This window comes from Plectropomus leopardus, chromosome 11, assembly GCF_008729295.1.
Source record: "Plectropomus leopardus isolate mb chromosome 11, YSFRI_Pleo_2.0, whole genome shotgun sequence".
In the NCBI taxonomy this organism is placed as follows: domain Eukaryota; kingdom Metazoa; phylum Chordata; class Actinopteri; order Perciformes; family Serranidae; genus Plectropomus; species Plectropomus leopardus.
Genome location: NC_056473.1, coordinates 27,412,973 through 27,477,268, shown reverse-complemented (window position 1 = coordinate 27,477,268; position 64,296 = coordinate 27,412,973). Strand labels below are relative to the sequence as shown.

Below are 64,296 nucleotides of genomic sequence, written 5' to 3'. Positions count from 1 at the left end.
GGACTTTAACACCAATGACTCGTGACTTCACTTGGAACTCACTAAATTTTCTATAACTACCTTGTTTAAACCAATCCAACAGCATCTAATCAAGTTGCAAGAGAGAACAGTAAAGAAGTGTTGTTACATCGCTGGGTGCCAGATGGAAAAAATGACACTAGCATAAATTTATTCTCGTACAAAGACTATGCTGTGGTCAACATAACAAAACAAAACCCTAAACTGCAGTATGCAAAACATGCAGGTAGAAAATTACAAATGGACACACAACAACTTCCAACTTGGTTCAACATTTGAAACTGCCCAATGTATGACAAGTTGAGGCTAATATTAACATAGGTAATGCTAAGCTATCATTATTCCTCCGTTAGGATGGCATCACACTGAGTAAAGGGTGCATTAGGACTTAGTATGGGACTCCAAACTTTAAAGTTTGGGACTTGGGTTAGTCTTGGCTTTGGACTTGTCTAAGGATTTGCCTGTTTGAGTTCCTCATAAAACCTTCATTTAGAATAAACTGAAATTTAGAGCGATGGTGGTGCTGGATGAAAAGTCAAAGGATCATTAAAGATTCATCCTCTGGGGGTAATGAATGTCCCACCTTTATCACAGTCCAACTAGTATATTTTGAGATATTTTACCACAATAATGTAACAAATTAAATTGTTGGCTCAAAAGATGGTGTTGCACTGTAGTAGGATATACACGAGCCAAAGGGATTTTTGACAGCCTGGCACCTCAAATGTTGCTCTCGTTGGCTTATTACAGGTTTATAATGTATTAGAATTTATTTATTACCATAAATATGAGCTTGTCAATCATCTGTAAAGCACTTTGCTGGTCAGGTGCTACTACAAATTCCCACACAAATAAAGCTTGATTGATTAGTAAAGGCATAATTCAGTATGTCTTTTTACAAAAACAAAATGATTGCAGGACATGCCTGCCAAAATATGTGTGGAGTACCAGGACACTGTCCATCATCCTTATTTCTCTTCAGGGATGTCCACTTTGGAAACCTCATCATTGCCTCAAGGAAGACCATGCAGAGAGAGGTGCCACCATCCTGCAAGGCCTGCAGAGCGCTGCCAAAATTTGCATACTGGGACATGTTGGGCTCCTTGTCAGTGTCTGTGCTAACTGGAATGACACAGGAATTATGGGCGTTTGTCAGTTATGTTGGGCGTGTGTCAGTTATGTTGCATGTGACTCCCCTGTGGGCATGACACACTTACATGTTTTTGTGCTCATTGATGACTTTGGAAAGGTTGTGTGCAGCATGCAGGATTAGGCTGTGGCATCCAGTTTGGTTGCATACCACCTAGGTTGACTGGGAACTCCTACATGTCCCCTGCGGTGACATAGGTTATAAAAAAAAGCAGGCAGGCTGCGGCAACTATCTTTTAGACAGTTAGAATCAGTGTGGCTGAGTCTATGTTATCTCAGGACAGGATGTTCATTCATCAGGCTCCATCCACTGTACCAAGACAGTCCAGTAGGAGGCAGAGCCTGTGAAATAGAACAAAGGTTACAATGTTGTAACCCTGTTTCTATTAAAAGAGGCAGTCCTAAGCAAGCCTCGAGGAAGTACACCAGGTTCTGATGCAAATTTTAGATAGTGGCCAAAAGTGGTACTACACTGTCTGGATTGGTCACAGGCCCAGAAAGATATTTTCCCATAGACTTAAATTGGGAAGGAGATCATCTTTTGTGAGCGTCAAAACCCCACGAAACGAGCTGCAGGATTAAAATTTTTAGACTGTCATTCAAGCTAGAGAAGCACTAAACCCAAAGTCCGTCGCTCCACGCAGTTACCCACGCAGATATGCTTGGCTACGCTCAGCTGCTGTAAGTCTCCAGTGCACATGCCTTTTGGGTCTGATATTTTACACCCAGATAAAAAGCTATTTTTGGTTTATGTGCTAATGAGCAGCTTTCATAGGAATGAACAATGCCATGCCTCCATGGCTGTATCTAGCCTCTTAATACAACCATGACTCCACCCAAATGCGCAGACTTCTTTGATGGGATGTCTATAAGCCAGTCAAGGTGTTCCACCTCATCTAAAGTGGACTACAGTGGCGCCAAAGTACATATTTTGTGTTAAAACAGCTTTTAAATCAAACATCAGATGTTATATTACTTTAGGCCTACATGTCAAAAAATAATGTAAAAGATTTATAGCTTTAATTAAGGATGTTTTAAAAAATCGTCCATTGGAATGGATCTGAATGTCACTGGAAAATAAATCACTGGAAATACTATTCAAATAGGGAAACACTGTTCAGATTTGATTTTCTAGTGATACAGCAAGCTTTTAATGTCTCTTTTTGATTATGTTCACAGAATATTAATCTCTGGAGGTTTTCCACGTATTATTTTCAGGAGATTCTCTCTCCATTGCAATGGACAAAAAAATAAATAAATAAATAAAAGTTGGGGTTTTTTTTGCTAGTGATTTATGATTGCATTTAGAGAAGAAATCCGTTTTTGTGTTTGGAACATAATTGGGTCCTGAACAGGCTAGGGTTACAATAATGTGACCTTCAGTTGATTTTTGATTGGTTAAGTTTTTTCTACATTCCACAACAATATGCACACAAACTGACAATATAAGTCAGAAAAGATCAACAGAGAGGTGGGCGGTTGGGATGGGGTTAAAAAGGGTCAGCTCGTTGTGGTTGTATACACTTTGATGAGTGTTGTGTCACTGGCATCTTTGCTGTGTTGGCCCTCCACTACAAGTGGGTGGACTGGTAAAACTTTTGCAGCTGGTTCATCAAGACCCCACAGAACATGTTTGTGCATTTTCATGCTTCAAGTTACCTGTGTGCGTGTCTGGCGAATCACTCAGGTGGGCTCTGAAGACCCAGGCTGCACACACTGTCCCGCTTGCCTCACGCCATGTTCACCATCAACATGTTAATTACACATATGAGGTCTGACACAGCCACATGTGGGGTGAAATGTACCTGCTGCCCCAGAGCAGCTTTTTTCCTCCTCTGTTCTTTAATTTTACCGACCACCCTCCCTCCCATGTGCGTCTCCAGTTCTACATGAGTCATGTGGGGGTAAATTAGCAGTAAGCAGCAGACAAGACAAGCTGACTGTTAGCAGATGTGTAAGAAATGAGGAAACACAGGTTTAGGAACTATTTTAAGACCTGCTCTCCCCTTTCCCCTTGTCCTCAGGCTGTGTTTGGTTTCTTATCTTGGCTGTTAGTAGTTAGTAGTAGTTATTTCTTTGTAGTGATTGATGCTTGGAATTTTGCAGTGTTTCACCTGAAGCCAAATAGCAGGTTGTGGATAATCTCTTTGTTTGAAACTGAAATGTTTCAACACTTCCTTTTTCTAAATATCTTCTGTAGTTACACTGGTTCCTATGGAATACAATTCTCTTGTTTAGAGACAACAGAGTCAAATTTAAAGCTCTAATTAACAGGTCCCAAATGGACGTGCAGGTACTGCTATAAACCACTGTATACAGAAAGATGGTTTCAAAAATAAACATCTGTATCTGAAGCAGGACAATAGTACAAAATAGTTCTTTCTTTACAATATAGCATGTGTATGTAAATATGACCTATTTGTGTGTTTCCCAGTTTGTTTCAGTGTTGGGTACTTTGAGTGACTGACATCAACTGTCAAAGGGCACAATAGAGTGCGTGTGGGATGTTGATGTGTTTGTGCGACATGCTTCATGTATACCATGCTAAAGGATGTGTCATTTAAACAGTTATTGCTTGTGTGGATATACAAACTCAGCAGCCATTTTGTTGATGAATTGTTCAGAGGTTCTGCCTCAAATGTTCACATCACCACCCATAAACAAAGGAGGAGAGACAGACAAAAGGCTGAATGAGAACTGTGCACTGTGAGCTGGACATGTTCTGTTGAGTGGACATGGTTAGTGTGTCTTACAGCTACATTTGGTAACTTTTATGAAAATAACTTGGTGTCATATATTGGCTAAAACTGTTGCTATATTCTGAAAAAGTAGTACAGAGATGGATAGTCTGAGAAAAAAATCATGTACCTCCTCCCCTCCCTACTGCTCCTAATGGTATTCCCTTTAATTTCTGCAGCACACGGAAAACAACCCATCAGAGCCGAGGAGTCTCTAACACAGCAGTCAGTCATGTCAGTCACTGTCTGTGTGTGATAAAACTGCCAAACTAGGCACTGCTGATAAAATATGAATCAAGATTTTGTTACTGCATTGTCTATTTCTTGCATCATACACCTGAATAGCACCTTCTGACTCTCATGATACATGGGACCAACTCACACACACATTCACACACTGGTGTCCGTGGCTACAATACAAGGTGCTACCTGCTACTCAGCTTCAACATTCACATGCATTCACACACATATAGCGCAACCCCTGGGAGTGATTTATGTGTCTTGTCAAGGATACTTTGACATGGGGACTGGTGGAGCTGGTGTTTGAACCACTGATCTTCCAATTAGTGGATAACCTGTTCTTCCTTGCTGATTTACAGCTGCATAAATATGTTCCTAAAACCATCTGAGGTGAGAAACAGGAAATACATTTACAGAATTTTGATTCATATTTGATCAGCATTGCCTAATTTGACAGTTTGACTGCAGTAAAAAGCAGTGATTGACATGATTGACAGCAGTATTAGAGACTCCCCGTTTTAGCTCTGATTGTTTTTGCACATGTGCTGCAAGGCCAGTGAAAATGCTGCAAGACAACAGAGTAGGCAGGGGAGCAGGATATTTTTTCACAGATTATCTGTCTCATTTAGTGCTGTGCAATTATAACAAAAATGCCAGTAAATATGTAAAAAAGTTACCTATGACAGCTTAAAAATGTAAGATATCTCAACAGAAGTTTGTGAGTTTGAAAAGTTTCTGTCTCGTAAGAAATGGCAGCAGACAGCCTATGTCTAAGTTCTACTCACAAAGGGCTCCTTTGGAAAGTAAAATAAAATAAAAAATTCAGACAATTTCCAAGACATGTGCAGACATGACAACATTGTTAAATCTGAATGATTCAGCGTTTCATGAGTCATCCGTAAAACTTTGTGGTTCACTTTCTGTGATCGATAGTGTACATTGCAGTATGTCAGTGACAATGACAAAAGCAGTTGTTATCCGTTAGAGTGAAGAAAAATCAATGGCATATTGAGTGCTTTACTGTATATCTGTTATCGTCCTCTGATCCTCTTTATAGCTATTTTGGGGGATGTGTTGGTGACTCAGTCTGCTAATGTGCATGATAATGAACTGATGTGTTAAAACTCCAGTTTTGCACTTCTGTCTGCTGCCCACTCTCCAGCTTTTGCTCACCAACGCAATCTAAAAAATCAAACGGAAATGTGACTTGACAGCAGACCACAGAGCCGAATGAAAAAAAAGTCCTGTTTTACACACATTTCATCCAAGAAGGCTTTTTTTTTACTGTTTGTGTGGACAGATCGTGCGTGTGCGTAGTTTATTTGTGTTACTGTCAGCAGATCTCAATTACAAGCAGTGACTACAGTCGCATGCACTGACAACAGGATGTATGTGTTTGTTTAAAGGAGGATCTCTTAACAGGGTATCTGTGTTTACAGCATCTAGGCCCACCACTGTCATCACTAACCCTGACACACACACACACACACACACACACACACACACACACACACACACACACACACACACACACACACACACACACGCACACACACAAAACCCCTATATGTCTTTCGTTTCTCATTATGTTAAAATACCTGAGCCACAAATGCTCTGCATTTCCTCAATTTGAGTCCCTTTCCACTTTTCGTATCTCTCGCCGTCTCACTCAAACTGTCACACTGTCCGTCCCCCTGTCCCCGTCATCCCTTCTTTCAATTTTCCATCCCACTCCATCTCTTGTACATAAGGTCACATTGCTGAAATCTGGAATTGAGGCTGGGACAGTTAGAGGTCACACTGAGGTCCAACTAATTTGCTGCAGATGAAAACGCATATGGACACGCACATAGACACACATACACACACATACAGATAAATAACAGTATACAACATGTGACTCACACAATGCACACAAAAACTTCCAAACAAATCTGCAGGAAGTCTATTAATACTCGGCACACTCCACAAATATGCACTCAGACAGCTCAGCCCTCAGCACACTGGTCTGCATTGTACCTCCCTGCTACAGTCCATCCAATTTACTCCCATTGCTCTTCATCTATGCTCTCAGTATCAACCTCTTCACTCTCCATATCATCTCCATCTCCCACTGAACTTCCTCCCTCCATTACCAGCTGCATGAAGATATGAAGTTTCTGGCAATAACCAGCCACAGATGTGAGGAGTCTTGAATGGTGAGCAGTGGGCTACTGGGTCTCTCTAATTTCCATCTTCTAGCACAGACACAGTGAAAACACCCACTGGATTCTTGCTGAAAGAGTCAGTAATGAGATTGTGGTGATGAGGGCTCAAACTGGTCGAAGGTTTGAGCAGTCATCTGCTGCTCGTTATGTGCGAGCATGCGTGTTTGTGAATGTGACAGAAGAAAGTCGGTCTGGATGCATGTTTGCCTGCAAGACAGAGCATGTGTGGTTGCGTTGCATGCGTACATACATAAAGGAAGGTAGAGGAGGGGGAAAGAAAATGAGACTTGTGCTTCGCTCCAGTGAAAGTATCTGACTCATGGCTGATTGTTTATTATGGCGAATGGCTCTGTGGTCCTCTCAGGAAGCCGCAGGAGCATTACTCATTAAACCAGAGAGGAGATAGGGATGGAGTCTGTCTCCTCCTACATATTTACCCATCTATTCCTCCGTTTAAAGGAAAAACCGGGAAACCCCACAATGCATTAACTCTCAATCTGCCCCCTGATAGCTAATGTGAATTCTATTTACTGTGCACCCCATCGGACTGTCACCGGAGGACAGGAGCTCTGTGGCTGGCAGATCAGAGATGTTTAGAGAAAAATGCTAAGGCCAGCTAAGTGTCACGTCTCCTATCTCATGCTGTCATCGCTGGAAATAGAGATGACACTCCGGAGATGGATTGGGATGTCTTGTCCTCATCAACCCCCCACCAGTAACTTCACTTCTTATCTGACACAGGGGGGAAGACGGAAAGTAGCATAAACAAGGACACACACACACACACTCCCCCCCTCCTCTTTTTACATCCCCTCTGAGTTTCCCGGCGCTGACAAGTGCCTGCCAATATCTGTTTCAGTGTGCACACTGTGCTGCTTGGTGATCTTCAGGGAAAAAAACAAGATACAAGGAGATGATTGATGATACTATGTGACAAGGAGGGATGGACACAGAATCTGTTGAATAAATACAATTATTATCATATTCTTCTAGTTTCTCCACAGGGATTTATAGTAAGCCTCTGTCAGACTTCGAAGAATTCACCTTAATATATTTCTGTACAGGACCTATAGCCCAGTTTTCTCGTGCTGCCTTCAGACGCCTTTCACAAGCTATTTAACCCTATGAAACCAGAGTATATTGGTTTGATTTCTTAAAATGCAGTGACCAAACTGGTAAGAAATATCCCACCAACTGCAAGAACTTAGTTAAAGGTAATGGTTGTTTTTATATCTTTTCTTTTATTGTGTGTCTCTTTTTCTTTTTTTGAGTAAGTTTTGTTTATTTTTTTCTGGTTTTGGGGCCATGTGTTTTTATGTTTATGTATGTTATGTTTCTGTTGTTATGCTAACTGCCATCTTCCAGTGTTTTTTTTTGTTTTGTTTTGTTTTGTTTTGTTTTGTTTTGTTTTTGAAAGAAATCAAATCAATTGAGAGCGCAGGATGAAAGTACACAAAGAAACTTAAAGAGAAAGAGCCACGATCTGCGGGTAACGTAGGCCAACATTTTACTATAATAAGAAGTCTTGGTAAATGAGTTGTAATAATAAAAACACACTGACATTCAGCACCGTCCCTGTAGCTTTGGCTGTATTATATGTGACATTCTGGCCACTCAAATTAACATTTAATTGAAAGGAGAAAGAGAGAAAGAAAAGTCGAGAGAGGGAGAGAGAGATAAAGTCATACTGACGGAGCAGGAGGAGGAGGAGGAGGAGGGAGGGAGTGAAGCAAGGAAGTACTTAGAGAGGAGACGCATCATCTGTGCAGTGGTGGAAGCAACATCTCCTGGTTGCAGTCCGACAGCACAGCAAGAAGCGTTTCATTTCTTTCAACAGTGGGTTTCTGAAACTGTTGTGTGACGCGGCGATGTGGATTTATAAGCTCATTTTCGGACTCTTCATCATTTCTTGTTCTGGTAAGTTTGGCGAAAACCATTTTGCTCCTTAACGCCCGCCACTGCGCTGGAGCTGGTGTCAAAAACACGTTGGTTTGAGCGCCGTGCAAAAGAGTCATTTAAGAGATTTTTATTAATATAACTTAATCATCAATGTATCTAGGTTTGTGTTTTTTTAAGAGTGACATCTGTTATTTATCGCATGTAATTCTGACACGATAGTGTAGACGAGGTGATTCTTAGTTATGACAACATTTCTTAAGTTCCCGGAAGAAATATAAAAACAATACTTTTGCCAAGACTGCCGATCAAACATCGGCTTTTAAATCTCAACTCCTACTGTCGGACTATTGCGCCCGCTCCGTGCCAGAGCGCATAACACCGCATAGGGACGCATTACTGTAAAACATGCATTATCTGAATGTGTCACGAGATAAATACAAGCTATGATAAAGTGAACAGATACAACCCACCGTTCTGCAAAATGACCCGTATTAAAATCAAATTAGCGCTTGAGTCATCCTGTAGTCCTAACAGAGAGCGATTTTGCGGCTCATTGCTCCTAAAGGCGCTCGGGCAGAGAAACTGCCGAGACGGTAAACTCAAGTTGAGGATCGGACAAACATGATGCCTCTGTGATCCTCAGGTTGCTCACCAACTAACACCCAGATAGCCTACTGAATCTGTAACAGCAGCAGTTTTGATGTCTTTATGCGGTTTAGATAATAGAATAGGGAGCTTTTCAAGCACCTTTCCAGCAGAAACACCACGAGTAAGTTTTTTTCCTGTGTTGATAAAAGCTCTTGAATCGACTGAATTGCATACAGGTAGAGAGTTGAGATAGGTAGGTAGGTAGGAGGAGGAGAAATACGTGTCTGTCCACGTAAATGTCTAACTGGCTGACTGATTGTGTGTGTGTGTGTGTGTGTGTGTGTGCGTGCGTGTGTGCGTGTGTGTGTGTGTAAGCCTTTCATTGGGGGCAGTGATAAATGACTGCGCATCCTATTAGGTTTTAAGATTAATAACAAGTAATTCAGAATAATTTACAAATTGCATGTTGTTGCACAGTGTTCTCTGACTAGCTAATGGGCTCATTAGCAGATTATTCACACTGTCTATCAGACCACACAGAGGGGCTACTAGTTTGTTTGTATGTATGTATGTAATCAATAAATAATAATAATAATAATAATAATAATAATAATAATACAGCTTGTACAGCACCTTATATTCCTTATATGGCAGAAGAATTCAGGTAAATATATTAAGAAAAAAAAACATAAAACAGGCAGATATACCTGCTTGTATTGATGAGGCTACACTTAATGTACATTATAGTCATTAGGGGTGTAAATCACAAGTTTGATCACAATACAGTATTATCCTTTGATTCCTTGGACAAAAATACAACATTTGCTGATATCACTAAGTCTGGCACAATTTCAATTAAATTCAGGGGCCTGTGATCAATATGAGAACATCACTAAATTTTCATATTGTGTTTTTCTTTACTGCTTGTATCTAGTGCTAGACTGCTTGCACTGTTTGAATGTTTAGGAAGGAATTGTTCTTGAATGGAAAATGTGATACAGACATGCATTTGGATTTCAAAAGAAAGGCATGTCCTCAAGATGGTGATATGTATCTGTGTTTTTACTTTGCATCAGTGATATTGGATTGTTTATCATTGAATCGATATATTGATCCAGGTCGGTGTATCGTTACACACCTAATTGTTGTCAGAGCCATATGCCTTGTAATTAGAGACTAGCTGTAAACACCGATGAATGGTCATGGATATGTCATGTAATTGTGTATCAGAGGGCAGAAGAAATGCACTCCAGGACTACCAGAAGACTGAAGGGATACGGTTGGTGGTCATGTCTCCAGATGCCTCTCACCTGACTAAAAGCAAGAAGGTGAGCATGGCAAAGTGTGCCAGAGCCTGCAGCCGCAACAGAAGACTCCCCTTCAGCTGCAGGTATGTCTGCTCTTATACTGTAGCTTCACTCTTTTAGCTGCAGGGGTTTTGTTTTTTTTGTAACGAGTAAAATAACTCTCCCACAATGTAAATGAATGGCTGCAATGCACAGAGAGGGAAGTGGTGGTTCCTCAAGTTCCTAAATTATGCATTCCACATGTGTAATGCAGTGTTGTCCATCTGGTTCAACTGGCTTCTAACTGCTTCACATACTCATGTTAACAGCTGTGTTAACTGTCCTGACATGCTTCACTTTCCCCCTTTCTCTCATCCTCCTTTCCTTTCCTTCTTGTTCTCCAGAGCGTTTCTCTATGATCATAAAAACAGGAAATGCCAGTGGCTGTCGTTCGACAGGAACTCACCAGGAGCTCAGAGCCAACAGGACTTCAACTACCAACTCTATCAAAAGAAAGGTGCCCTCTACTGTTCCAACTTTACTCTCTACCAACTGATACGGTGTTGCCTCCTGTGACAATATCTGCAAATATGTCAGAAAAACTTGGTCTCACTCCCAGCAGCATTGCTTTAGTGCACTCCTCATTGTTTTAAAAATTATGCAGGATCATTTTGCAACTCTATAAATACCCATTTTCAGAGTGACTGTAGCTTTGTTATCACGCCATCCCTCAAGAGCATGACAAGGAAGGGCAAGGACTATTGTCGTGTTTATTGTGTCGCAGCACATTATGGTTCATTTTCTGTCATTAACTTTGTGTAAACGATGGAAACCCCCGTCCCACTTGACTCTGACTGACCACAACAGTGAACATGCAAGCTGCGAAGCCCATTTTACTGGATCCAAATGTTTTGCAGAAGATTAGGAAAACAGATTCGGCTCTTGGCATTGTCACGTCCTTGTTAAGCTCTGCATTATAGCTGAACATCTCCTTCTGTCTGTTTTCTTCATCATCCACACTGGCTGTGTGTACACAACACTGCAATGAGGTTGTTGGCTCATCCCACTCACTCGCTCTCTTTTGCTGTCATCTCGTCTCTGTCTCTCGTCCTCTGTCTTTCAGACTATGTGAGGGAGTGCATTGTGGGCACAGGTCAGAGCTACAGGGGGCGGAGGTCAGTAACAGTGAGCGGTATCCTGTGCCAGGCCTGGGCCTCGCCTATTCCTCATGAACACAAGTAAGAATCTGATTTTCACCATAATTGTTAAAACAGCTTCTTACTGTTAGTGATGCAATTAGCTAGTAGCTAGGGGCTAGTCTGTGTGTACATGAGTATGATATATTAGGGGTTGATTAGGCTCCTGGGAGCAGTCATTCATCAGAGCTGACCTCATTGTTATGCTTTACAGAGTCACAGATCATTTCCTGCTGCATCCCTACTGTTTATCTAGGTGTGTGTGCGCATGTGTGTGTGTGTGTGTGTGTGTTTTACTGGGATTAGGATCATATCTAATATGCAGCCTTTGGTTAAGCTTTAGGTATATCCCTCAGCTAAATTCCCAGATAAAGCTCTTTTTTCAACACACAGGCTTACTTTCCGATGCAGTGTAGATCCCCGTAGAAAAAAAGAGCCAATTAAGTGGAGTTAAAAGACAAAAGATGCAAGTGAAACAGCGTCTTCTATAGGATTATGTTAGTTAGCACTAATTACCCGGTAAGCTACAAGATAACAGCATTTATCCTTTACAAAATGTCTAGCAAAGTATTTTGTCTTATATTCAGTCTACTGTGGATGTAGTTTATCTTAAAGGTGCAGTGTGTAAGATTTAGGGGGATATATTGTTAGAAATAGAACATAATAAAAGTGTGTTTACACCAGTGTATAATCACCTGACAATAAAACTCTGTTGTGTTTTTCGCTACCTTATTTGAGCAGTTTATATGTACATTAAAAGTGGGTCCTTGTCCACGGCGTCTGCCATGTTGCACCAACGTGTCTTTGGACAAACCAAACATCGTCTCTAGATATGTAGATATCCATTTGTGTCTTTACTTGCTTGTGGCTTTACTGGCTTCGTAAGTTAGAGCCCCTTAAGGACAAGCCAAACAGAGTCTGAAAAATACTTTTTTTTTTTTGTGGGAAACTGCTTTATTCAGTGTTTTTACTGGTTTAAAATCACCAGGTCTGTTAGTTTAAAAGAGTAGGAGACCTCTGTGAATAATTAGGCTACTGGTAAAAACATCCTGCAGTCTGGAGTTATCGGAGAAAAGAGGTGAGCACACATTAGTAGGTGCTGGAGTAGCGACCCATCTGTGACGAGCCAACAAACACTGACTTGTAACACCAAACTACATTATTTAGTATTTTTCAAGGCCTATCTAAACTGCTAGTTTAGATCCCCCGGACCTCTGTGGTTATTTGGGCAGTTTGCGCTTGGCACATGAGGGCAGTTTCAGTTGGTTGCAATCTGCAATCATCACTGCTAGATGCCTCCAAGTCCTACACACTGCTCCTTTGAGTGATTTTTTTCCCCCAAAAGCTATCATGGTCTCCAAAACACAACAGTATGACACAAGTGACATGCAGTATCTTTTCCTACAATCTATGCTAAAATAAAGAAAAGACTGCAAAACTTCGCGTCAAGGGAGGACAATGTTGAAAAAACACTGAGGAGAACATACCAGTAAGTTTATGGCCTGCCAGATATTAATAACCATCAGAGAAACAACACGTCTTGGACTTTTATTATCTTTGAACCGCATGCTACCTCCTTCTGTCTCCACTCCCCTCTACTCAGAGGTATTAAATGACTTTGAAAGGCTTTGTAGTGAGATGTCGCTGCGGCAGACGAATCAAAGAGGGCAGCGTACGTTTGTACCTCCAGTGAACCTGCTTTATCCCGCTGCTATTAATGTCTCTGTAGATCAGGTAATTAAACCCAGGCGCTTTGTATGTTTTATCAGGCAGCTTACAGGCTTGGGAAACTCTGACACACATACACATACACGCACACACACAAAAGAACAAATTACATTCTTATCAGTAAAAGGTTTCTCCTCTTTTTGATTGCCCACCAAAGGCCTTCTTGTTTCTGTAACTGTCATTACCCACTCCAGTAAAACACTACTCCAAAACTTTATCTTTTCATCATCATGTGGAAAAACACAGCCCAGACTCAAAGACAATATGTCTATCATCACAAACGGTGACCGCAGCCATGTGCTTGCCTGATGTAGAAGATATGAGTCATTTGTCAGTGTGTTTACACTACATCCAGAACCAGCGTCTCAGAAAACTAACATTGCTTCTACATATTAATGTTTTTTCTCTCATTTATAACATCATGTCATCGACTGTTTGACCCCTTAGTGGTGCAATTAATTAACTTTAACACAAAATTAACACTTGTTAATTTTCACTGGTCATCTTTTACAGGCAGGTTTCAGCGATCAGAGTTAAACAGCAGCCCACTTATAAATAAGTAGGGGATTCGTCACTCTGCCAGAGATGAAAAAAAAGAAAACAGAAACTGTGACCTTGGATGTTTTTCAAAAAGAAGTTGCTCTGCATGCCAGCTGAAACACTTGGCAACTGTTCTTGGTACATGTGTCTGTTTGTTTAACTGCGGCTCTGCTCCTGACAGATTCATGTCTAAGAGGTTCAGGAAGAAGGATCTCAGAGAAAACTTCTGTCGCAACCCAGACAACTCCACTGCCGGCCCATGGTGCTTTACCACTGACCCACGGCCTCACCTCAGACACCAGGAGTGTGGCATACCACAGTGTTCACAGGGTAGGCTACACACACTCAGACACACACAAAATATGTCTGCACTGTATGTGTCTGAGTGGGCATTTATCTTAAAATAATGCCCATTCCACATTGCAAATTGCCTCACCAATTGAGTCTTGATGGTCTAAAATGAGCTGCGGTAAATTAGGCAATCACATAGTGCCTTGGAATAAGCAACGCTGGTTCTAACTGTGCTCTACATCTGTGTGTATATGTGTGTGCGTGGGGCACAGATTTTCTTTATTTGCCGCGGCCAGCTGCAGTCGTTTCCAGGTGTGTGGTTCAGTTTATGCTGTCCTCTCTCATTCCATCAGATTCAGGTTTTGTAAATGGTTTGAACCCACAGAGACTGGTGTTGGAATGTTAGAGGATATTAATCCCCTGTCGTCTCCTATGGATAAACTCTTAGCTATTTCATCCATCCCTGTGGCAAACGTGGAAGGTAACTGCTGAGTTATGAGTCCGTATGAGTAGAGCTCGTGATGACAGAAAAACACTTTCCCGCCGGTGTTTCAGCCTCTATTTTACATCACACAATATTACTGTCAGACACTGATGTCTCCCTGAAGAAAGGGATGATAATGACCTCTGTTATCTAATCTTGGGGGATTCATGCTGTCAGAGGGGTTGTTTCCTGTGCACGTATGACACTGGATCACCTTAATGAGGAACCAGGCTGTGGCTCGATAAGACAGGATGGGAACCCTTCTCGCTCTCCAACTTACATGTGCTGTCCCTCTGGGTTATCACAAGTTGTACAACAGATATAATGACTTTTTATTTTGATAAAGAACATGCACTCCTTGAGGAGAAAATGACTGGAAGGGTTTCTCTGTGAATTAGCTGCTCCTAATAGGAAACATACACATGGACACGCAAACATGGCGTGCGCAAACACACATGCAGCCAGTGGTATTAAATGTGCTCTGTCATGACAGCAGCGGACTCATAAACATCTGTTTTTAATCTCCGTGCTTTCTGTTGTTTACACTTGGCAGTGTGTGCTAGTCAACATGCAAAACGTGGTGCTTTATTTACATCAAAGATAATAATGCTATCATTAGTGGAAAGCCATACATTAATTGTATGTGTATAATGTCTGAACTTAAGAGAGATCTGTCATGAGTTTATGAAAGATTTCATTGCAAAATGTTGCATAACCATATGGGGGCAGAAAAACATGTCATTAAAGTTGATCCACTATGTCCACGTTCATTGCTGTGTCAGCCCACAGCTGTACAACTAAAAGAGTCATAATATATTTTCATTCTGTGGTCCTAATGTTTTTGGGAGGTATTTTATTTTTAAAGGGATACTTTGCCAATTTTCAGTCAGCTTTGTATCATAATAATAATGGGTTGTATGTGTAATTGAACTGCGATTTCTGCTGACTGTAAGGCTCTAGTGAACTCTTTGGCTGCAATATGAAAATTTGTGAATAAGAAGCGACTGTCATACTGTGTGTTGTATTGTAAAAACAAAGGCTGAAAAAAAATGATATAACTGTACAATTAGGCAGCGCTGATCAAATATGAACCAAGAGACTGTCACTGTGTTGCCTATTTCTCACCTAAAAAGTTTTTTAGAAATATATTTTGGCTTATCTTTTAACTGTAATTCAAGATCATTTGTTACCAGTCTAGCGTAAGCGGAAAATCGGCCAAACTGGCATTATGCCAACGACCAATGGTCGCGTTTATTTGTCCGGTAGGGCAGAGTGCATCCTGGTATTTGTAGGTCTTCTACCTCTAAAGCAAATACAAATGCCACAGCCCAGTTGGCACAGTTAGATTTCTGAGTCCAGTTGATGTTGTCACGGAGCCATTGTACTGACACTGAATTTTCGTCACCTAACGTCGAACCTAAATTCATCCAGAAATCAAAATCTTATGATGATGGTGGCCAGCTTGGAGTCCTTTTCTCTGTTTTTACTGGTCATGTAGCACCAGTCTCAAATGTAATTGTGTCTTTCTACTGCATATACAGCCTAGTTCCATAAAAATGCCATCTTTACAGCCGTGAAATATTTCTTTAAATTTGTTGATCCACTATGTCCACGCTTATTGCTTTGTCATATCAGTAACACTAAAAGTATCACAATTTATTGTCATTCTGTGCTCTCAATTTTACTGGCCTTTTTTCTGAGTTAATTTTGATGGTTTGATTCTTTGTTTCTCTAAACTGTTGCTCTGTATTTGTGAATGTGTGTGTCTGTGTATCTATGTGTGCATATGTGTGTCTTTGCTGCGTAGTTGAGTGTATGAACTGTAATGGGGAAGATTACAGAGGACCCATGGACCACACAGAAAGTGGAAAGGAATGCCAGCGCTGGGACCTGGATGATCCACACAAACACCTGTACCACCCCAAGAGGTAACACACACACACATGCATCAGCATCACTCAGCATCGCACTAAATTGTGCATTCTCAATCACACTGAAGCCCACACACATGGATGCATAAAATGTAATAGCAAAAAATCATGACAATACTTTATGTAATGTTAAGCTCAAACGATAGTGCTCTAACTCTGGAGTGATTTGGAGTCAGTCAGTGTGCCTTTCCCTAAAGGATCAGAAGCCAGTGTGTAGTTGTATGTTTTTATCAGGACTTTGCTGGGAAAATTCTTCATTCACTTAATTGGTCCAAATTCCTTGAAGTTCTCAGTAGATTATAAAGCAGCCATGAGATAAGCTTACACCTATTATAGGGAGGCCGTATATTTCAGGCTGTATTCCTCACTTGTTTGTGTATGTGTGTGTCAGCTGTGTGCGCGTGCGTCCGTGTGCGTCCGTGTCAAGCGAGTGTTCCAGCTAGTCGGACGGCAGGTGGTCTGGATTAGTGGGGACTCGTTAACACATCCTTAATCATCCCAGTGTTTGTGTAAACGAGGTCCCAGACTGCTCACAGCACTAATGTAATGAGAGGGTCCCACAGCCTGATACTGCACGCCTGGAGGCTGGAGGCCTGGAGGGATGTGGGACTTTGGGATGACTTACTGTAGAACACCTGTAGTGGTGCAGCCTATTATCTTCCTCACTCCCCTGAGCTCTGAGCAGATTCACAGATGGAGTCCTTGCACCATTCCAGTTATTTATGCTTCAATTGCGTGCAAGAGTGAATTGTCTCTCCACTTTTACTCTGTTCTCCTAAGGATTCAGAAGCAGCATGGAAAAATAACTCTCAATTCAGGTGCCTTTGGGCTTTAGGAAACGTGACAATTACTGTTTTGTGCTACTTTAACTTAACTTCAAGTCTGAGAGCTGTGCTATTAATCATGCAACAATGTTCAATTCTATTCGATTTTATTATTTGTCCCAGAAGGGGACTTGTGTGGAAATTTGTGTTGAAGCAAGTTTAAAAACTTAGGAAAACACATAAAAGCACAAACAATATGACACAGAAACATACATTTGTGTACAGGGTGACTTGCACCTGTCCTTATTAAAGCTCCACAAGAGCAGATTAATAAGTGTTTACCATAAATCTATAGAACCTATAATAGTTCAGTGAGAATTAAACATGACAAACGTCTCCTAAAAGCCTTACCATTACTAATGGAGTATACATCACCATCAACAGGTCGTGACAGTCACAATAGTGCAGCATCAGGACTGGCACGATGAGGGCCAATGCTGCAATATAGCACACAAGTACAATACTGTTACCTCTCATCAACATCGTTGTCATCATCAATACTACAAGTACAACATGTACTGCTACTATCATCATATCAACAGCATCATCATGTGTCCTGGCAACGTCCTTCTATCGTTTCTGTCTATACATTAAAATTGTTATGTTGCATGTTTTGTATTAGGTACCCTGACAAGGGCCTGGATGATAACTATTGTAGGAACCCAGACGGGCGCCACAGACCCTGGTGCTTTACCACGGACCCAAACACACCCTGGGAGTACTGCAACATCAAAGTTTGCGGTGAGCATACGTGCATGTTTGTTTGTGTGTGGTTGAATGTCTTGCATGTTAAGTGGAAAAGTAGAAGTCTATGCAAGTCTGTGTGTGGGTGTGTTTGTGTGCTGTAAAGGCCCATGAAGTGTGACTGACGGCACCAGTATTTACAACTTCCTGTACCTTTCGTTTTACCACTCCTTTGCCCCCTCATTGGCTTATATTATGGGATACACACACACACACACACACACACACACACGGACACACAGTTCCCCTTAGTTCCCTCTTTGGTTTGGCTCTCTGTTATGTCTTCTCTAATAGCAAGAATGTTTATTTTTCCCCTGCGCCACTGGACTGCTGTTTATTGTTCTATGCCAGCTCTCATGTGCGGTGGTCAAACAGCACTGGGCTCAGTTACTGCTCCACATTAACCTCCTGTTACACATACTGACACAATATCAGGGTCACACACACACCTCAAGCAGATTGTTTTCATTACACCTCATAGGTTTAGCGTAAGGAGTGGGATTGATGTGTGAGAGCCAGGTGTGTGTGTGTGAGTCACGTCTGGCTTTGTGTTTTGGGTGTCTATACTTAGTAGCACATAAGAAGACACTGCATGCTCTTAGTTGACCTATAATCAGTGCCGAGTCACTGAGACAGCCGCTGTGGTCCTCGAGAACATAAAACAGAGAGTGAGCTGGTGTTATTGTTGGGCTCAGCTTCTTTCTCCTGGGTCTGTGACTGGTCCGTTTGCCTGCTAGAATCATCAGCCGTCCTGGCACCATGTTTACTAGATGGCACTCCTCCATGTGGACCCTGTGATTCACTGTTCCCCCCTTCTTTTTCTCCCTCTAAAAATTGTCTCCCCCTCCTGCGCTCTCTCCATCTCTCTCTCTCTGATATGGGAGTTTGTTGGGAACAGACCAAGTTTACGACCCAGTTAGTCTTAATCAAAACAAGGCAGAGTGGAGAGAGCAAGAGACAGAGAAACAAAGTGTTCTTTTGTCAAGGCCTGCGCTTTTGTTTACTGTCACAACTGGTGCGTATCTATTTTTAGACACATTGTATGGGCAGAAAATGTCTGTTTTAGAGTCTTGAAGATATGCAGCTCTGCACATGGTCGGATACAATCACGCGCAATGTTCAGGCTAATGAACTTGTGCAGCTCGTGCGTAATGAGCAGCCCTTCTATAAAGAAAAGTGAAGCAGATAAGATTTCCTGCCTTGTTTTTCCAATTTTTGCCATATCAGCCTCATTATGCTGTGGCTCCTCTGAGCCTGTACAGTGAGCTGTTATGTAGAAAGCAGGTGGCCAAGACATTGAGGCTGTGTAGCCATTTGTCATGTCAAAAGCACTGTCACACTATTTCCTCAGCGCTAAATCATTTTACAATTCATAATTGTTTGAAATTGTTGGTACATGTCTGAAAACAACCTGATTACAACCAGTATTTGAGACTCTCATGCAAAGACTTGAGCAACACAAGAGCCGAGGGTGTGTACACAGTTTTTTTTCTGGCCAGTTGATTTGGGCATCACTCCTCACAGGAGCAAATTTTCCGTTACAATCTGGACCATTTGGTGTTAACAGTTGGGAGGTAAAATTCTGCACTGTGTGATTTTTACGACCGAAATTGAGATTTCAACATCACATGTGTGAGTGGGAGAAATAATAATAAAAGAGCAGGGAAATGGAAAAATGTGTAGTATGCCATGTGTGATATAGAGTTTTATCCATCCATCCATTTTCTGTAACTGCTTATTCCATTCAGAGCCATGGGAGTGTTATAGTGTTATTCTATAATCTATATAAATCTGGTTTATCAAGGTTTGAGTGTAGTGCAACAGTTCATCTGAAGTTCATCACACTCTACAAAGTTCGCTCACCTCCAACTCTCCCTGCAGTTCACAGTCTCCCACATCTCTCCATCCACCATTTCAAACTAATTTGACTTTTATCTGTCTCTGTTTTTTCTCTGCAAATCACAGCATAAAGTGGCAAGCCAAACTATTTTTGATAAAGGTCTTTTTTCTATTTTGGTACAGTCACACAGTAGCTCTAAAGAGGGGGGACAGTGGGTGGCTACGGCCCGCCTGATACACTTGCTGGCCTCTTAAAAATAATTGGTGGCTGACATTACTTTCTTTAATAGGATAAGATATGTATCAGTATATTGTGAAACTATGCAACCAAAGGCATCCATTAGTACCAACCATGTTGGCATAGCTGGTCAGAAAAAGGGCTAAGTTACCCTTCAAAGTTGACCTAAATTTTGATGAGGATTTACCACATTTTCAAAGATTTTATCTCCACCTGAGGATTGAAAATATGTCATATATGGGTACCCATTTGTCTTCCCTAAACCTTACTTTCAGTAAATGTTTCTATCCATGTTTTCCATCACTGTACTTCAAATTAAAGCTGTATATTCGCCCCTTTAAGGAAGAGAACAACCAGCCTATTTGAAATCCAATAAATCATTTAACAATGTTGTGGAACTCAAAATGTAAACTGGGCTGGTAGTAGTCTGTACACATTAGATAATTAGTAACATTAACCACAAAACAAGAAAATAAAAGAGAAAAAAAACAGAAAAAAAAATTTGGGGATAAGATTGAAATCACATTTGAAAAAAATTGCTTACATGGAATGACACAACTGTAATCAATAGCCACCCACTATTTTGTCTTGTTCTCTGCGTTCATATGTGTTTTAACTTAGTGATTATATTATAGTGAATTTAGTGAATATGTTAGAAAAGAGCTGCATGCAAATCAAAGCAAATGTGAAAATAAAAAGCTTGTCTTTTGGTGTTATGTTGAAGCATCTCTCATGTCTGCAATAATAGATTTTTAAGTTTAATTTAAGTTTCAAGTGTAATTCATTTATAGATCACTTGAAAAAGCAAAACAGGTTACGCACTACAGTGCTTCACAAAGACAGAAATAAATGTATTCACGTACAAGCATAGAGACGTGAGTGCACAAATTGCTAAAACAAGATTAAAATGAAACTAGTTTGAACAGAATTTATACCCAGGGAATTATATACAAATAAAACAACAGGTTAAACACAATTAAAAGTCAGAGAATAGTAGGTCTTCAGGTGCATCTTAAAAGCATCAAGAGACTCTGCCAGTCTAATGGCCTCTGGCAGGCTATTCTACAGCTGAGGAGCCTTAACAGAAAAAGCTCTGTCCCCAAATGGGACATAGTCAACATGACGTGGTGGGTGTCTCTAAGGGGTCTGGTAATACTATAAGGGGTAAAAAGTTCAGAGATGTACAGTACTGTGCAAAAGTCTTAAACTACCATAGATTTGCAGTTTTAATAAAGTTGTAATGAGGATATAGAAATATTTATATGAGAATATTCACATTTTTAATACTGTATAGATATTTCTTGTATGTTCTGGTTGTATTTAGTAAAGAGATCAATGAGAAATAAATATGTATGATCATTATAACCTTGCTAAAATAACAAAGTTCAAGGTGGCCTTAGACTTGCACAGTACTGTATGTAAGGGTGAGATTTACGGACATTTCAAGGGGTTATGAAGTTTATCTTATAATGAACGTGTCTGGATGCAAGAATAGGTTTGATGTGGTCTCATTTCTTGGACCTTGTTTTTATAACCATAAAAAACTTGCATAAGCTTGAGCTGTTTGAAACGACTGAACTACATTGATATCCTAATAAAACTATTTCCTTTATTAGGTGTGAATAAAAATGTGCTATGTGTTGCTTTGCCCCAAATTCACCCACCACTTATTATATATTTGCTCTTTTACAGAAACACCTCCTGAAAGTAATGTAGTGGAAACAACTGAGTGTTACCAGGGCAGAGGAGTGGATTATAGAGGGACAGTGGACGTGGTGCCCACCGGACTCATCTGCCAACGCTGGGACTCTCAGTATCCCCATAACCACACATTCATACCTCAAGCCTACCCTTGCAAGTGAGTCAGACACCATCCGCTCACTCACCCATCTGCATGCGCTCATATCTGAGCAAATTATTGGATGACTTTCTCTGTTGTTTCCAGAGACCTGAGAGAAAACTACTGTCGGAATCCAGATGGCCAAGAATTCCCATGGTGCTTCACTACAGACCCAAGAGTCCGCACAATGTTTTGCACCAACATCCCTCAGTGCGGCACCAAAAACAAGCCCGTCAGTGGTGAGAGACTCAACAGCTTTATTTGACACTAAAAACAGCGAAAACAAAGCTGATTTTCACTACATCACGAGCAGAGAAACAGTCCACATTTTCATACTTTCAAGTTCACATGAGACCCTGTAACCACACTCATTGGCTTGTAACCATGTTTTCGCCATCCCTGCGGAGTACTGTAGCCCTATAGGACTGTGGGAAGGGCTGACCACCTCGCCTCACATAAACAAACTCTGACAGCAGCTCAGGATCATCAGGTCTCCCTGGACAGTGAAAGATGGAGTGGAAGGATTAGTGCTGGATGGGAGTCTTTCTGGGGTAGCAAGAGATTTGGAAGTAAAAGATGCAGATCTATGGCTGAGTACACAAATGCAAATTTCCCAAGGGATTTTAGGGATGTCTTTGAGGGTATGTGGCCTTGCTTTGGGATTAAAAACTCCCTCTGAGGTTGTGTTGTGGTCTACCCTTGAAGGCTGAATACGTTCCCATATAGAAATGAGATGCAGAGTGACGGACAGCATCTTAAGCTTATTTATGACTCGTGCTTTTGTAAGGCATCATTGTAGACGACCTCTTTATGTTCCCAGCACTGTGGATTCTAGATCCAATGACAACCACGATAGATCAGAAACTAACGGTTGTTTTAGATCCTCTGCATTAAATTGAGTATTTTTATTTTAGTAGTTTGGAGTGCAACAATACTGTATGACAAAGAATGCACAAAAACTATTGTTGCAGTGATGAAGGTTTACAGATGCTTTGAAATTTCGAGAACTGCCTGTTGTGCATGTTTTTTTCTTCAAAGCTGTTTGTTCACACAGAAATAAAGTATGCCTGTCTCATTTTACGTCCTTTTTTTATCCAAATACAGACTGCTATGAAGGCTTTGGAGAGAATTACCAAGGAGAGCAGTCCAGGACTAGATCAAACCTTCCCTGTGCTCCCTGGAGAAACCACAGCAACAGGTCAGCCCGCTGCATCCCCGCTACTTTCTAACCTAATAACTTTCCCAAACCCCTCCATGATGTACAAACCAGACCCGCACCATCAATAAACTGCAGACAAGCGCTTCTGCTTAAAATAGAGATCAAGATGTCACACAGCTCTCAAACATGTAAGCCATCAGGGAAGGTCTAAATAGTGCATTTTTTTTCTTTTCAAAGGAAATCACTGATAATGACCAGGAGATATGCTAATTTCATGGGTATCAACATAAAAAAGAGTTCTTGGGAATTAGCTCTTTGTGAAACAAGCTTGTGCATGACAGCCCCAGCGTGCAGGGTTTGTGTCTGTGTTTTCGAGAACCATGTGTGCGAACCTGAGACGCGGTGGTTAGTGCGGAGAGGCGCCCTAATATTGACCTCTAGTTACGTCTTATTGTTGTTAGCGGATCAAGTCGGGCCTCCTGTTCCTCGGAGGAAAAAACGGCTCCTGCGGGTGCCATGACTAGCCTCTCCAGCATCTCCTAATGGCTGGAGAAGTGTTTCCCTGAAGATGACCTAACTCAGCAGGAATGACTCCGAGTGATAACTTGGCTGGGGGATATACACTTCACTCCTCACCTTTGACCCCAAAACCCTCCTTTGTAGGAACACTTCAAAGCCAATCAGCTCCACTACTTGGCTCCTGCCCAGGGGTCAGAAGTCAGGGTTAGAGAGTCACAGTGAGAGTGGGCTGTTATGCTAGCTGCTAGAAACGCAGCACACTCTGAATCACTGCCATTTGGTACCCCAGCATCTCTCTCTTATGTCTCCCTTTTCCTTACAATTCTCCACCTTATCGGTCAAGGAATTCTGTGTTGGAAGAGTTGTGTTTTAAAAGTCTTGCAAAAATACCCTCGTGTGGGATATGTCTGCATGTATGAGATATGTGAGTGTAGGTGGGTGCATACTGTCTCAGTGAGTAATTCCTTTACAAATCACCTCCTTATCTTGTCCAGAGGGACAGAGCCTACACAGCTGTGTAGTTTGACTGTCCAGATCCTATCTAGTGAAATTTGTTCAGCTTTACGAATGGTAAATCACCAGCAAATCCTTTTGACTTTCATCAGCAGCCGGATCATCTGCTTAAAGGGGGGGAAAAAAACTTCCTTTTGTTTTGAAAATTGTCTTTTGGGCTTACCGAATGTTGATGAAAGATAAGTTATTGGATCTTTTATGTTTGTGTGTTTGTCCAGTGGCGAGAGGGGCATGCTGATGGCTGGCCTGGAGGGAAACTACTGCAGAAACCCTGATAAAGACAAACATGGTCCCTGGTGTTACACCAACAACTCTGCCATTCCGTGGGACTACTGCAATGTAAAACCATGTGAGTACACGGGAGTGTGTACATGCAAGCTGCACGCAATCACACACACAGACACACAGTTGGGAAAAATAATCAGTGACACTGTGAAATTGGAAGTATTCATTCTTCTTGGTCAAAGAAAAGCTACTGTAGATTTGTTTGCACTCTGGATTTCTGTCTTGCTTACGCGCGCACACACACACACACACACACACACACACGCACGCACACATGCACACGCACTCCCACATGCACTGTTTGTAGACCTGTCTACACTTGCAGGTCAGTGTGTGTCAGAGGAGATTCACAACTCATCAGGAAGACAGGGGAGGGCTACTTTTAACTATTCCCACATGGACCAAGAGCCAGAGGCATCATGACTGTGTGTGTGTGTGTGTGTGTGTGTGTGTGTGTGTGTGTGTGTGTGTTTGCCTGTTTTTGATCATGGTTCTCTATTGGTGGCATAGTGCTTCTGTCAAAACTACACAGGTATCAGCGGTTCTTCTGGCCACTGCACATCTGTTTTTCTTACAAACCTCTTATTGGTTGTTAAAAGACTATTTTGCATGTTTTAAAGATATTTACTACATAGTGGTTACTTCACATCACCACTTATCACTTTTTAAACAATGCTGGAAGTACAGGAGCAATTTGGCAAAATCTAACACAGTTTAACAGCTACAACTTGTAAGCCTTGGTAAGGTGATTTAAAGCTTGTTACATTCAAAGCCCTCCACATTCAAAAGAAAAAGATCATGACAAACAATAGGGCCCTGGCGGCTACTGCAAAATTTGCACCCCTGTGTGAGGTCGCCTCTTATCTTGCATCGGTTAATACTCCCTGATCCCTTGTTTGTCTCCTCTACTTTCTGCAGGTGATGCTTCACAGAACACCATTCCACTGGGTGAGTGTCTCTGTCTGCTCATCTGTCTGTCTGTGTTTGCAAGTGGCTCAGCTGCTGATCTGTATTTGATAGCCTCCAAGGCAAGTAGTGGTGTTTTCAGAACCTCATGGAGTCCTTTTTATGTCCGGCTATTATGGCACATAATGCAGGACATCAGGTTGTCATGGTGGCATCTGTTTCTGTGTGTGTGTGTTCTTCTGCATGTAATAACTAAAGAACAGCAATGAAACCCTTAATCTTTTGATATATGGAGTTTAAATGACATCAATGTGTTGTATGAACATACTCAATAATTACCTAAATTAATGGCCTCATCAGAATGAGTGGTTATGTTTTATATATAATGATGATTATGGTGGATCATTAGGCAGCTGAAGTGCCTCTTGTGTAAACAATATGTCACTGTTAACTACAGTATGTCTGTGCCTGTGAGTGTTTATTTATGTCTTAAATTAAACGCATATTACATTACATGACGAATATAAATATATTACTGTGTGTGTGTGCTTGTGTGTTTCTGCTTTTCCAGGTGAGCTGTCCTCTGTGGGTTGTTTTGTCCATAAAAGAACCAGAATTGTGGGAGGAGGTCCGGTGGGCATATCAGACGGCAGCTGGATGGTCAGCATACAGAAAGGGTATGAAGGCGCATTTCATATTCTACGCATTTTCCTCCACCACTGAAGAAGAACAGTAGGCCATCTGGCCCAGACCACCCTTGAATTCATAAAAAAATGCAGTGGAATTGTTTTTATCCTCTCATTTTTGCTTTCAGTGGGGGTTTAAAATGCGGTTTGAGAGGCCTTTCTACTATGCTTTGAAGCAAATGCATGCAATATTTGAGCAAATGTGGTTGTGTTTTAGATGCATTAGCAGCCTTGATGCTGAACTTTTCTAATCAATCAGTAGCTCAATAGAGAATTGAGCTTGCCTAACAGTAAGAAGCCAACTACCTGTAAATTTCAATTTTGACTTCATTATGTCAATTTGAGTTAGTTTAGATAGAAATGTATAAGTCTTACTTCTTCTCCAAACAATGCCAGCAACTTAACAGCCCAAATCAGACTTGTAAAATAGACTGTCTACACTGCAAATGCTATACATCAGTGATAACTCAACTTTGTCCCCCCAAGCCAAATCTGGCCCTTGATAGGGTGGCCTGCTGACTAGTTTTCACTAATTCACAATGATAATAAATTGATTTACGCTGGGATTTTTTTTGGTTAGCACTTTGAATATAAATAGGGTGCCAGAGCACATAAAAAGGATAAAAAGCCCTTAATGTCCTCAAATCCTAGAAATGCCCCTGCATACACCTGCCCTGTCTGGGGCTGCCTGTCCAAGATTAGCATTTTGGCAAAGATGAGTGTTGACAGCAAACATTCAAAAATTGAAAATGGGCAATTTAATGAGAAATGGACATACGGACTTGTCTTTTTTTCACCTTAATTTTTAATATTTATTCATTTTATCTGATAAGTATCACTACTGTTTGTTTATTACTTGGCCTCCTGTCAATTTGCAAAAGTGGCCATCTGGCAAAGCAAGATGAATAAACCTGTAAGACGTGGTTCCATGAACCAACATTGTATGTTAGGTTTTCCTTTAAATTTTACATTCTTTAGTATTTAAGTTTTTTATAATTATGAAATAAGATCACTTTTTGTGCTGTATTTTAGAGCTTCCCTTGATTTGTGCTCTTTTCAGGTCACAGCACTGGTGTGGGGGTTCACTAATACGAGAAAAGTGGGTGCTCACTGACAGACAGTGCTTCTCCTCATGGTAACTTCAATGCTCGCTATCTGTGAATGTTGCTTCTTTTCATTTGCTTGAACTGTGACCTGCATTTTGCTTTTATACCCGTTGTGTCTTAAATGTAAGATTTATTTTTTCAGTTCATATGTGTTTCTCTTTATTCAAGAGTAAGTACTTATCTGACTCTACAGTTGCGACTGTCTATCCTTGTCGGTCTGAGCTTTAAGAGAACAATAAATAAATGATTACTTTTATTAACTCTCTCTTCAGCGTTCCAGACCTCAGTGAGTATCGGGTGTGGCTGGGAGTCTCAGATATTCAAGAGGGCGCTCCTGACTGGTCCAAGAGACAGGAAGTCAGTATAGCTCATGTGATATGTGGTCCTGAGGGCTCCAGTTTAGCCCTCATAAGGCTGTCTAAGTGAGTGCCTGGAAAAATAATCTCAAAGATATATTGATATGCATTTGTGTGTGATGTTGATCATGCTTTTTACTTTTCATTAAATACGTCCAGGCCTGCCCTTCCTGCAGACAATGTCCATACTCTTCAGCTCCCCGTGGCTGGGTGCTCCATCCCAGAAGGAACATTATGTAAAATGTATGGATGGGGAGAGACCAAAGGTACTGATATTCTATATTCTGCATGGCTGTTGTATATCTCCTCCAGGTCTGCAATATATTGCATTTATATTGCATTTCTCCTGGATTTTTTTGTATAGTCTGGAGGCACAAAAGTATATTGTAACCCCTCTCTCAAATAATTGGTATTTTATAGCTCAGGCCATATGTTTCTCAACTCTGCTTCTTGTTGGGTGGCTCAATATACAGACTGCATCACAGAAGATTGATATTTTTAATTAAAGTTTTTTAAAAAATGTGCCATAATGTCTGTATAAACCATTCAAGACTTCCCTCCCTGCTCTTAAAACATAAACATGTGCTTAATATGATAAAGCACTATATTATATTGTGCTGTTACAAAACCATGCCGAAAACCTTGAAGCTCTACAATACAACGATGTCATTTGTACTGTGTTCGCTACAACAGAACAGAGGTAATGAAGTACAACTAGGGATGTCAACGACTGACCATTAATTGGTTAACTGCCAAGAATATTTTTGACCCGTTGCACATGTGAGTCTATATGTTAATTTTGTTATTCTCCAGTTTACTGCACAGTGCACCACCCGGGTCTGGTAGGAGGTAGCTAGCTTGCGGAGCCCCTCATTCAGCAATTACCAATAGTAATGCCATTCTGACCCAAAGACTATATAAAGAGCGAATGCTAGCATGGGTGCTTGGGCGGAAACAACCCCACCGTGGATATCGCTACACAAAATCAGTCTCTCAATGACATCACCACCACAAGATGGCAACGTCCGCTATCACTTAAGCATAGCGGGGATAAGTGGGGGCGTAACGTTCATCTTTCTCTTCAGTCTATGAAAAAAACAGTAAAAGTAATGACATTTACATTACGAAACATTAAAATTTCACCGCCTTTAAATTGATGCAACACTAAAGCTCACTAAATCAACGGACCACCAAACTAAAAGGAAACGCCTCTTTTGTATTTCACATCTTTTTTTCCTTCAAATATTGGGTTTCAGCCTATAGAGGGCAAAACTAAACTCAAAACCTGCACCCTTTTACTCCTGCAGGGACTGGCCATGATGATATACTGAAGGCGGTTGATCTGCCCATTGTGAGCAATGCGAGGTGTAGAGAGATGCACAGAGGGAACCTCCACATCACCAACACCAAGATCTGCGCAGGAGGCAAGAGGAATGAGGGAGTGTGTGAGGTAAACTGTTACTCATTCATATTGTTTTCCCACTGAGGTGTTTTAAGATATAAACATGAGGCCAAATAACAGTTTTAGTGATCAGAAGGAAAAATCTTCACTAGAATTCAAATGGTGCCTTCAGTCCTTGTTGGTATACAAGAACAGGCCTTTAGACCTTTTGGATAACGTAATTGTTCCCAGTGTGATTTTTTAGTATATTAGTGTCTTGGTTCAAAACAGAGCTTTCAAAGCTGAGTTTGATCCACATCTCAAACAAATGTTCTTTGAATCCGTAGGCTTAGTATTCAGTCCGTTGTAAATAGAACAGCTGGAGACTGTTGCACTAAATTTCATCAGTGATCAAAGCCTTGGTTTTGTGGTTTCTAGCTTTGGAGGAGAGCAGTCCATGTTCACAAATACTGATGGTGCTGTCTGTCACTGAGAGCTTAAAGATGCATTTTGCTTCCATTTAACCCTGTCATGAGTTTAAGTAGTGAAGATAGCCATTTCTCCACCAGCAACGTCAAAAAATGTACTATGTATTTCTTCTTTTGCAGAGGGATTACGGCGGCCCTCTAGTGTGTCAAGATGGTGAGATCAAGGTTATTGTGGGAGTAAGCGTCCACGGCAGAGGATGCGCTCGGGCCAACCAGCCTGGCATCTTCATCAATGTGCCCTTCTACACACAGTGGATCTACAAGGTCTTCAAATATTACCCCAACCCTGAGACTCAATAAAGCACGAGACAGAATTAGGGGGACTAAATCAAACCTAGAGCCTCTGTAAATCCAGCTGTGCACTCAGGACACCTGGTTTCTATGTTGTTCATACCTACATAGCTTACAGATCAATAAGAACCTGATCAGAGCAGTCTTAATAGATGAATGCATGGGGAAACACTGTGATTTAAACACATCCTAAACTGATTCTTTAATTAATTTGGGAGCAGACCAGGCAAATATTTGGTGTCATCCATTTTTTCCATGGTTTTCTTTTGGTAGCAAATCCACCAGAGTGGTATGTGTGTATGTGAATATTCTTTATTCCTGGCATTACTTGAATGTTTTAACACCAAAGTGCAGTGGTTCAGCAGCTCCCTTTGTAGAGTACATCAATGGGCCACTTAGAAAACTATCCAGTGGTAGGGCAATGTTAAGGGCACTCACGTCAAGCCTCACGCATCTCCAGGGGGATTAGATAGAGTGGTCCTTACTGTATATAGTTATTTTAATGAGTGTATTTCTGACACTCTAAAGGTGATTTGGGTCTTATAGATCTATGACAAGAGAAATTAATGTCGTGGTAGGCAGATAAATGATGTACAGAGTGTTATCTACATTTCAGCTTTCAGCCAAGTTTCTGTCTCATAATGATGTCCGCTGTATGGGAACACCAAAATGAAGTCCATTTTCAGTATTTTAATGTTATTGCAAAGCCACTCACTGTATATATGAATGTGCTCTTTACATCCTGTGTAGATGTAAGGAATATATGGCCGGTCAGCGTTAAAGCATTTAAGAAAAGAAAAAAAAAAACAGCAGAAAATGTAATGTTGATGCTCTTTCTATACAAAATTGACATTAGACCTTTGTGTTCATCTTGTGTGAGTCTGTGTGTATGTGTGTGTGCATCTGTTTTTGTAAGTTTTTTCTGCAGCAACGTCAGTATGCAAAAAAGAAAACTGCAGAAGGAGAGAGTGTGTGCGTGTATGTTTGAGCCTGAGCTGAATGAATTATCATCTCCCCACACTCAGACCTTGGCAGACCTCCAATTTCAATCCACTCTGGATATTAGCGTCACAAAGTCTGTCACTTCAAACTTTGTCATGGAAAAGAAGGGACAGTCTCTGTAACTGCATTGTCTGTAATGGATGCTTCACTGAGATCACTGAACAGCCCTTGAAACAAATTAACACATCCTTTTTTAAGCAGTGTAAATGATTGAGGTGGCTTTACATCACAACTGCATACTGTTTGTATAAGAGTGACAATAGTTGTGTGCGTGTGTGTGCACTGAAAGAAATTGCAAGCTGCTATATTCTACAGGTTGTACAGTACTGTTTCATGTTCTCTGTAAAATGTACATTCATTATAAATCTCATGTCATCTTATCCACTATGCTAAATGTTAAACCCAATTTCAGCAATTATTTTAAATGTTTTACAATGTCTGTCACTATATTAAATGTGTTTTTTTTTAATCTATGAGTTTTGTTTTCTTTTCATATTTTAAATGTCGCATTCGGCCTATTTGAGTGTTCTGAATGCAAATGTGCATCATCTCAGCCAATTCTCCTGCTTGCTGTATAATTAAGCTGTTGTGCTTCCCTACCAGAAGATGGCACCACAGCAGCATTGAGACTATAAAGATGTCTTGGTAATCTTACTAATCTCTCTCTCTCCTACACACACACACACACACACACACACACACACACACACACACACACATTCCCAATCTTTCGTCACACTCTTATCCACTTCCATGCAAAGAGATGCACATACCTACACACACACCACCCATTTCAGCCTTATGGCTGTCCTTGATCAAATACTACAACAGAATGACAGTATTCTACTGTCACCCTATTCAAAGGTAAATAGACGGGGAGCGAAAGATAGATATGAGGGGCATAACAGTGTGTGTGTGTGTGTAAGGGGGTGAGAAGCAGACTGAGTGAAGGTGAAAGAGCGCAGGAAAGCGGGGACTGAAAGCTGGAGATTAATTGTGAATCCATTGATGCTGTATTAAGGAACTTCTGGAGCAAGCAGAAAATACACAAGGATCGACATTTTCTGTTGCTATGCACACTGTGTGCGCTGTGCCCCGATGCTGACACAACACACACGCATGCAGTACACACATACACGCACAAGCACACGCACAAACAGAGCACTCTGTGATAACAGATACTGTAGAAGCATCAAAGGGAGATGAAGTGTAAGAAGTTTGCTTTCATCTGCAGGTCAGCTGGATGGACAGATAGACCGAAAATGTAGACATAAACAACAAGACAGACAGGGGGACAACTGCACACACACACACACACACACACACTCACACATACTCGCACATACTGAGTGGCTGACTCGACCCTAGCTCAGTGCACCGTGAGATCTACGGCATACATGAGACTAATGATCCAGAGAACATGGCTTGTGTCAGGGCTGTTCAGGTTGGCGTGAAGGCATTGTGTGTGTGTGTGTGTGTGTGTGTGTGTGTGTGTGTGTGTGTGTGTGTGTGTAAGAGGTGTTAAAAGAGAACAGGCTGAGAAATGCACATTCATTCATGGACCAAAAGGCCATGTCTCACCTTTTAAGTGTATTGTATACAAATATGTTGAGAGTTTTATACATGTTAAAGACTCATATAATAAGTAAAGTTATAACCAGAATGACTCATGGTAAATGAATCATTGTTTATTGGTGGGGCTCCCATAATGAAGAAATTAAAGGTACTACGTATGTAGGACTGAGGGCTGCTATTTGTAAACAGTATCACCAGCAAAAGCGAAAGCCAACCGCAGGTTTCTCCACTTGGCCTTTTGCCTCACTATCGACCTTATTCCTACTGGCCACAATACCTCGCATGAATTATGGGCGCAACTTCCAGCCAGTGTTTTCAAAAGGTATCAGTACGCTAATCCTCTTTCCTAGAGGAATTGGGAAAATAAAACATGAAATGCACAACCTGTTGAACCTCGAATGGGACAGAGTAATTATATACTGCTGCCACTGGGACCAACTATGGACAGTCTGACTAACTAGCTTACTGTCTGACTAACTAGCTTACCACCTTTGGATCAGGGAGGCTACTGAGATGTGGAAACGTGCCAGCAGGACTGTGAACAGGGACGACGGTGCATACATGCTGCCTCACACCTGCGACACCATCCTAAAGAGGCAGTCGCACAGCAGAGGGCGTGGTGGACCCGTCAGGACCAGACAGGTTGACCACGCCTGCTCCTAAACAGCTGATAACACACGTCACAGCAACATCACGTGACTCTTCTGTGGAAGACTGCAGGATGATAGCAGTCGAAACAACAAGAAACAAAGTAAAGACTAGATTCAGTGAAGACATAATGAATTTGCTTGGACTACATCACGCTGACCTTGACCTTTTTCCTATGACGACCAAAATCTAATAAGTTTAGCCTTGAGTCCAAGAGGACATTCTTGCCAAATTTAAAGAAAAATATGTTGAAGGAGAAGAGAAGGTGTTTACAAGAATGGTCCAGATGTACATACATACAATCCAAAGCAAAAGGTCTCACAGAGGCATAAAAAACTAATTGCGGCGCTGCGATTTGACTGATTCAAGAGTAAACGCAGTCAGGTACAGAGTTGTTTCATCACAGCTGTGACTATTTAGGATGTGGAATGGTTGTTTTTTTTCTTTTTTTGTCCCCAGTAATTGAGTTTGTTACACATATGGGGCAAGTGCAGTTTGTACCCAAGAACTCAGAAGTTCAGCTTTCCATGTAAACGTCCATTAACATATCAAGACTGAGTTGGTGTTATATATAAAACTGGCATTTCCTGATACATTTTAAACTAAACTAAAACTCTAGCTGGTTGGCGATTGAAATTCAAACAAAGTAGCTGGGTACTCTCACTTGCTGCCACAGTTGGCTGATGATTGCATGCAGAGATCTAAGTGCCACTGGTGGCCTCTCAATCCCTCTGTATGTGTGTGTTACATGCGTGTGAGGGAGTGAGAGAGAAAGTGGGAAAGTGAAAGAGAGAGACTGATTATTCCAGGGAAAGGCTTTTATAAGCCACAGGACTCCCATTACAGATCATTGAGTTTCAGACTTAGTTAAGAATATCTTTCATAATCTAATTGGGTTGTCTTTGTAATGTCATTTAACCTCTTTTCAGGCACTTTCTTTCCTCTCTGTGGACTCTTCAGTTTTAGGACTCTGTTATGTGTGTGTGCATATTTCCAAGTGTCATGTGTTGGATTACTACAGCTGAGGCAGAAGGGAGTGTGTGTGGGATAATAGCAAAGCTTTTAAAATGATCCTTCCCGTATCAGAATTTCATCCTGTAACTTGACCCACCACTTTATCCTCACACTTCAGTTTACCATCAAGATGATTCTCACTTTTCACATTATGTTCAGAGAGAGTAGAAATGTAATGGCTTTTCACGCACAGCAGGAAAAGATATCCTGAAAAATAACATCTACCACATTAAATGGTAGCCTTTCTCTGGAGACTTACAAATGTGTATGGGTTTTTCTCACATCTTAAAACGCATTTGCAGACTACTGCAATAGTTTTCAAAATTCATACCAATTTAAAAAATGAGAATATTATTGCGCTTGCCAGAAATTTAAAGTCAGAGAGGTACAGCAATCTTTATGCAGTACACACAATAGAGCACAATGCTCATGAAATTAATTAAAAATGGAGTGCCTTACTTTGTCTCCCCCATCTGGCATAGTAATTAGGTAAACATTGTTGATGCTGCTTATGACGTATGCCTGCATTACCTCGCTGTGCGTCAGTGCAGAAAAGTTGCCACAGACCACCACAACTCCCAAACACTGCAAAACACAGAGCTTTCCCTCGTGGTGTTAGGCTTAAAGGAGCGGTGTGTAGGATTTAGTTTTCCAACGCTGTTCAGCTTGCTGCCATGGGGCTGCTAACTACGGTGGCCAACACGAAAACATGAACACCTGAAAATGCAGCTGGCCATATCTAGAGCAGATATGGCTCTAGATATGGCCATGGGTGTGATTTTGGACACCTAGAGCAGGTGTGGTTTGTCTGTTCTGGGCTACTGTAGAAACATGGCGGTGCAACGTGGCGGACTCCATGAGCGAGGCCCTAATTCTTACGTAGACATCAATGGCTTATTCTATTGAAATGAAAACAAAGAATTCTCATATTGCCTTTCTGCCAATTTATCCCCCTAAATCCTACACAGTGGGTCTTTAATTAGCATTGTATGAACTTATTTGGAAACAGACAATCATTTACATGTAGAAGTCTTACACTCCAGCTTTAACAAATCAAAAAAAGTGTTCAGAAGACTTTCAGACTGCTAGAGACTGACTAACTGTCTGACTGACGTCTTATTGTAGAAATGCTCAAGTGTGACACGAGGCATAAAGCAAAGTGTCATTAATCAGTTGTGTTGAAATGAGCTCCTGTCTCTTTGTTTCAATTAAACTGTCTTCAAAGTACTGCATGGTCTTGTTATACTTTTTCTACATGTATTAGATGTATTCAGTCCTGAGGTGAATTATGGGTTATCAGAGTGTTTGGAAGTGTATCACCCTGTAATCAATATTTCTTTAAATCAGCAAAGGATGAAATGTGTAATGTGAAAAAGGTCACTCATAGGGAAGACCCTAAAGAACGGTCACCTGACTGCAGTTTGTCTTAGATCTACAGTGTTTTAAAAATTTCAGCTAAGTATTTTAGTTTTCAGACCACGACTTCACTGTTGTGATTCCCTCTGACCACTTTTATCAACCTTTTTTCCACATGCAGCAGTAGGCTTTTTCAGGAAAAAACAACCACTCTGCTTTACTTTTCCAGCACCAGTAACAAACAAAATGAGCATCTACTGGTTAAATTAGTGGAGCATTTTGCAGCTAAAGGGTAAGATACAATAGACAGAGTGAAAATTAAAGCTAGATTCACCAGGTGGCCACTAACACAACTTCCAGCGCATGCATCTATTATGCATCTATTTTTTTATCTAATGGATTGCTGTTAATTTGAATATCATTATTGATTTTTTTCTTGTATTTATTTATATAATCATTTAATTATATCTGAAGCTTTGGCAATATTGTTTTACAAACATTCATGCCAATAAAGCAAATTGAATTGAAATTGAAAAAAAGAATGCCAGTGTTACTCAGTGTCTGCTGCTGAATGTGTAATGGGTGACTGCTTTATAGTCATAATGTCGTAAAATTGAATTCCTATGTTTACAGCTCGGTATGCTGCACCCAACGAAAACAATCATCTAAAAATATTTAGACAGAATTAACATATTGCATCTCAGTCTAAGTTGGCTACATTTTCTAACCATTTTGTTTTCTGAGCACAGCGTCTTTATGAGGCCATGGGTGTGATTTTAGACATTTTAGCCCGTTCTCCTTCCGAAGTTGTCAAATAAAAGCCACCTTTTGTGTCCGTATGATATGCCTCTGGTCGGCAGCAAGTGAGAATGCAGCCTGACAAAATTAGCCCTGTTTTTAATAAACGCTGCTGGATGGCACCTGCTGTGACAGCCTGATACACGGTCAGGCAGCGGCGCCAGATGGAACTTGTCGCATCTGCATGATACGCCACAGAAAGGTCTCAGGTTGAAATGCTTCCAGTACAACTTAATATAAGGAGGGCAAGGGCACGTATTGGGTAGGTGGGAGGGGCTGTTGATGGGTTTAACAAACCCTGGACTTTCATACAGGACTCTGGTGTTTCCTTCCCATCTGAATGTGATGTGCTTTTTCCTGCATCTTGCCATGTGCCTCTTTTCCTGAATCCTAACTATCCATGGCAGCATGTGCATTTGTTGATGTCCCAGCATTGGTTGCCATGTGCTTTTGTTGCCTACATAACCACGTGCAGCTTCATCCCACTATGTGCTTGTGTTGACATTACTGTAGTGGCATCTCGGAAGATCGAAAGCAGACAAAGAAGGATAACTGGAGCATAATACGTAGATGCATAAGTCCATTGCAAAGTGGCAGTATGTGACGTCTAACTGAGAAGCCAAGCAGACAGCCTATCGCTAAACCCTTAAATATGCATAAATTTAAGTCTTAAGCCATTTAGACGGGTGACACTTTTTTGCACCAGGCTGTAAACATGTTTATTTCTGCTGTAAAGTTGGTCATTTTAACGTGATGGTCTGTGGGGATTTACTTGCTAATGGAACGAGCCGCAAGTGGCCATTCAAGAAACTGCAGTTTTTTGCATTTCTGTGTTGGTTTCATTTTTCAGCCCCTGAGGTTCCCACTTGGCATGCAAACATGTTGGAGATAACCACTGTTGAATATATATATATTTTTTCTTCAAACATCAGAGCAAAAAGTATTTGATCAGGTTAGACAACCAGAGAGAAGGAGGGGTAAGGACATGAAAGAGTTTATCTGTAGAGATGAAAGGAAAATAATTTGCTTACACAAATCTAATGTGTAGTCACAACAGCAAAAGTTTAGTATACTACAGCATCTTGCTTTCTAATCATACAGCTAGACTGAAACAGGTTTGTAAAGTCCTGTTTTATAGTTATTAGGAAATCAATAAACCACAATCAACTCTCAGTCCCAGTTTCGATACATGTTTTCAGCACAGTGTAGCATTATCCTGATGTTTAGAAAAGCTAAGTTGTATCCAGAAAGTCTATTTCATATTTCTGGGTTTAGAAAATCTGGCAGAGAGGAATACGAGTAAAGTGCTCTATCTTTGCTCAGCAACTGCTTTGCAAACACCCTGGAGAACAGCAGTTAATCCCCAACTGTTCAAATGAAGCTGCTCATCGGCCAAAGAATTGACATTATATTCACACTGGGCAGCAACCAGGTGTGACTACATAGAAAATCCCAGACTTATACTTTATTTTTTATATACACCTGGTTAAATAAATGATTTGATTCAATGCTTGGAACTGGGAATGAAAAGTTCTGTCTGGGCAGTATTTTTTTTTTTACCAATGCACACAGAATTTCGGTTGTCAGGCTCCGATAATTTAGTCGCACAAAACCTTGCCTGCGGTTCAATCTGCGTCTTTTTTTCACGACAGCTCAAGGTCTGGATCAATGTGTGTGGTAAATCAGTGGCTGTGGCAGTGGCTGTGTTGATATTAATCATTAGTTATTCAATCAGGGCCCCCAGGAGGCAGCACGACAGACTGAGAGACAGACAGACAAGCAGGCAGACACACAGCAGGGTGAATCATCAGAGTTAGGGTGGGGGAGCTGGGGGACATTAAACAGCATAGTCTGAGAGATCACTAAATCTCAAAGTGACAACCAACTTCCAAGTTCATGCCCAGAAGTCTTTTTCACATCAAAAATGACTTTCCATATGGAAAACTTGATGAGTTTTTGATTGGATGATGATGTGATTCCCCCTGACTGCTGCTGCAAAACTGGTCCAAAATTCAATGTGGTGGGAAAAAACAAATAAACACACATAGCAAACTGACTATATATACATATACAATTATGCATTTCGATTTTTTCTTGTTTGCCATACACACTGTTGACACACTGTTGTTGAAACTGCTTCAAGACATCATATGATACACTTTAATCTTCTGTGCCACTGAGACAGAATATCATTTCTGCCGGGACGTCAAGCTACCTATGTCTGCATTAACTTTTGACACAAGGACTTGTCAAAAGATATATTCTGAATAATCCTATTCATTATGCTCTAACATGCATTTTTAAAAGCAAGTGATCAGCTATTCAGCCCATCTTTTGTCTGTCAATCTGTCTGACAGTCTTTCTGCCACTTTCCCTTTCACCTTGCCACTATCTGTCTGAGTCCTTCTATCGGAGACTCAGGGATGTTTTATCTGGGTAAAGTACACCACAGTGCAGTAATATCTCTTGAGACAGCCAGGGAGCTGATAGGTATCACTCTACAAACAGGCTGTTCCTCCCAGGACTCTTACACCGAGATAATGTGCGGCTTTTTCTTCCTCCTATTTTCCCTTCTGTCTGTCTCTGTCTTTGACTCTGTATCAGACCGTCTTTTCTTTTTTTTCCTTGTCTGTCTGTGTCTCTTTCCGCCCTGTGTCTCTCTCTCTCTCTCTCTCTCTCTCTCTCTCTCTCTGCCTCCCCCTCCCCTTCTATCTATCTCTCTCCGTCAGGGTGATCTCATGGGGATAGAGGTGTGTTACCTCTCCCAGTTGGAGATCCTGCAGATATTAGCCTTCTGTGTTCTCTCTAACCCAGGATGGAATTAGAAACACCACCCCCTGTCTGAGCGAGACGTTATAGTGATGCATTCAGGTACACTGGTGCGCATGTAGGTGCATTTGCTTGCATTTGAGAGGGGTGCCAGCTGTCCTGCAGTGTGTGTGTGTGTCTAGTGCGTCACCCTGCTTTCTCCGGCCCAGGTTCCCAGCCGTGTTCGGCATATGGTAACCATGGGATACAGGCTACAGATAAGGCTATGTATGCCACCATCAACCCTTTGACGTCATCGACCTCCTCTCCTCCCCTCTACTCTTCTCTCCTCCTTTTCTTGCACACAAACTATTGCTTTTTCATTAACCCTCTAACTATGTTGTAAAAAAAAAAAAAGACGCTGATTGTGTTGTGGGTCATATTTGGCCACACTGTACAATACGCTCACAAATAATCAATTCAGTATAGTAATATCTTATAATGACCTCTCTTAGATTTCCTGAAGATGAATCTAGATTATCCTTTTCATATTTCTTCATTTCTTACGGCAGGTTCAGTGGACATGGAAAGGCCACGAAACACACCAATTTTCCATGAAGCCCCTGAGACTTGCTTCTGGCACCCATGTTGAGAAGTCACATTGTTCCCACTGAACGTGCAGAGGCCCCAAGCTCCACAGGAGGCTCACACTCTGCAGCAATAGTTTTGGTGTCTGACCTATATTTTCTGCAAGTGAATCTGGCCAGGAAACACACTAGATAATCTATTATTAGCAATATATAGGCTATACTGTATATGATATACATGATTTGATTGTGATAAATGATTAAATACACATGTAGCACTTCCACAATGTTTGTGAATTGTGTCTAAACAGAGAGAGAGACGAGCAGCAGACACACAGCCAGAGACAAACAAGCAAGCAGGAACAGGGGACAGAACTCTTCATGTGATTTGAAAGAAACAGAGAAGGAGAATTGCTGCTGACCAGTGCAGAAAAATGAGCTCCTGGTGTGAACGCTGAAGTGCGGCTGCAGGACAATTAACATATCAGGTTGCTTCTGCATCCAGTGCGAACAGGGCGTTATATTTTATTCTGGTAAATATCAACAGTGCATTGTGTGGTGGTGAGTGTCAAGGAACCTGACTGGCTGATCCAACTCCTTTAAGGAGATGGGTTTGAAATACTGATGGAAACAGAAGTTACTAGCAGCTTAGTGAGGCTGTACTTGGCCAAAGGAGTGCTTTTAACCAGACGCTAGCATCAGCATGCTAACACGATTGCAGTGACATGAGCAGGTATAATGTTTGGCATGTCCTCTCTCATAGTTTAGCATGCCAGCTAGTGCTGTAGCCACCCAATATCATGGCAGTCCAAATGGGTTTGGCTATTGAAAAACAAAACTTGATTACTGATTGTTTTTTTCCATGAGTTTAAACTGGTTTAGTGACAAGCAACAGTCGTCTTTCATAGTAAACAAGCCAAGTTAGCCATGGATAACAACTGGGGCTGTCAGCATTAACACTTTAAGCATGATGTCATTAAGGTCCAAACATAATGTGTTTTTTTTTAAAATCGTGTTAATCGCCAGCTGACATTCCTGTCTTGAAGAGGTTGTACCCAGCTGAGTATGGTTAGAAAGATGATAGTGTCATATGAAACTAGGACACCTGAGGAATCCAGGTACCAACCATGTCATGCTAGCTTCAAAGGAAAGGGGCCGAATAATGGTCCAAAGTTAGGCTAAAATTTGGCAATGAAAAAACAGCATGACCTTTAACAGGCCTCTGACCTCAAGATATTTGCAAACAGGTTCTGTGGATACCCATGAGTCTCCCATTTGCAGACAGCCCCAGTTTATGCTAGTCTCATGCAGTTTTTTGATGCCATTTGATTCCTAATCAAGACAATCTGGTAAAAACTTCTTTACCTTGTCAACATGGACTTCATAACTTTTGAAATGCAAAATAACTGAATTGAAAACGTGATTAAAATAATGTGGTGAAACTTGTGAAAATCTGCAATTAATCATGACTGAAAAAATGTAATTGTTTGACAGCCTTTATAACAACATAAAATGGCTTTCATTTGTTGTTAAAAAAAACAACAAAAAAAAACATTAAATTGCTCAAAATCATATATCTGTGTATAAATATGTGTGTGAGCTTGCAAATTTGTGTGTATGTGTTCTCACTGGACATATTTTGAACCCTGCTCACTAATCGTTCCTTTTAGTTAAGGTCAAAGAGTGCTGGCCCAGCACTGCCCTTTGAATTGGCTCACGGCTACACACTTAAAGTAATTTGTGTTCTGCTCATTTATCGAACGGTGGCACAGAAACCACTTCCTCTTGTTCCCATCTCTGCTCTCTCTCTCTCTCTCTCTCTCTCTCTTTCTGTCTATGGCTCTGACTTAACACTTAGCCCCTTTGAATAATGTTGGTTGGTGGCCTTTGAACTTGAGTAAAGAGAACTGCTTTGTGACGACTGTGTCTCCTCCCTTATGCCACTATAAAGAGTATAAGCCACACTCCTCCAGCAGAGACTGACTGCGCTTACATGAGACTTTAGACTAAACTGCTGGACTGAAAAAAAGACGAGAAAAACAGTCCTGGGTCACACAGCTACATCTCCAGCTAAAGCAAAGGGGACAAGCTATGGATCCAACTGCTCAAATCCATTATGCACCTTGTCTATCCCTACAGCCTCAGCAAAAATGAGCTGAATGATTTTAGCTGTTAATATGATAATCAATTATACATGTGTCAGAACTAATGGCCCCAGCCAACACAAAAGGACATCAATGTTGAACTGAAAGACCAAAGGAATTATTAGAGGAAGCATTATTTCCCTAGGATACTAGAGAGGATTAAACTCCAGGGCTTGTGGGAGACTGGAATTGTTTTTCCTCTCCCTGGGGTTATCTCAGGTAACAACTATTCAAGTATTATTAAAGAGCTAAAAATGGCCCATACAGTTATAGCAACCTGAATTCAGGTGCCAAGGGGTATTTGCCTGTGTGTGTGGGTGGTGTGTGTGTAAGTGCATATGCCATGACTGTGCATGTGCCTTTGCATGCATGTGTGAGAATGCCCTTGGAGACTTTGTGTTTGTGTGTGTGTGTGTAGATGTGTGTGCTGACAGAGGCAGTTGGTAGCCGGGATATGTGTCTAAGAAGAAATCAGGGTGAGAAGACCTCCTTAAATGTGCACAGCGCTGCAGAAAACAACTTTGGCATTTGTGCTGGAGCACAGCAAATAAGCACCCGATAAGTAGGTCTATTTTGTCCCTGCAAACACTGCATATATTCCACTGTGTTGAGCAGTATTTTTTCAATGATATTTTGTTTGTCGTGCATTCGGAATGCGCAATCTGCTCCAAATGTGGTTTGTGTCTGTCACAGCACGTGTTATCAAATCAAGTCTTTTATCTCCCTCTGCAGTTTTTCCACAAGTCGCACTGATTTCATTCTTTATGTTTCAAATGTAGGTGTTAACAGACAGATACATAAACACACACAGAACACATGCACAAAGTGACAGTACTCCACTGCAGGGCATGTACATCCAGAATGCCTCCCTTCAAGTGGATTGACCTCTTTCTTTTCCTCTCTGCTCCACTCTCTCTTTTATCAGCCCCCACTTTCATCCAGCCACTCAGTCTTTCAATGCTGCATTGGCTGTGCTCTCTTTAAATGTAAACAAGATTTAATGTCTTTTTATGTATGTCCATGTGTGGGGGTAACGAGTGCTTTGGACATGGGGAAAATAAGGTCAATCACCAATACTGCTCATTATCCGGCACTATGATGGCAGACTTCCACATGACATTTATTGCCGCTCCGACGGTAGTTAGAGAGCACAGCAGCTGTGTCTTTGTGTCTGATGAAGCTTGTATGATCTATGAAGTGCCTCTTCACATAGATGGCTGTGTCCTTGTGGACATACAGTAAATACAACTGTACAGTGCATGTGTGTGCATGTCCCTCGATCTCTCTCTGACTGGTTTGAGTGATTACAGCATGGTTTTTACACTATGTACATGTGTGTATGTCTTCCCTTCAGGCAAGCTTCTCTGTAATCTCGTCCTCACTGATCTGATGCGGGTTGAGTGCCTGTGACCTTGTGGAGTCTCTCTGGTGCCTAATGCCAAACAAGCTGCTGGCTCGACTCAGATCTCGGCCACATTCACTCTGCTGGCTGCTAACATCCCAGGTCTGCTTCATGTCTTCCAAGCGAGGCATCAGCATAGGGGAGACACTCCAGCATTATGTCGCGTGCCAGTGATACTCCCACTGCTGGATGCAAAAGCCTCCCCGTCTTGTTAAAGCAAATGTGTTTGTCACTTTGAAATGAAATAACCAACTAACTCTGTTAACTAATACATAACTTATTGTGTGCTTTACTCTGTTGGAAGCTTTGCTCAGAGGCGGGAGGAAGACATGTGTCCCACTGAGTGCTGACTGTGTGTAATGTAAGTTGATGGGAGCATTACTAGCTCCACGGCTACCTGTGTTCTTGTCCCTCCTTCCCCGTTCCCTGGCGAGCGCCACGGAGTTCACCTGAAGTTCGCTGCACTCAGTGAAATCTTGTCTGTTGGTGTTTGTGTTGCGATTAGCCTGCCAGGCTGCAGAAAGCCGCGGGCCCTTGAGTACTTGACTGCATTCCAAATTAGCCTCCTCTGTGTTACTTTCTACCCCCTCATCCCCTCTCTACTCCACTTCATCTTATAATGTTAGTTCTGGTTCCACTTTTTCATGGTGTGTTTGTTTGCACGAGGGTCTTTTTGCCCCCAGTGAGACTGTCTGTTTAGTTCACACCACTGATGGATTGGAGAACTGCCCAGTTATTTATCTCTCTTAGGGAATGGGTGGGGAAAGTGGAGGAGAGATAAGCAAACATTGCTCAGACCTGATCATTTTCATGCAGATCAGATATGAAGAGATGTTATCTCTGAAAAGGAAATAGATGACTGTATCTTTATTTATACAGCATCATTCAGGATGGTACTTTTTGAGTGTCAGTGCTGTTTAATATGCATGAGGTGCTGAGTGACTGGAACATTGTGGAATCACATAGTATCAATTATAATTGCATAATTTCAAACACACCATCCACTCACAGCTGTGTTTCCACACTAATCTTAACAGAAATTGTGAGACATGAGCTTTACCTATACGGGAGCGTAATGCATTTGCAATGCACTCATTTTTTTGCATTTGTTTTTTTCATTAACAAGATTATTATCTCAGTATTATGAAAACCGTTTTGATGGGAGAACTAGGATTTCCGTCTTGTATTTGTATGCCTCTGCGAACAAGTCAAGATGCAATTACAGTATACATCCATGTCTGTACAGACTCATCTGTAGCCATGACTGTAGATAAAGCTTCAAATAGGGATTTTACTGCAAAGCAGCCACATATTCAAAACATGGAAGCTTCAGACACATCTTCAACCCGGCAGCACAGAAGATCTTTACAATCAGCACATATTCAAGGTTGAAAATGAAGATAAGCATCACCAATTCCGTATCTGACTATATGTCTCCCCTTTCTTTCCTGAGTTATGATGTTGAGTAATGGCCAGAAAAGTGTTTTTGCAGAACATTATGATGTTACAATGATTTTGACCTTTCAACTTTATATAGATATAAATGTCATCATGTTATCATTTCATACTATTGGACATTTGTGTGAAATCTTGTCATATTTAACATTTGAATTCTTGAGTTATGGCCAAAAACATGTTTTTGAGGTCACAGTGATTTTTGACCACCAAAATCTAATCAGTACATCCTTGAGTCCAAGTGGCCATTTGTGCCCATTTGAGGAAACTCCCTCAAGGCCTTTCTCAAGATATACTGCATTCACAAGAGTGGGACAGGAAATGGACAAAAGGTCAAAGTGACCTTGATCTTTGACAACCAACATCTAATAAGTTCTTCTCAGAGTTCAAGTGAACATTTGTGTCAAATTTAAAGGAAATTCTGTCACAGTGACCTTGATCTTTGACATTCGACCACCAAAATCGGTTCATTATTGAATCCACGTGGACATTTGTGATAATTTGAAGAAATTGCCTTAATGTGTTCTTGATATATTGAGCTCACAACAATAGAAGGGACGGACCAACAACCCGAAAACTCCAGCCATGGCTGTCATCTGAGCAGGCGCATGAAATTCAGCTCTGAATTAAAAAGAGCATTCTCAAAATTCTGAGAAAAGGTTTCACAGAAAATAAATCCTGCTCTTACATTTCTGAATTAATGAGATTCTTATTTTAGAATTCTGAGAAAAGTTTTCCTAAAAATAAATGCCCGTAATACCCAAACAGGGACCAAAAAGGCACTACTTTTCTCCTTTCAACAGTTGGGAAAGCTACAGGCAGACCCGAGGTGCTTATGTAATAGGCCACTGTGTAAACATATAGCACCCATAGGAAAGCTAGAAACACCACCATCTGGCAGATGAGCAATCCCAGGATAGCGAGCCAACACCGCCGGTGATGCTGACAAGCAGAGAGGTGGAGACCTTTTTACTCTGCTGTACACCTCAGTAGAATTATGCAGTTTTTTCACCAAAACAGACATCTGTGAGGGTGTAAAAACATGAGATAACTTAAGTCTCATCACCTCGACGTGGGAGAGCCTCTGTCTAGTTTTAAAAAGTAAATAGCAGTGACGTCCTGGAGAAGGATCCAAAGACATCCTGTAAGTGCACACACCAGCTAATAGACATGTGAAATACCCTCGCAGAGTCGCTGAGTGACTCTCTGTTTGGACAGAGGCCGGCCAGGCTGTCTGTCACTGAAACAAATGAACAGCTCCTCTGAGCATCTTAAAGAGGCTGAGTGCTCCACATAGCATGTTCTGCACTGCTAATCTGTCATTTGAAGATAAAAGTGTGGATATACAGAGATGTGATCTCATGAAATCCGTTTTTGGAAAAGAGATTTTAGAAAAAGAGCTCAAACATCACAAGAACCTTATCATAGCCTCTTAAAGCACTCAGCATCTAAAAGAAAATGCCCAGTACTTTCCTGCCAAACTGCTTTTGCTCCTTGAAAATAGAATCAGAAACTAAAATGCGAGAATGAAAGTTCTGACTAGCTTCATGTGCACGTCACATGTTCTGATGCATACATGTGATGTCCCTCATAGTCTCTATATGGTTGTAAAGGTAGCTGTGCCATCTACTACTCTTTACCCATGTGTTTGTGTGTGTGTGTGCTTGCGTGTCTCCTCGTGAATGTTTATGTTTGTGTATGTATGTCACTGCCTATGTGGTCTAGTGATTGGAACTGGACAGTTCTCTCAGTTTATGTGTATCATAGTGTTGTTGGCGGACACACATTGGCCCACTTCTGTCCAGCCTGCACCCTGTTGACCATTTGCCTCAGATCTTTCATGTTGTTTATGTCTCTGCCTCTGCCTCTCAAAAGCAAGCAAGCAAGCACACTCTCCGGACAAGTAATAATGAAATGTGTTACACAATATCTGCTAAAGAAAAAAAAATACCACTCAAATGCATCTGACCTTCAAAAGCAGCAGAGCACCGAGGGAGACGGTTATGTAGGAGATAAAGAGATGGAGAAAGAAGAGAGATCTATTTGGCCACTCTTTAGAGCTGTGTTGAAATAAAGATATATAGAGCTGTGTACACTTTCTCTTTAGGAGAGATGCACACAGCTGCTTAGGCTTTACATTAGCCACATGAAGAAAAACCCAGCCTCCTCCTTGTTTCAGTAAAGTCAGTTTGTCAACCCCATGGGGTGCCTGGCGAAAAAGGTTCAGCCTGGCTCAACAGAGTTCCAGAGCAGTAAATCTTGTCTCAGTGTACTTTAAAATCTGTGCAGTGTTTTAATCCCTCAAACTCAAACAAGACTTTCTGGATCTTTTTTTTTTATCTCTACCCCTTGTTTTTCGACTGCCACCTTGCCCACCAGTTACAAGGGGTTGTGGTTAAAAATCTTCCCTTCTAAAATGGTACAACCCTTCAAATCCTGATTCATCTTTGGCAGTTCATGCTGGCGTTAACATAAAAAGACATGACCTGTTTTGCCAGACATTATGAATATACCTTCTACTGCTGTGGTGATTTCTCTTCCGAGGGCTATTGGCATCCATTTGCAGCTCTGAGAATGCTAACAATTTAAGTCACACTTTCCATGGATCGAACAAGTCATTAAACAAAAAAGACCACTGTGTCATTACCAGGAGACTAGCATTGCTCTGTAGGCTAACGTTAACAACCCAGATTCTTATCCTGCCAGTCTGAATTGTTAATAGAATCGTGGTAACAAGTGCAGCGATTCTGCTGCTGGAAAACTGCGGGCAGAGCCATGCGATATGGAAACATGTCAAAATGTGGGACTGTGATGCACAAATTAGCAATAACATGTAATGTTAGCCAGTGGCGTAAGTTAGTAACAATGGGACAAAGTTCAGGCTATTATAATTGGCCCTTGGGCTTGTTAGTAACAAAGCACACACATTTACACACACTTAGATATGCACACACAATTAGGCGTTTATAGAAAGTACAAACCATGTGCTGGGTTTTACAGTGGGAATCTGTTACCTAGGCTAGTGTATTTGCAGAGTTCAGAGGTCAAAGTGATCAGAAGCATGGATAGAGCTGCGACAGTCAAAGCTCTTAAAACAGGCGAGATGTCCATTTAACTGTCTGTTGAAATGACCGCAGACTTTTAACAGCATTTTTAGTGCAAAAACCTCACGATTCACAAAAATTCCCTTTTGACATAAAGGCAGGAGATTACTGTAAATAACAAACAAGAGAAATGCAATACTTAAACAAACAACGACATGTGCCAAAAGTTGGCCAGCTACAGCACACAATTTACCTACAAAAGTACACACACACACACACAATGGAAAATCTGCTCGGCGGCAACCTGACTGAAAAAAAAACAGCAACCAAACAGGGGCACGGCAGCCCAAGAGATACCCGAAAATCCCCTTGAAAAATTACTTGTATTCACCTATTTAAATGCTTCTGACTCTGTCTCTGACTGGTTAGGCCTGTAACCCAAAATATGTAAATATAACGGTCATCTAATGCTACAAACAGACAGCATCTATCAGGCTATTCGTTAGTTTGCTATAATAATTCATAGACATCTAACACAAAAGCCTAATGTTACAATTATTTAGATCAACATTATCTAGCTTGCTCCTAAGGTTAGCCTACCTGGTACATGTTTGCTGACTCACCTCTGAGGGCAGCGGTGTAGATGCTGAGGCATGCTGAAGTGATGTACTGCTGGATGGGGGCTCGTCCGTGAGCTGGTGCCTGTTTGTAAAATCCAAAAGAATCTTTAGGGAGCTTTGCAGCATTCTCCCTCTCTTCTTTTCTCTCCTGTCTTTTCTTGCAACCGCTTTGGTTTTTGAATGACTGCCCACTTGGCTTACTAATGTGAGCTCAGGTTGTCAGTCTTGACAAATTTTGCACTTCACCAGCCGGAGTCTCGTCATCTTGTCACATGATCACATGACTTTGACAAATTAGCCAGCAATCATCACTGCATCTGTAAATGACATAAATACCAAGGGAAATATTAATTTGGTTGAATGGTTTTCAGTAATTTATTTTTTTTTTTTATACTATATGTAGAATAAGTCAATAATTTTGTTAAAGTTCAATTGCTACTCAACAGCAGCATGACAGAGATGTGTTTGCACATTTGAGGGTATATATGCCAAATGCAATCTTTCTCTAATTAGTGTGGATAGTTTTTAAAGATGATACCTTTTTAAAACATTAACATCACATTTCCGCCAGAGACCCATTCCTTATTGGGGCTTGTGGCACTGGACCCAGTACAGCCACACTGTCTGATCAGTCCATTCGTAGGCCCCTAATGTTAGCCAAAGCTATTTAGCTACCAAACCATCGACATACAGGACATTTATTTTGTAGTGCTTTTCATAAAGAAAATGAAATATACATTGAAACAACATTCAGTTAAGATAATAGGATGTTATTGTAATTTTTAAATCTTTGTTAACAAAGAAAATATACTTGTAGGTTTCTTTTGTTGCTCGTATAGCCATCTTTCTGATTATTTATCAGAAACAGTCGGTTTGAAATGTGCCTCATTATCTCCTATGAAGGACCCTTACCCTTCCCTCCACCCCTCTGTCCCAACAAGAATCTAGACACTCTAACCCTAATGCACTTGTACACGCAAAACAGAGGGGTAAGGGCAAAGTGGTAGGGGCAGGAGATGTATTGGGATAGGGCCCATGTTTCCAACTCAGCCACTTGTGTTTTAACACAGGCAGTTTTTTGGTCTGAATGTGCACCTGGGGGCAAATATCTGATAGTCAGACATTACACAGATATTTCATCAAAACATCACATCTTAGTTATTGAGTCCAGATTCACAGCAGAGCTGCTCTAAGGCTAACAAAGAGTGAAAATGGAAATATGAGGCCAAAATATTTGATGTCCCTAATAGAACTTAATTCTTCAGATTAAACAATTTGAGGAATACACACACACATCTACTCGCACCAATACTGTCATCTGTGTCAGCCCTTTGGGCAGTGTGATTGGGCTGGCTACTGCAGTTGCCTAGTAACAGTGGGGTTAATCCTGGGCGTGTGTGTTTGTGCTGGTGGGGTGTGGTCGGGGCATGTAGGGGGTCAGGCCATCAAGATAATGAGTGTTCTCAATAGTTTTTACTCTATCAGTCCTTTCTTGTCAATTACCTCTTATCTGTGCTTCAGCACTATGTAATGGAACATTTTATTGAATCACAGTGATATGATTGAAAGTTCTGGAAAATGAAATTGAATTTTCTTTGTTTTTTCTCACGTCAACGACAACAAGAAGAAAATCTTTGTTACAGGACATCAAAAACATTTCCTTCTGCACATTTAAAGCATGCTTGCTGTGAATCATATCTATTTGTCATTTGATAAAGTATATTGAATTCCCTCCACGGCACTGTGGTGACATTGACTCAAAAATATGAGAGAATGTCATTTTCAATCAACTTACAGAAAAGTCAATACATCACCCTATATTTCTATATATTGTTTTCAAATGGCCTTAGGATAAACAATTATCCTTAGTCAATAAAAGACCCCTTCAAGCAAAACAATTCTAATCCGTTTTGTAACATTAAATATTTAAGCACAAGACACAAAATATAGACCAAATAATTAACTAAGAGCTTGAAATCTAATGAAACAATTAGCCATGGTAACTAAGATTTATTCATCCAAAACGATAATTTTCTAATGGGAAACAACAGATTTACTGAGAATACTAGAGCAACTACAGGTAATCAATCAAGCAATCACTTCTACCAATGACTTTATTTTCTTGCCTTGCTGAGAAGAAAAGGTCAGTGTCATTCAAATGTCTTGACTGAAAAAGAGAAAGAAAAAAACGTGACTTGCATTGAAACAATATGTCATGTTAGGTCAAAGTCTAAATAACTACTGTTACTCTGTCTCTCCTTCAGTCGAGTATTTGCTTATTTGTTTGTCCCACTTGTACTCGGCTGTGAACTAATGTTAAAGCTGAGAGGTGTTCTTCATAGCAGGATTATAAAGCCAGATAACTGCAAAAACAATTAAACTCCTGATAAAAATGTAGATCCTGGTGCTCCTGATTTACATCTGTAACACAAAAAGTGAATATTAGCTTTAGGAGTATGATTCAGTCATGCATATTGATGGATGATAATAATAATCTTGCTAATTCTGCTTTGTGAAACACCCCCTTGGGGATGCTTTTTGTTTTTGATAAGTGTGGGGTTTTTTTCTAGATAGGCTTAATGTTTGGTGTTTATATGCTGTTTTTAGCTTTGATGGCTTCATGCTTTTATGAGACTCCTCTCAATTGCAATGCAAACATAAATGCACTCTTACTGTTTTTGTCAGAACAAAAGCATTTTTGTTCAACATTACACACGCTTCACCCTCTATCAGGCTCTAACATAGGCTTGACCTTACCCATACATGTACTGTACATGCCCAGCACTAAGGATAAGCCTTTCAACCCTGAGAGAGCTGTCCCTATAAAAGAGCAGTTGTGACCTCATTCACAATTCACTCTTCTTGAGTAACTCCAACATAATAGACAACTGGCCCTAAAATGTCAGGATTGGAGGGATTTGGTGGTCGCCCTGCTCTCCCTGGATGAATTGTTTGGTGCCTTTATCTTGGACTCTATTCACTGGTGCCAGAGGCTGGAGCTGGATTCAGCACAGCTGTGGCATCATCTTCCCCTCACAGTAAGCCCCCTCCGTCTCCTCCCCGGATACGAGTACAATAAAATCACATGGCATCAATGAGGAGCACAGAGAGGCACAGGATCCTGTATTTGGCTGTGCCTCCCTCTATGGCTTCCAATCCACATCTGGCTGAAAGAAGTCAGCTCCTGCGGCTCACCCTGATGATGAAGGTGGCAAGGATGATGACCATGACAACTGGGAGGACCGGCCAAGCACAACACATGATTGGTTGTGAGATGGCCTGCCTCGGTTGCTACTTTCTAGAGGCCACTTCAACAAGTCAGCAACGAACCCCCCCCATCCAAAAAAATAACCCAGTACAATCCTGTTCTCTTACCTGCCCCTTGACATGGTCGTCTGACTGGCAGAGCTAAGCCATCACGATTTGACATTTGACACTATTTGAATAATCAAATTTCAGAGGGAAGCACTCCACACGAACTAGTTAGCTAGGTGCTGTGAAAACGTGACTGGTTTTGATGTCGATATCACAGTTGCCTGTTGTTGAGACCACTGCACTGAAAAATAATGTTTCAGTATTAAAGCACTCAAAATGTTACTTAAGGTAAAAGAACTCAATACAGAAAAATACCTGTGACCATTATGCTTTTATATGATGAATCATTAGATTATTATTGCTATTATTACTCATGCATCATGTAAAAGCAGGATTTTACTGTGGTTGGTTGAGGTACATCTCATTTTAGCTAGTTTATTTAAGGCTGCAACCAAGCATTGCCTCCAAGGCTGAAAAACAAAGCCAATGCAGAAGTGCCAAAAACGGCAGTTCCTCAAATGGCAACTTGAAGCTGGCTCCAAAAGCAAGTCAATCTCCATAAACTATAACTAATAATATAAAGAAATAACTAACTAATTAATTGGCAACGACTGAAATGCAGAACTCAACTGATTAACTGATTGGTTTGTAAAAAATTCAAAATAGTGAGGAATACTTTCACAAACACTCATAGTGACAGTAAAAACATAAAAATAAATTTAAATGATTAAAAGGAAAAGCAGTAAATTTCCACAGTTATGAAGCTGAAGCCACTAATTTTTATTTCAGATTTATTTTTTAGCTATACTTCTACTTACTTTTGTTAATAAGTAACTACAGCTGTCAAATAGTGAAGTGAAAAGCATTTCAGCAAAGTTGAAGTACCTCAAATTTCAACTTAAGTAGAGTACTTGAGAAAAGGTAATTAGTCACAGCCCACCTCTGCAACCTACCAGTTTAGATCTAAGGCACATCCTTCGTTACAAAGAACATTTGTGAGCGTACACAGACCACGACCACTGTACCAACACTTGCAAACAAAGTGATTTATTTGCTTGTGGAGCCAAAAATAGATGTTGTTTCACTGTGAGATGCTTCAGATTAAAGCATCCTCTAAGTGGCTTACATTATCATAATCATCCAATATGTTCTTACCTTTCTTTGTCTGTGAACAGTGGAGATACAAAACACATAAAAGAGTGTTTGTTTTCTGTGATCAAACAGATCATTATCTAACAAGTAATAGCTACAAAATGTCTTCAGATACTAAGAATGTTAAGGATGTCCATCACAATCATTTTAACTGGTGCATGCAGCCAGACACTTTTAGAGGAGCCACCAGGATTAGACTGACTAAAATTTAGTATTGTATGTACCTGGAAACCTGGTTTGAGGCTGAATCTATACGTCCTTCACCCTGTCTGGTCTTTTGTGTGTGTGTGTGTGTGTGCATAAACTCAAAAGCCCATTGACCTGATACATCTGCAAACACCGTCTACAGCTTTTAGCATTTGTGGGTGTAGAAATGTTTGTGTTTGAGACGGCGAGAATGTGTGTGTGTCATTGGCAGAGGTCGTGTCGGAGAGGTGATCTTTATCTACTTGTGTGTCTGCCTGATCATGTCCACTTGCCTCTGTTTCTGTGTCACAATTCCAGATAGTGCCTATCTGTGCTAAGGAAGACAATGTGGCTTGGGCTGCACATATAGATCAGAGAACAGAGGACACTTTCGATTTATCAGGATTAATACAATTGCGTAAGCCAACGTTTAACCTTGTTATGTCTGACGTGACAAAACCGGGGCCTAGGGCAGGCGAGAAACATTTTAGAGTTAACGGTTCAGACAGTGCATCACAACAGCGAAGCTGCTCTGAGATTGAAGAGTCGTCCGGGGAACGAACACACACACACACACACACACACACACACACACACACACACACACACATTCACACAATCTGCAATCCAATAACAAAAAACAGCCCTCTCTTGTTGGAGGTGTGCTTGTGTGTGTGTTTTTGTGCGTCTCAGGGGTTCTCATGTCCTTGTTAGCAGTAATGAAGAGTTATGAGTGTGTGAGTGGCAGTAATGACTCGCCTACAAACATGGATGTGCTATTAGGCCACCAAATGACCAAGTATAATATGAATACAAATACAGCCATCAGCCCCTTGTTGCCACAGTGTTATGATAATAATCATATTACTACTATATTAAAGAGACAGCAAGCTGCCCTGTCTTCATCAAGCGACCGCTCTCAATGACCAATGTGTGCGGCGGAAAACTCATTATTATTCATAAGAGGAGAGGTCAGCTGGGGCCACAAAACACTATTGAGGAATAGATAGTGAGAGTGGGTGGTGGGACAGAGAGAGAGGGAATGTTTTGAATGAAACAGAGAAGCTAGATTGCAGCTGAGCCTTGGAGTCTGGTGAGTCATATGTATGTAGACAAATACAGCAGGAGAGAAATGAACAGGGGAGTACGACAGGAGAGTAAAAGGGAGAGGGAGGAAGCTGGGAGGGTGGAGGTAAGTTGGGGGCGGGAGGTACCCTATGGACTTTTTAGAAATACAGGCACAGGTTTTTCCCTCAGGCAGCGTATTGTAGAGGTACTCTTCATTTCACAGATCCAAATGGAGGAAACAGTCAAACAAACGAGCAAAATGTAGCAGAATTACACATGAGGTTTTCTATCCAACCAAAGTATTTTTAGATCACTGGAAAATAAGATATCTGTTTTCTGTGTTTGTTCACTTGTCACAATTACATCCATGCCAGCTTGTACGCATCTCCATTTTTCAGGCTGCACAACTATAACGATTTATACAAAGCAAGGATTGGACAAAAAAAATTGGAACAGAATTTCCTCCCCTTAGATAATAATTGGCAGATTCATACATGTCATTGTAGTTTTTTTTCCCCCGCCAAGCTGCCAAAATACACTCACTCAGTTTTAGCACAGATAAAAGGATCAGGCACAAAGCTTGGACAAGATTGTTGGAGCTGATTCCCTGAAGTTGTTCTGTCCAAGCGGCTGGATGTATAGTTGAGGAGGCACACAAAGTAGTGGTAGGTGAGGAAATACCACCAAGAGTCCAAAAACATGACAAAAGGACAGCAAATTTCAAATTTAATACACATCGGAGTGTGTGAGAATTACAGAAAAAGAGTAAAAAGCGGTGACTCCAGGAGTTAGATGACAGGTGGAATTAAAATAGTGGTCAAAAAGCTTGTGAGGCGACATGATTTCACTACATGGATTCTGTTGCATTAATTTGCCTCAACATATTTTGCAGGCTTGGTTTTGGTGATACTTAGGGACTCATCCCAGTAGTAAATCTGTGTAAAATGTACCTAAACGATAAGGTGACGAACACAAAATCCGACAAATTAAATGATCCATCCACAGTCATGAATTTCAGGCTTCCAGGTGCCATTGGGAGATTTAGATTTCATTCTTTTGGAGAAGGGAGAGAAAACAACATAATTGTAGGACAACATTGACTTTGCCAGCAAACATAGCTTGAAAATTGATAAACCGTGAGTCATTTTGCAAAGCAATTGCTTCAGTTGGCCCTCGAAATTTTCTCCCATGCGACAGTTAAACTTACTGCATCACAGAAAGTTTGTAACACTACTAAAGGTCTCTGGTACCAGGCTTTTGACATAATTATACAAGTGAAGTTACATTGGTTGCTACATGTTCACTCTTCTTTTTTTAGTAGGTTGGCAGAATTTTATCATTATAATAACTTTATTGTTAAATCCATTTTGATGGATGTTTTTGAATATTTTGACGGTGTGTTCACATAGAACACGAAGCGAGCCTTTTGCACGCAAGAAAACACTCAAAGTCAATGCAAATATGGGAAAATATGCAAATTGCACGAGTTGAAATGTTTCAATTTCTGCAAGACAACACACTTTAAAAGGAGAATATTCACCAGTAACAAAATACTCCAAAAACATTCCATACATCCACACAAGTAAGTACGAAAATAGTTTTTTTAGGATGCTAACTCTTTGTGTAGGACCTGGGAGGAACAGCGTATTAGTATTAGTATTGGAGCTTCCCTGAGCAAACATGCTGTTGTCTTTATTGTTTATAAAGAACAAAACAATGACTTACAGAATAATAATGAGATATGTACAATTCTTAGCTGACTGCCATCGGCAACTGTTCATCCACCAGATAATCTTGAGAAAAGACAATGTTACTATTAATAAAACTAACTGTGGGGTTCCTCAACTCTGGTTCCCTTTAGCATCATTTCTTTCTTCAAGATTTTGCAAGTTTCAAGTCCACCTATTTTTACTAACAGCTGCAGTACAGCTGAGACTAGCTGACACATTCTTTATAGACTTGGGCTGAAATATTACTTTGAAAGTTTTATCCTGTGAGTTAAACTTGACATCCAGTTTACTGTAGTACTTAGAAGGGCACCAAACAGAAAAATGTCCCAGTATTACTTGGTTTGTGTGTGTGTGTGTGTGTGTGTGTGAGTGAGAGAGAGAGAGATACTATACTACTATAACTTAGGAAGGTTTGGCCACTTGGTTGGACAAATAGCAATTTATGCCTCCCCGAGATATATAAGTGATATATGGGTAAGAGTTACTTTGTGCTCTCCCATCTCTCTCTGTCTCCCTCTCTCTCTCTCTCCTCCCTCTCTCTTTCCCAGTGATCGTGACTGTACTGACAAAAGCTCTCATCTGGGGAAGTTGGTTGCTCTCCATGTGCAGACACCCTGGTTGCCGGGGAAACCAGTCTAAAGTTGTGAGCAAGAGGCGGTGCAGGCCTCTGCAGTGCAGCAGAAAAACAGCAGCACAAGCCTGAACTTGGAGTGACGGCATACACAGCAGCACTCATCACGATACACACAGTCGCGCAGTTCTCCAAACTCTGCGTCAGTGTCTCTCTCTCTTTCTCTCTCTCTGTCTCACCTGAAGAAATAAAACACACACTCAACAGCTCTGGTTGGTGTGTGGGAGGGTTGTGGCTGGAGCTGTTTGCTGGTTAACATCAACAAGTCACATGGAAATCAGAGTAAGAGGAACTACTGGGGTAACTCTTGATGTATGCTGCTCAGTGTGTAGCTGGAGCTGAAAATGTGCTATTACACAAGAGCTAAACAGACAAAACCGGTCAAATTTATCAGATAAATATATTTAACAAACTAAGCAGCACAAAAAAGCAGTTATTAGTTACTTGCCTTGCTTTGATGGTAGCTGCTTCCCGACCACATCCTTTACACTTTACAGGGATTCCTGTATATATACACATACTGACATTGTCTCACACAGCACAACAGTACTTAAATCTAGATTAAATAATAACAAGACTAAGAGCCATGCTAGGCACAACAGTGCTTTAAGCTGAATGCTTACATCAGCATGCTAACATGTTTACAATGACAATAGGTTGGTTTCCATTCACCCTCAAATTGTACAAATTGAAATTGCAAGTATAAAATACACCTAATGGAAACACATCAATTAAAAAAAAATCCCATTTATCGCAAAAAAGGTGTTTATGCGCGCATGAGGTGGTATTTCAGGCAATTTCGAAAAAGCCATATTTAGCAAAACTGCAAGGGAAACATTTTTTTGCTTTCTTAGGTCACGTGATTCTATGGTTATGTGCTTGTCGGTAAGAACTGGCGCTCTCGGGCATGATGCAGCAGGCACCACAAGATGTGTTTATGCGCTGCATAAATCTTTAAAAGTTGAGAGAGAGCAACCAAAAAAAGAAAGAAAAGAAAGGAAACTAATTCTATAATTTCTCAGAAACAAGTAAAAGTTCAGTTCTGATTCATCCATCCATGCATTTTTCATCCATATTTTACTTGTATTCAAGGAGGTTTCATCATATAACAACCAGAGGGAAACCCTGAACATATTGATCTTCTGCTCCAGACATTCACACTCACAGCACGCAAACATATTCACCCTCACATCAGTCACACTGATCTTTTCTTCCTATTTGAATCTCAATATCATGTCACACCCTAATGTAATGCGTGAGTTAGGAATGTAAAGAGTTGATACTGTGGACACTGGAGCCTGTGTGAGATAGAGGTTCCTGGTGGATGCTTGAATGGAGGGGGGATTTGTGAATGTAAGTATTATGTATTATGAGCAACAGTCGCAGCACAAGTAGAATCACTGTATGCAAACTGAGCAGTGAAGCAGCAGCATAGGCATGCGGATTAAAAGAGTGAGCAGCGAATGTCAGCTTTAACAGACTGCCTTATTGCCAGTCGTGTACCTGTGAGTGTAGCAGAGCAATTCCAGCTGTCTGCCTGAACTGGCCTCGCAGGCTTTGGTCCATTTATTGTTGTTTGACTGGGCAAGCTGCATACACACAAACCTTGTTTGTCTCAGTACCCAAAAACCCCAAAATGTATTCCTTTTTACCTCAGATTTTGTTGGCGGTAACGGTTTTGAAATAATCATATTTAATCACATATCCTATAAACATCCTGATGTGTGAAAATGTGACTGTGTGACTCTTAAATTCAGCCAGATGAGTCTTATGATCCTGTGCAGTCATGAGGAATCTAAATGTCCTACTTAGCATTTTCTCAGGTTTCCAGGTTAATTTCACAGCTTCACGGAGGAAGTGTACTCAAGCCGACTCTCCCTGTGGAGAAAAGTAATATTCAAAACAGAACTGCATATGCAGTGCTTCTAACCACTAGTTTATTACAATGTTCACAGTATTGGGAAGTAACTAGATACATGTAAGAGTGTTACCTCAGTGATTTACAAAATAAATGTAATCATAAATTGTTGCAGTTACTGAGAAAAAATGTAATTAAATTTAAGTAACTAATCAACATGCTGGTAGGAATACACAATGCATTTTGTTACTTTGCATTGTTTCACTGCAGGAATACCTTCTTTGGGCATATTTCCAAACATCGGGGCCAACAGAGCCATTGGGACCAATTTGAGTGCAACACCATCAAGAGTAAAAACTGCATCTATTTCCAGACAGGCTCCATTCATTTGGCAGTGTGCACTCAAATTGTTTGAATTCACACTGCCTTTTGTCTGCCATTCAAATGTATGTGCTAGCTCTAAGCAATTGGTTCACTATTGGTACAGTCACAGGGTCCAAATTACTCCTCAGTCATTAGTTCAAGGTCCACACCAAAGATAAAATACTACATGCTGAATTTTTTTTACAAGATGTAAACAAAAGACGGACCTATAACATAATAAGAAAATAGGACGTATTACAAAAACAATGTGCAATTACTTGAAACTTGAAGAAAATACATAACACTGCAACCCAATTAGTGCACAGTATTGCTTTAAGACCAGTGATGCTGCAAAGGCACAGCATGTTAATAGGCCAAGTGATACCAAGTACAGGACAATAAAATCACTGCTGTAAAAAACTGGGAAAAAAAAGCAGGTCGGCATAAAAAGTGAGCCCCGAACAATGTCTGTAGGTCTGCACTTAAAAATTAAATGTGTTTTTTACAAACTTGACAAGTTCACAAATCACTTGCGGCCCATTCAGAATGGAGCTGCAGTCCACTTTTGGACTGAGATCCACCAGTTGGGAACCATCGGCTGACCATGCCATGGCGGATGGCCATCTCATTGGACAAGCGGCACAGTGCCGCAGAGGCGAGTGCGGCTTCTATGTTCAGTGTAGCAGCTTCAGTTGATTGTAACGGTCGCGTTCTGCTGTGGGCATGCCGCGGGTGATGTGTCCTGCTGTGCTGTATCCCATGTATTTTAGCAATAAAGCTTGTTTACCAGAGGTGAAAATACTGTCAACATAAAAATGCTTGATGTCAAACCTTCAGCTTTATTGATGAGTTTAAAACATTCGTAAGAACAGTAAACAAAAAGTAATCAAACATAATATGTTACATTGCTTTGATTAAATATTTTTACATTTTAAGAGGGTAACTAGTCATTTGTAACTTATTACATTCCAAAAATAACCTTCCCAACCCTGGTGGTGCACATCTAATGTGACTGTAATGTACTGATACATCCCGTATATGGTCTTCTGCTTCTCACTTTGTCCCCACAAGAGTCTTTTGTCTGTTACATATTTGACTTTTGTTAAACATTTGAAATCAACTGTCTTAATAACTAATTGCAAGTCTTCATTTGTCGTGTCAGCAGTGCATCCATGGTGGTGTTTGAGTTCCCTGTTACACAGCAGATAATCTAAGAAATATCCCAGTTACAGTAGCTTAGAGATATTGTGTCAGCTAAGACTCAAGGCCTCCTCTCCTCTGCTCTGCTCTCCTCTAATGTCTCCTCCCTCCCTGCTTATGTGTGTGTGTGTGTATGTGTGTGTACATTGTATTGGGCTTTATAATGCTGACGGGCAGAATGAGAGCAGAGGGAAGCTCAGAAAATGAGAGAGAAGGAGAGACAGAAAGGAAGAAGGGGGGAGAGGATGCAAGGAGGCTGGGTCGCCTGTCAGTCAGAGCCAAAACCTTATCATTTACAAAAAGAGTGAAAGAGAAGGAGTGTGTGTGTGTGTGTGTGTGTGTGTGTAAGTGAGAGGGAAATTAATAACAAGGGGAAAAAAATAGTTGCATCTAAATTAAGTCTATTTGTCAGCAAATGCCAGTCATTGTGTGTGGCCCCTGGCATTGTTATTGTGAGCTGTGTTGCTTTGCATATTTAAAGCTGAGATTGATGTTGTTTGTGGTGATTGAGATACAAGAGCCTTGTTAGCAAGGTTGTCTACATGTGGTGTAAAGTTTTGCCTCCCTCTCTCCTTTTTCTTTCTCTTTACACGATCATACGGCGAGACGATGAGGAGTGAAAATCAGAGAGCAAAAGAGAAAACTCCAGGCGTGATAAGATAAGAGGTGCTCTAAGCTGGCTTATAATAAATTGTGTGTACGCTTTGATTACTGGATCAGGAAACTCAGACATGTATCAGCACTTTTTTATTCAAGAGGCAAGGCTATGCGCAGTCACTTCACAATGCTGTTTACACCAGCTGAAACACAAGCTCATCCAAGGTGACTAACTGTTCATGTACCTGCCACACTTTCTTTGCACGCTTCCTACAAAATCTGCATGGTGCCTGGCTCTTGTTAGCTACTGTTAGCAACTGTCGTCTCTCTGCTAAAGGTGGTTTGCGGCCTAAGCAGCACATGAGTGTCTGTCCTTGACCTTTTCTTGCCTATTAACATCCTCTCCTCCTCCCATTAAGGGCAGGGGAACGAGATGGAAGAAAGGGCAGCTTGGGGGAAGAGAGGTTGAGGTGAGGGTGGGTGTGAAATGGGAGAGAGAATCAGCGTGTGTGTATGTGTGTGTCCTGCTGATCAGCAGTGTTCACTCTGTAGGAGTCCAAAGTGAACAGCGTTGCCTTCAGGAGCAGAGTAATATATTCAGCTGATGAGCTCTGCTGTGCACTGTAAAGTTTTTCCCTCCGACGTGCTCCTGCGAGCTCTCCCAGGGTGCTACATGAATAAACACTCTTAGGGCTCCCATGACTCTTCCTCGCAGAAGCTGAATATTTTATACTGTGTTTTTAGGAGGGGTAAAATGCTAATCTGATCAGCTGCAGTTTTAGAACAATAAATATTGAACATAGTAACTTGCTCAGAACAAGTGGGTGAGTGGTGTGTTAGGTGTACGGACGCTGTGCATGTGTGTGGTGGACAGACAGATGGACAGACAGAGACGGGTACAAAGGGCTGGCTGTGTTTCATGAGCTGGTCCTTATTTCCTGAATGTGGCAAGCAGCAACTTGGAATATCAATGACGCTTCATTCCCCACAGCAAAATACTGCAAAGAGAATGAGTTTGTGTGTATATACGTGTGCATGAGTGTGTGTGTGTAGTATACTGTACATTATTCAGCTCTAGCCTGCAGTCTCTGCCCAGCTGCAGCCATGGGCCAAACACCAGTTTACAGTTTATAAACAAAATTACACACATACACACTCTTGCTCGGGGCGAGCTCTTAAATTGGATTGAGACTACAAACTGATCAAAGCAGTTTGTAGCAGGATTGATGCCACTGGGAGTCCTAACCTGCTTATAAGAAAGCTTCCCAAACTCAAACCCACCTCCCCTTCTCCCCAAGCGTGCGCGCACGCACACACACATGCACACACGCACATGCACACACGCGCGCGCGCGCACACACACACATGCACACACGCACATGCACACACGCGCGCGCGCGCGCACACACACACACACACGCACACACGCGCACACACACACACACACACACACACACACACACACACACACACAGAGCACACACACTGTTTGCTAGAATGTTCTCTTCAGGACTGTGTTGGCGTGTGATTCATACACTGTCTGAGCAAAGACTCATGCAGCTAAACAAAGAGGGGGTGAGTCTGTGTGTGTGTGTGTGTGTGTGTGTGTGTGTGCGTGTGTGTGTGTGTGTGCTTGTTTGTGTGTGTGCATGGCCATGGTAATGATTAATACTCAAATCAAGCAAGCTGATGTCTGACGCCTTGTGTGTGTGTGTGTGTGTGTGTGTGTGTGTGTGTGTGTGTGTGTGTGTGTGTGTGTGTCAGGCTTTTGGCTCCATACATTGGTACACATGTTCCTAATAGATTGTGTTTACATCTATAAGGCTAATGCTTATCTAATGAGGTTGTCTGCTCAGTTACAAGGTTCGAGAATCACACCGTCGTTCATATCAAACATAACTGCTGGATAATTATGTATATGATAGACTGATGTAAGATGAGCCTCTAGTATAATTCTTAACACATCAACCTGCCTACAAATACACACACAGCGATGCACTGATTGTGAAATTCTGGGCCAATACTGATGTTTACAATAAATTGGATTTTATGCTTCAAACCATTGTACTGTTTCAAGTTTCTAAACTACATTTAACAAAATGACATTGAACACATCATAAGAATGTTATACTTTACTTGCAGTTAATACTCATTTTTTACCAAAAAGAGCTTGAATGCATCACAATGTACCTCAATGTGTACTCCATGGGCTGTTTAACTGCAATCCTGCTGCTGATGTCAACATATATGTATGTTTTTCACAATCTAACAATATCAGGGAAAAAATAGGGTGCAAATGTGTTAAGAGAAATAGATACAAATTTGAATGCAAGGCCTTACCCTGACCCTAACCCAAATGGTTTATTTAAGTGCCGCATATAAAATCACCCACAACAGTCTTAACACAACCAACCTGCCTACAGATACACAGAGGTATACACATTACGCTCACACATAATCTCTCTTTTGTTCATTAAAAATACACCTTCAGCCAGGCAATATTGCAATGGAAATGGTAAGTCTTATCACTGTCTGCCCACCCAGACAGCTGTTTACATCTCCGCAGTCATCATGTAATAAGTTGCTAAGAGGACTATTCTGGTGAACATTCCTCAAGCCCACATACAGTATATAACGATGACACAGACTGCTGGGTGTACTGTATAATTTTATAACAGTCTCTGAAGTGATGCCATTGGCCTGATTTCCAGTCTAATTCTAACAGGCCCAAGCCAGTATCTCCCCAGAGAAACCTGGCCAGATCAACCATGAGAGCATGAGCAACAGAGTTAGTCTCTGTGACATACTGTATGATTCACTGCTAAAGAGTGCAGCTCACCTACACAGGCTCAGGAATTATGTCAGTATGTATACAGTGACGCCTGACATGTTTTCAGATTAATGATTACACACTTCTATTCAAACAGTGAGGGCGAAACAAGCCACACTCTCTCTGAGCAGCGCTTCAGTGCAGCTGGGCGAAAGAGGCAGAGGAAACTGAAATGAAGAAGAGGAGAGGTACAACGGAAGGGCAGTCATAGCCATTTGCCTATTTGTAGTCCAGACTTTAATTGTCAAAGGATAATAAACCAGAAAAAGAGGCAAAACCTAATCACACCACAGGACTCAGGATGCAAACCGCAGTCTTCACTGTAAATGTCCTGCTGCCATCCACCCTGACCACCTCTGTACTGCTTACAAGCAGCACAAAAATAAAAGCACTTCCTCAGCTTGAAGAAACATTGGCTTATAGATTAATCTAGATAGCTATTATGTTTCCTTCCACCGTTTAAGTGGAAAGACAAATTCCTGTTATTAAAGACCGTCATTTCCATCATTTCTGGTGGGCTGAAAAAAAAAATCACATTATTTTGTACATCTGGGGCTGGCTTCTCAAAGATATTTTTAGACTGATCTGAGGCCTCTCTTAATTTGCTCTTATGTTAGACAGTTTTACAAAAATAAAGACTTGGGGTCTTTTCACACCTGCCTCATTTGGACTTTTGGACTTTTCAGTTGGATCTGAACCAAAATCGACAGTGTGAAACTTCCCTCAGTTGCAGTGTGGTAATGGACAGGCAGTTGTATAGCGCTTTTTTTTTCATTTTTAATCACTCAAAGGGCTTTCACACCACAAGTAACATTTGCAAACACATTCACACACTGGTGGCTGAGGCTACCATACAAGGTGCCACCTGCCACTTAGTGTTTAACCGTTCACACACATTCCCACACTGATGGAGCAGCCATTAGGAGTAATTTGGGGTTAAGTATCTTGCCCAGGGATTCTTCGACATATTGACTGGAGAAGTTGGGGGACAAACCTCCAACCTTCTGATTAGAGGACAACCCGCTCTACCGCTGAGCCACAGCCACGGCTGGTCTGGACCAACTAGCCAAACCTTGGTCCCACAAGAAGAGGTTGTCCAAGTCCGCACCAAACTGAACCATGGTTTGGTTCATGTCTGGTGTGAAATTTTTATTTTTAGATGGTTCAGACTTTTGGACTTGGAAGTTTTTGCAGGCTATCGTCAAGTGATGAGAATAGTGCCTGTTGGCGATCGCAGCAGCGTAGAAATTAGCAGTAAAGTTGTCAAATGGTAGTAAATGTATAGTGGGGGTTTCATTTTATCTATTGACAGGTTTCCCGAACAGATTTGCGCAAAACTTAAATGATATTTTTGAAATGTGAATAAAACACAATGCGAGATGACTACATTTCTATTGACTGATGTTGTGCAACTTCTCTCACGATAACATTCCAAGACGCATTGCGATGGATGTTCAAAACATTAGCAGGTTTTATCTCTATTGCAGCCTCTGCACTAGTCGT

General features: G+C 41.1%; 1 protein-coding gene across 1 annotated transcript; it reads left to right on the top strand.

The window, feature by feature from the left end:
• The first annotated feature begins 8,116 nt into the window (after window positions 1–8,116).
• Window positions 8,117–30,931, top strand: LOC121950574 (hepatocyte growth factor). Its single transcript, XM_042496612.1, has 18 exons — window positions 8,117–8,269; window positions 10,070–10,229; window positions 10,530–10,642; window positions 11,249–11,363; window positions 13,771–13,919; window positions 16,172–16,292; window positions 17,742–17,860; window positions 21,633–21,798; window positions 21,886–22,019; window positions 22,885–22,978; window positions 24,190–24,320; window positions 25,175–25,204; window positions 25,734–25,839; window positions 26,909–26,983; window positions 27,227–27,376; window positions 27,470–27,576; window positions 28,618–28,760; window positions 29,300–30,931. The coding sequence occupies exons 1-18, from the start codon at window positions 8,221–8,223 to the stop codon at window positions 29,477–29,479; spliced, it is 2,142 nt and encodes a 713-aa protein (XP_042352546.1). The 5' UTR covers window positions 8,117–8,220; the 3' UTR covers window positions 29,480–30,931.
• The last annotated feature ends 33,365 nt before the right edge of the window (window positions 30,932–64,296 follow it).

Coding starts and splice junctions, on each gene's coding strand:
- LOC121950574 (XM_042496612.1), top strand. CDS start 8,221: ATGTGGATTTATAAGCTCATTTTCGGACTCTTCATCATTTCTTGTTCT. Junction 8,270..10,069: donor CTTCATCATTTCTTGTTCTG/GTAAGTTTGGCG, acceptor ATTGTGTATCAG/AGGGCAGAAGAAATGCACTC. Junction 28,761..29,299: donor GGAATGAGGGAGTGTGTGAG/GTAAACTGTTAC, acceptor CTTCTTTTGCAG/AGGGATTACGGCGGCCCTCT.